This window comes from Macrosteles quadrilineatus, unplaced genomic scaffold, assembly GCF_028750875.1.
Source record: "Macrosteles quadrilineatus isolate MER2022 unplaced genomic scaffold, UCM_ALF_1.0 Scaffold_1__1_contigs__length_201487025, whole genome shotgun sequence".
NCBI classification, from domain to species: Eukaryota; Metazoa; Arthropoda; class Insecta; order Hemiptera; family Cicadellidae; genus Macrosteles; species Macrosteles quadrilineatus.
Genome location: NW_026542594.1, coordinates 33,289,489 through 33,353,665, shown reverse-complemented (window position 1 = coordinate 33,353,665; position 64,177 = coordinate 33,289,489). Strand labels below are relative to the sequence as shown.

General features: G+C 35.7%; 3 protein-coding genes across 3 annotated transcripts; 1 reads left to right on the top strand and 2 right to left on the bottom strand.

The window, feature by feature from the left end:
- Positions 1–19,748: 19,748 nt before the first annotated feature.
- On the bottom strand, positions 19,749–25,040 carry LOC128995828 (uncharacterized). Its single transcript, XM_054420849.1, has 2 exons — positions 24,809–25,040; positions 19,749–23,785 (listed from the first exon to the last, which is right to left on the bottom strand). The coding sequence occupies exons 1-2, from the start codon at positions 25,038–25,040 to the stop codon at positions 19,749–19,751; spliced, it is 4,269 nt and encodes a 1,422-aa protein (XP_054276824.1).
- A 14,457-nt stretch (positions 25,041–39,497) lies between these two features.
- LOC128995817 (uncharacterized) lies at positions 39,498–41,132 on the top strand. Its single transcript, XM_054420838.1, has one exon. The coding sequence runs from the start codon at positions 39,498–39,500 to the stop codon at positions 41,130–41,132; it is 1,635 nt and encodes a 544-aa protein (XP_054276813.1).
- Positions 41,133–52,562: 11,430 nt separating this feature from the next.
- LOC128995807 (uncharacterized) lies at positions 52,563–54,562 on the bottom strand. Its single transcript, XM_054420829.1, has 3 exons — positions 54,212–54,562; positions 53,303–53,417; positions 52,563–53,059 (listed from the first exon to the last, which is right to left on the bottom strand). Exons 1-3 carry the CDS (start codon positions 54,560–54,562, stop codon positions 52,563–52,565), a joined length of 963 nt encoding a protein of 320 aa, XP_054276804.1.
- Between the last annotated feature and the right edge of the window lie 9,615 nt (positions 54,563–64,177).

Below are 64,177 nucleotides of genomic sequence, written 5' to 3'. Positions count from 1 at the left end.
ATTTTAAACATTTAAAATATATATATTAATACTAGCTGACCCGGCGAACTTCGTATCGCCTAAGTTACAGGTTTCCCCTAAGACAGACCGATGGAAAGAAAGTACCGTTACGTTTAATTTTCAAGATGATCTCGTTCGCATCGCTCAATCACGTCCTGGTTAAAGTTCGTTCGCTACGCTCACTCACCTTTGGGTTGAAGTTCGTTCGCTTCGCTCACTCACCTTTGGGTTAGAGCTCGTTCGCTACGCTCACTCACCTTTAGGTTGGAGCTCGTTCGCTGCGCTCACTTGCCTTCAGGTTAGCTCGTTCGCTACGCTAACTCGCCTCCAGGTTGAAGTTCGTTCGCTACGCTCACTCACCTTTTGGTTGCAAATTAGCTGTTGTCATAAATGTAAAAGAAATAATAGTGCTGCACCCTGTTGGTAATCCTTGTAACTTTAATGCTATTGAACATCATAGAACAGAACCAACTTGTTTAATTGAAACAGCTGTTAAGATTCATTAATTCCATTTCTCATAAGGTTAACATGGGAAACTCCAGAGCCACTGGGGCGGAGCCCTTTTAAGAATTTCGAAACGGGAAATAGTTTACGTCCGATTCGCATACCTACAGAATTTACACACCAAATTTCATAACGATCGGTGAAGTTGTTCCGGAGGAGTTTGCAGACAAACACTGTGACACGAGAATTTTATATATTAGATGAAAAATAGAAAAATAGGGCTACTATATATATAAATAAAGATTAAACATTAATAAACTTAGTACCCAAGTAAAATTATTTATTAAAATATTAACTGACTATAGTTTCGGCTCTAAGCCCATTTTCAAAGTAAACAGAAATCAAAATAAGATATGTAAATAAATAAATAACATATGATATTATAAAACTTTTCTAACTTGTAACATAATTTTGTCTTTATTGATTAATTTATATACTATATGATGTGTTGTACTTATTTTCATTAATATTTTCTCAATTTTGCTATTGTTTCATATATTGGATTACTCAATTTTGGAATCATTGTATTTAAAATATTTTATTTGTTATTTTTGTAATTCATATAAATATTAATTTCTTCTTTTACATTCAATTCTTCTCTGTCTTTTTCAATTTCTAATATTGTTAAGTTTTCTTCTATCTTAGTAAACTTATGTTTGGATTTTAGTAAATGATCTGCAAAATTTGATTTCATTGATGTTTTGTTCTTCGATTTATATGCCTGTATATGTTCGTTGAATCTAACTTTAAAATTTCGATAGGTTTGTCCAATGTAGTAGTTGTCACAGTCAGAACATTTAATTTTGTAGATACCAGATGCATTGTATGTGTTTGCTGTAGGCCTATTGTTTGTTATAGGATTGTTGGTTTTATTGTGTATGATTTTAAAAATGTAATTTTTTGTTCTGTAGCTTAATTTTACTGGGGTATGTTTGAATGTTTTCCTGATTGCTTTGTTAAAATTGTTGTTGTATGGGACGCACATGAATTTCTTTTCTTCTTTGTGTTTCGAATTGTTTTCTAAGTTTGATTTTAATTCATTTCTTTTCTTAATTTTCTTTTTGATCATATTATCAACCATTTTGCTTCTATATCCATTTTTTTCAGCTAGATATTTTATAGTGTCGACTTCTTTCTTGTACTTTTCTTTATTTAAAGGAACGTTGACTAATCTGTGTATTAATGAATGAAAAGTTACAATTTTGTGTGTCCATGGATGATTCTATAGTCAGTTAATATTTTAATAAATAATTTTACTTGGGTACTAAGTTTATTAATGTTTAATCTTTATATATATATATATATATATATATATATATATTATACTATATTTTATACTATACATGTTTCATAACCATTGTAAAATATAATAGGTTTAGTTTTACTACTCATTGATAATCTACACGAGTGGCGCACAACACAGCACCAAGCATGGACATATTTATTAAATACTAGAGGTCGTCCAGTGGTCAAAAACTCGACCAAATATACACGTAAAGTACAGACTTCTCTATTTTCACCCTGCGCTATAAATAAAACATGTGATTGGAATTTCTTCCATTTGTTTTAATTTTCTGTTTATTTTTTGTTGTTATTTTGTCACCGCATGGCAACCTCATAAGGTCCATGTTAATCTTTTTTATCATTTTAAATTCATTTTGTGCTAGTTTTTGAGCCTATTTTAATTTATAAAGGGATATTGCACATCTACAGGAAAATATCTTCCTAACAGTATGCGTAGATGTTACTTGAGATGCACACGAGCTGAAAAAAAAGGTTTTCAAGAAACATGCTTGCCTGTGTTTATAGGATATCGATCTAGAGATAACAAAGTGTAAGCGTTAGGCCGGTTTTATGCACCGTGACAGTCGTGTGTCGCGTGTCGCGGCGCGACTCAAGTTCTATTGAGTTAAATGGGAGCATTTATGCACCGCGACAGCGACCAACTGCCGCGCGAGCGACTCGGAGATCTCTAAATACCCGCGACAGGTTTTAGAATCGCAGCTTCAAAAAATGTGTCGCGCGCGGTCCAAGTTCTATTGGATCAAATGGGCACGTTTAAGCACCGCGACAGTAGTATTTTTCATACTCCACGTGGTATATTCTCCATATATTTATATTGATTAATGTTAATAATTAGTATATAAATGAGCTCTTTACCCTTTATTTGTAATATAAATTGCATCATTAATTATCTAATGACATTTTTAAGAGGGTTGACCCAATTCCAACTGTAAATTGTATGTGTTGTTTCAATAACTGGGGTTTTGTCATTAACGTGTACAACACTACAGGGTCTATATTTAAAGAACTTAATAATCACTTCTACATCACAAACACAACACACAACATTGGATTAAGAACAGACTGATTTCTTTAATTCCCCCACCACCGGATGTGAGTTTACGCGACAAAAAAGTGTCGCTGTCGCGTGACATTTTGGTCAGCCGTAAGACGTGGCGCGACTCGCGACTCGCGACTGTCGCGGTGCATAAAACCAGCCTTACACATCAGACATTCTCATCGAAGATACTTCCTTTTTAACGATTAGGTAACATTTCATAAAACAAACTTTCTTACTTATATATAACAAATTAGAACAGATTTTTCCCAGAGATTTGTCAGACACTTGACATTAGATACTCCGCTACAGTTGGAACCATACCATTATTATAGAATTGTACAAATTCTTTTCCTTGACAAAATCATTTTATATCGCACACATGTTTTACTGTAACCTACGAAACTGTTTCCATAGTGTTCATCTCTTTGACTCCTACTATTCTAGTACATATATTCAAACGCCGGGTTAATGAGTGATTTTACTTGGCATTGGCAGGGTGGGCATGGAAGAGGCTGAACTTTTCATCACAGCTGATTATAGACACTGACACTCCAGATACATGTGACGTGATTGCTGTACTCGGAAGACTCGCTCTCCACCTGACCACGCCTTCTTTGACAGCGGTTTACTTTTAGCTAATTTCCCATATAATTTCAATATATATGTCCATTAGCGCGATAACTCGAGCAAAAATGGTCTAACTTTGATGCAATTTGGTACAAACGTGTAAAAATACGTTTATTCGAACGAGTTGGTGAAGCAGGATGATCGGACTATGGGAACGGGGGTTTATGGGGGGGGGGGGGGGGGTTTATGAGGTAGTAATTTGATTTTCCCATTTTTTACTCTAGACATATAAGATTCACGGTTTATTTCCAAACCAATTTGTAGATTTAAAAAAAACTAATCTTGTACATTGAAGCGTTGTTGTATGCCTTACGGAGATAATTAAAAAAATTAAATTAAAAATTTCCATATTATTCTTATTGAGAACAAATCAACTGTTGTAGTTTGCTTGTTTATCGAAATTTGGCAATCTTGTTTATTTCATACTAAGCTATCAATATTTCAATAAATAACACACCTATAAAAACTATACCTTCCCTGTAGCAGCAAACCTAAGAAGGTACTCATTATAATTAATTTTATTTAAATAGGAAATAGATCCGACAATTGTAATGGAATATTTTTGTGGAAATCCAGCCAGATAAATGGAAATTTGCTTACACTGCAGGTTTTGCTGTGGCGGGTATTTATTATTTACTTTATTCTTTAATTTTGTTCGTAGTTTGAATTTTCACCATTATTATTGTAATTCCATATAGCACAAATGCCATTAATATTTTACCTCCTTCATCTCTTTTTTAACATTTATGGATACAAACTCTCTTTTGTATACAAAACCTTTGTGTTAGCAAAGATTTTATATTTTATTTAGTATATTAGTGTTTTATATAAATATCACATTTATGTACCTATTGTTTTCATCGTATAAGCACTGTAAATTTTTCTTTCCATGCTTTTGGAACAAAGAGTAATTAATAATTCTGACAAAACCACCATTTCTCAAATTTATATGACGTCAATATTTTATATACATGATAAAACGGAACTTAAATGATCTATTTTTATAATAAGTTTAATATTTAAATAAAGTTTATAAAATTCTTAAACGTCTGTAAATGCAAGGCTGCAGCTAGTTTAGACATAGCATCAAGGAACATTAACTGAATTTTGTAAAAAATTCTTTTCGTATATTATTATAAACTAGTTATTGTGTAAAAAGTGAATGCTTTACTTCCCGAAGTGTTTCAACACACACACACACCACGTGCAGCTAACATTCACTTGACTCATTTAACGACGTCCTTCACTTTACTTTCCTAAATACTACTTCATCACTTGAGAGGTTGTGAACAGCTTCCGAAAATCATCGCTAACTTCCAATAGAACTTTTATGATTTCATGGTGAATTTGAAAAAATATAGAACTTAAGTATTACGGAACTAAAGATTACTGAACTAAAGTAAATTCTCTCATAGATTTTATAAGATAAATTAAGAAATTATTTTGCTATTTACATATTTAGGGTTAGGTACTTAGATATAAAATATACAAAATTAAAAAGTTAAATAACAAATCTAATTTAAGTTGTAATTATTACATTGATCAAACTTTTAAATCTTCGAAATGTTGAACGTAAAAACAGGTCTAACTTTTAGGGGAATTTTCAATTTAAAAAAATCTAACCCCCCAAAAATTACCAGGACTGCACCAAGTTGGCTTTTAATTTGTATTTTTAATTCTGAGATCTACACCTGTTAGTTAATTTGATTGAAATAATATCTTAAAAATCGCCAATATTACGTTTTTAACGATCGTGGTTCTTATTAAAGTTGTTCGCACTTACTACATAGATAGGAAACTGATATCTTGTTAAAATGAAAACAGCTTCTCGCAGAGAAAGATTGACCTTTGGAATTAATACCATCACCGCAGCAAACTAGCAGAATAAGCGATTTTCAAATTTCTGATTGAATTTTGACTAAAATATTTCAATAAACAAGACATTTATTCCCCATTATAATTATATTTTAACGAGTACTTAGGTTTGCTGCAAGGGAAAAGGAAAGTTGTGTTTTTTATGAAATATTCGTAGTACAATATAAAATTAACAAATTTGCCAAATTTGATTAACATCCATCAATAAACAAGCAAACTAGGGCCTATTTTTTCCATTAGAATAAAACATGGGACTCTTTAATGTACAGGTTATTGACATTTTGTACCTTTTACTGTACAACAACGAACGCTTCATTAAACAAAATTGCAAATACAATGGTTGTAATAAAAATTGTGGATTTCCATGTTAAGGGATAACATTAGAAAAAAACAAAAAAAAATCAAATATATGTTTTTGCAAATTTCTCACTTAAAAATATGATAATGTCCAATTTTTATTACATTAATCTTGTAGAGCTTAAAAATATTTTTCCTACAGTTACCTGACAAAGCGGGCTTTCTTGAACTGATTATAGGACGCAAAGTAGCTAATTCTTGCATTTACTTACTTCGACACACACATTTTACTTTGTCTCACTCATTTTACTCTGCCGCACTCCAGTATTTCAACCAAACAACCCAAAATATTGTGCTTGTATTAGGCACGTACTACGGGTATGCTTGAAAACACGATTGCAACACTGCAAAATCGATCAGCTAGTGCAGTGTTTATTTGTCATTCCATTTGACCATTGATACAACGTCTTCACTTAACTTATAAACCTAGTTGTTGCGTATTAACCTAAACAATATAAACCAAAACTAACACTTGTATTCATTATGTTTGTGGAACAATTTATTTTGGTTTGAACTGATTTACTTTGCATAGTAAAAGTTAATACATACAATCGCCTAGTATTAAGGCTTTACAGTAACTGTAGGAAAAATACAAAGTTACACAAATAACTGGTGTACCCTGTGTTATTGCACCATTTAAGGTGAGAGAGAAAATGCCAACATAAAACTGTAGATGGAAAACCCGTTGTAGTTTACTTGTTAATGGGTTGTTGATCAAAGTAGGCAAATTTATTAATTCCATTCCTTATGTTTGGTTGAAAACACTTTTTACCTTGCTCGCAGCAGCAAACCTAAGCACTTGTTAAATATCCTTAATGTAATTTATAAGGGGAATAAATATGCACTTTATGGAAATATGTAATTCCAATCAGACAAATTGAAATTCGTCTAGTCTCCACTGTTGCTGTGGCAGGGGTATTTTTTATTATTCATAATAAACATATATGATTAAAAACAACGGAGAGTTGATGAATATTTAATAAATATTTCATTAAATCAAACTTTACATTCGTCATCAATAATTATCACAGGTTGATTGGTAGCTAAACAAAAGCATATTATTCTGAACTACTATAGCGTTGCATACCGGGATATCTATTGTCTAGACTGCATGACATTCATATGATGTATGTCATATATAGAGTCTTATATATGTTCATAAATTGTGTGAGTTATATAATTATGTTCAATGCAAAGCTGCAATATTTGTATAATATATTTCAAGGTTTATCTACACCTTGCAATATATTTTTTGCAATACTACTCTTTACTACAATACAGCAAACTAACACGAATGAATATGTCAGATAACTGCGTTGCGTTGCGTTGAAATAAAATATAACTTCTTGTAAAAAATAAGTAACAGCTTTAGTAGACTGTAAAATTGTGTATATTAAGAAAAGCTATGAATAGAACAGATGTCAATTAAAATCATTCCAAATACAAATGTCAACATAGAGGAAACAAGTAATTATGGGAGTATGGCAAAGAGTATCAAACACCATAGTCACACTTACTGTAAAAGTCAACTCTAATTTGGAATATCAGGGAACAGTTGCAAAACTTAGCAGAAGAGATAAGCTGATTCTTTTATATTGCACTATACTAGTTTACTGTCTTAATTTGTTTGTGCTTGAAACAAAACTACTTACAAGAAGTAAGCCCGTTAAGTGCAGACTATTTTGTAGTTGTTAACTGCTTCCTACTTACTGAAAAAGATGCTTGTCTATCTATTGGGGTATTACTGTATTTCAAACTGTAACCACTTCCAATTTTGATGGGCTATTTTTAGCTTTTGTTAGAGATTTAAAAACGTGTAGGCTGTAAGAGGCTATTATAGGTTAAGGTTTATATATATTTATCCATCCCAACGGGAAACCTATTACATTTCTTATGATACAATATTTAATGGAAAGATGTACTAATTAACTAATAAATATATCAACATACAAATGGTGCTATATGGTACAAATGTAGTTACAGTGTGATACTAATACAAAGACAAAGTAAAAATTTATGATTCTTAGGAAAAAATAGTGTGAAACATATAACAACAAAAATATACAAGTAAACTGTGTAAATGCAACAACAATAGCAAATAATAAATAGTTTAAATGTATTTTAAAAATTTAAATCTATAACATTGTAAACATAATAAGTACAAAGTTGACCCTAATTATACAAGTAATATAAAATAACAAATGAAGCAAATTAATTTATTCCAAACTAAGCTATTAAAATTTCAAAAATCCATTTAGTTACACTCCTGCAGCAACCCTACGTAATTATGAACCTACGTCTTAATGTTACAGGAATATAGAATAAATCAGACAATTTTAAGGAAACATATTAGTGATAATCCAACCAGAAAAATGAAATTTCGCTTAGGGTGCAGATTTGCTGTGGAGGGGGTATTTTTAAACGTTAACCAATTTTCGGTGAATAATATGCTCAGTTAAACTAATGATTGCAGCATAAGGTGTTACATTAACAACGAACGATATCTTTGAGTTTCTATGAAATGATCAAAGTAAAATTATTTTTGATAGAGATTGTTACCTTTATAATGAAGTGGTATTTACAATATAGTATGACCTACTTTCTTCTACCCTGAACAATGGGTTTGCCACAAAAGATGATGGAAATATCTTGTCAAAGATGTTAAAACATTCTTAAAATTCTATAATATTTTTCAATGGATCATGGAATAATTAGTAAAATTCAGTGAGGTTTGTAATTTAACACCTCAATAAATACCTGTACTTTGCTATGGAAACTTTCGAATTGGTTTAAATGTTTTATAAATTAGTGTTTAAGTGCCAGATTATCAAAAAAGAATTTACATTAAATAAACAATAGCTCACAGAACCCACCAACGATAACGGCTTTGACATTTCATAGTAGTATGCAATGGATATAGTCATTATATAAAATATATTATATATAAATAGTCATTAGGTATATAAAACCCTAGCAGAATTTTTTAACAAGAAAATATAGAAAAAAGGGACGAATTAATTGAAGAGAGGTCCATTGAGGAACAAAAGTGTATTGCTTGTACGAAGATATGAAACAAGATTTTTTTTAATTTTCTCTACTGCTCCTCTATACAATTGATTTTAAAAAAAACCAAGATTACTTAAGATTAAGTTTTAATTTAACAAGCTTGCCGTTTTAACAAAAAGTTATTTTATTTTCAGTACAATTACATTGTCATTTTACTTCAAAAAATTGTAATTTTCTTTTTATTTAAAAGTAAGTATATTTTGAATAGTCATTATTAGGAGAAATTACATACAAATGTTGGATTATAAGGTTGCACGTGATCAAAATTATAACACTTATGATATTTGGCATAAAAATCCAGTTGTATGATTTTATGTGTCCATGATATGCAAAAATCTATTTAACTTAAGTGCATAACTTTATTTCTAGAGATGGTTGAAGGCCACTCGTTGATCACTTGTTTTAAAGAACCACACATCTGTCTCCATCATTTTAAATTAAAACTAAGTATGGTAAAATGGAATATTGTCTAATGTGTATATTTATACAGTCTTGAAGCTGTCACTTATCCTCAAAACTAAAATTTTATTGTTTTATCTAAAGGGTAATACCTATAGCACTATATATGGTTGAAAAATTACTAAAAATAAGTAGACATGAGATATTTTATCTCGTTAGTTGACTCTTTACTGCAACTTTTATTTGAATAGGACGAACTCCAATCTCCAATAAATGCAAATTAAAATTTAAATATTCCACTCCTAATAAGAGCTAGTTTAGTGGCCTTAACTTTGAGAGTTTTCCTCTCATTAAATTGCCCTCATTCATTACTTGCATCGGCAGAATTATTGGTTGAAAAAGTTTATGAGGTATTTTCACAAGTAATCTAAACTAAAAAAAGTAATTTAAAGTAATCTTAAAGTAATTTCAAAAGTAATCTAAAGTAGCTAAAGGTTTTAGCTACATGCTGTTTAATTGATCATATTCTTAAAGGCAAACTAGCACAACACGCGGTGGCTTTGCTCATGACAATTTTAAATGAAAATCTAAATGTTGTATCTGAAAAAGATAATATGAAAAACATTACTGATATGGTATGGCAGTTAAATATATTGTTATATGCTACCGATAGGTAAAAATGTGTGACTACTGTAATTGAACCAAGAGATAATTTCTTTATCTTTTCCCACAACATTGACTGTCCCTCCAACAGTCCAACAAGCGATTCGGACTACTCACATCACATTAGATAATAATTTTAACAAGAAAATTATTTCCACTGTAACTTCTTTTATTTGGAACTACACGCTTGAATCTATTTGACAGTATGATAATTCTTTCAAAAACTGTACACGTTAAGTGACATGATTACTACTATGATATATTTATGTGACATAGTGTTTCCGGTGCATATACAAATATTTCTTGAATACTTTTAAACTGCTTTTTTTGCTACTTGCGTTACTTTTAAATGCTAACGTCGAAGAGCTGGAAAACCTGGCACGATGTTTCCTTTAGTTCTTATAACTCTCAATGTCCTAAACAGTTGCAGGTCTATAGTATCTATGCTTTCACCAAACGTCACACATAAAAGTCCCTTTTCTCAAACCTCAAGTACAGTAAAAGTATTAGAACTTAATACCTTTAGATTTTAAATTTGTAAACATTTCTCATCAAAAACATAAATACCCCCGCCGTAGCAAACCTGCAGACTTAGCGAATTTCCATTTGCCTGATTGGATTTAAACTAAAATGTCTCCTTAAAAATATCACATTTATTCCCTACTTAAAAAGAATTAGTTTAATGAGTACTTAGGTTTGCTGCAACAGGGAGGGTAAAAAAGTTTTTTTTATGTAAAATGTTAAAAGGTACTGCGGTTTAGTAAGAAATTCATGTATTTTCCAAATTTGATCAAAATATGTTCAAAACAAGCAAACTACAACAGTTGACTTATTCTCCATATGAATAACATGGGAATTTTAAAATTACAATTTTTTTTAATTTTATCCGTAACAATTAGGCGCATAATAACGCTTCAACATACTAAATTATTTGTTTTTTTTAAGCTCTACAAAATGGTATAAAAAGAAATTTTGTGTTTTTAGGGTCAAAAATGGGAAAAACCCATTTTACCCTATAAACCCCCCCCCCCCCATAAACATCCGTTCTAATAGTCCGATCATGCTGGTTCGCGAACTCATTAAAGTTTATCCCGCCTTACACCTTCAAACAAAATTTTATCAAAATCGGACAAAAATTACTCAAGTTATGGTGCGGATGGACACACACACACACACACACACATATATATATATATATATATATATAAATTTGAACGAATGGTGTTAATGGCCTCTAGGGACATCAAAATGAAAAAGTAAATCGGTCCCGGGCTTAGGTCTTACCATGAGGTAATAGCTACTACCCTATAGGGAAATTCGCTAAAACATTTGTAATTATCTCAAACCACTAATACTTAACATAATCCCCTAAAAACGTGCTTCTGGATTGCAGCAACATACTCATCTGCGATTGCATGAGTGAGCCATTTTTATTAGCCTATATGTAGGGGAGGGTGGTACCTGTATATTGTCATATTTACTGATTTTCAGGACTGAATTGTTCACTACTTCCAAAGGGGTTTGTTTGAGAGATTTTGTGTAATGATTCTTGCAAATGGCAATAATTAAAAATAAAATCTGTTATATAAAGACTTTTGGACCTAGTAAACCCCACTAAAGGGGGATACACTATGATTTAAAAACAGCCGCATGAAATAAAAATTACAAGTTTTATTCAATACTAAGGAAAATCTGTCTCATAATGAAAACCCCTACTAACTACTGATTATTAAATCAGACTGGTATTTAGCCGACTATCCCTATATTTGTAGGAAATATTGTGAACCGTCAATTTTTAAATAGACTTACTGAACTTCTGACCTTCCTTCCTGACCACTCATAAAACGAACAATCATAAATTGATCAGATAATGCAGGTGCCATCCTTTACACTAGATATAACGTGATCGCATATTATTGGTCCTTAGACACTAAAGTTCTTACACATTAAATATATTTACTGTTATTTAGATGCAGTGAGACACATATTTTAGAAACCACAACAAATAGCCTATTATAAATCTCTTTATTTTCAAATTCAACGATTACAAAAAGTGTTGTGCAGTAAAACTACAAAAGTAGTGCATATAATTTTGGATTCAACTTAAATCTATAAATTTCCACAACACATGATAACACTAATCATCATCACCATCATCATTATATTAAAACATGACAGGGGTTTTTCCACGATTCTAAATCAATCACTCGATGAATTTTCATGGTTTTTTTGTTGAAAGAAAGATAATTTTAAGAATTATCTATGTTGAAGCCATAATTTTAGTTTAGAGTTTCAGTTTTTTTATACATTAAGATATAATTTTTAAAAAGTCTAGCAGCCGAAGCTTACATTCAAGACTTGCTTTTGGTATAATACCATTTACATAATGTAACAGCTGTAACAATCAGCTTTTATGACACAAATTCAGCATTTGGATAAAAATGAAATGACATACGTAGGGTTGAGTTATTTATATTATGTGTAATGCTATAATTATTTATACGTTCATTTATTTGGTAAGAGGACGACAGATTATTCAAATATACATTGTAAAATGCTTGATAATATAATTTATTTTTAGAGCATTCTTTAAAATCTTGGGTTTGTTTTAGTGCGATATAATTAATTTGAACTAACAGCTGGATGGATATTTAGTCCATGATTGTGCATTGGTTATACGAAATAATTAAAATAAGTAGAGACATTAAACACAATTTTATCATAGACCTAGGACACTGCAAGTAGACTTATATCATTTTGTAAAACCGAAAACGTTGTTTAGCGTGTGTTCATGTGTGGTTACGTGTGCGTTTGCTGATGTAGACAACACGTGTTAAACATCACTTTTATTTCGACTAAAAAACCTTATAGTTTGAATAAATGAATATGGGAAATTAGGATGTACATAGATTTAATGAGGGTGGGTAATTATAACGGATGTTTGAACGGATAGCAGTACAGATAATAAACATAGGAATATGAAATAATGAAATAATGACTTTATTCCCCAAATACAAGTTTTTTAAAATTACAAAACAAATTCACCTTGGAACTATGTTGTCACAGTCTCCAGTATTTGTGACAACATGAAAGAAAAAACACAGTTATTTACAAGTAATAAAAAATTGTATGAGTCCAGTCCTTGTTGAAAGAAGTGATTAATATTACGTCACTAGCTTTCTAGCGTGTTTACTTCCTAATTCCTTTTAATTCCTTTTACAGGTGAAAAGCTTTTTTTTTCAAATGAATGTTATTTTAACTAAACAGCTGTTTTTAAAACAAACTATCTGTCATTAGTTTTACTTTTCGTTGTTTACTTAGTTATTTAGCAATTAATGCAGTGAAATTTATGTAAAGTATTCTAGGTATGGATGATTTATTTAATAATGTTAGAACTATGTCGACATACCAATTTTTGCTGGTAAAGCAAATATCAATTGGTGTGACAGGTCTCTAGAAAACTGTCTAAAAAGCAGCAGGACGTTAGTAGAAAGCAAATTGGATTCATACCATACCATATTAGACCAGTAGTACTGTGTGGTTCAGAAACTTGGGCCCTGACCAAAGAACCAAAAAATCCTTATTGCTGGGTTTGAGAATAGATTGCAGAGAAAATATACGGACCATTTCAAGATAATGGCGGCTGAGATACAAAGAACAAAGATCTAAGAGAAATGAGTCAACACCCAGATATATGGGTGCTTTCCAGAAGTAAAAGGCTGGGATGGACAGGCTATGCGTGGAGGAGAGGTGATATATAAACTTTAAAAAATGCATTCCAAGGAGTGCCACAAGTAAGACGACCACTTGGAGGATCAAGCAATGAAAGACTTCTCCAGACTGGGATCAACATTAGATAGAGGCAAGGGATAGAAGAGATTGGGAGGCCAAAATCTCCTTAAAGTTTCAGTGGCCACTGAGGTCAAATAAGGTACTATGTGATAGTATGCAATGGAAGGTGGTGTAGCTACTGTACTTTAAGCCAGCAACCAGTGTGTGTTCAGTGTGTGAATCGACCTTCATGGCTTTTCAAATCAACACAGTCACAGTTTTATTGTAATATTATTAAATTAAATGCAAATCGTATAGGCCTATAAGCGGATAATAGAATAACTACTAACTACTAATAGAATAACTAACTAATAGATGGTCACGAGAGTTTTTGTTTACAAGATGATTTACTAGATGTTCTGAATTATATTCCATTTTAATCGACTTCTTGATTCCCGTACATAGGTTGGGCCAACAGCTAGTAACAATTTAAATATAACCAACTGTTCCCCTAGTTTAACAGTATAAAATGAAATTATTTGTCTGTTTGAATGTAAAAGAAATTGTTCATCGAATGACATTTCATTTCATTTCATTTCAATATCTTTATTCAACAATTGTACATTGTAAATTGAATAGTGTCAGATTCCTAACCTAGTAAATAAAGTTATAAGCTAAAATTACAATTTATATAATACTAAGAAACTACCAATAAAATCAGGTTAATTGGGGAAACACCTCTTTAATGGAGTAGGGAGCGATTTCTATGAGATAATTTTTTAATTTGTTTTTAAATTTGATTGAGTTGCCAATGGGTTTTAAATGATTTGGAAGAAACCGTAAAAATCTTCTTCCGGCACAGGTGGGCTTTTTATTTGAAAATAAAAGATGGTTGCGACTATTTTCTCTTAGGGCTTTTCCTCTTGTATTGTAGCATAATTGTGCGTTATCTGATATACTTTCTTTCGCTATGAGAGCAGTTTCAAAAATGTATTGGGCAAACACAGTTAATATTTTAAAATTTTTGAAATGAATTTTAACACATTCATCATTTTTTAGTCCCATCATTGTTCTTAATGCCCTTTGCTGTAATTTTAAGATTCGATTAAGATTTTTCTTAGTTGTAGCTCCATATAAAGATATACCGTATGCAATGTGGCTATGGACAAGAGAATGATATATTTTTTCAAAGTATTGATATTACATAGATATTACATCTTTTTCAAAGCAAATATCCCTGAATTTATCTTTGAGCAAACATGATCGACGTGGTCCTGCCAGGATAGATGTTTATCAACTTTTAAACCTAAAAAATCTATTTTTTCAACTTGTTTGATTTCATCGGAATCCAATATAATCAACGGTTCTATTTTGTTTTTACATTGCTTAGTTGAAAATGATATAAAATTAGTTTTACTTTTATTTATTTTGAGATTGTTGGATAGTAAGTAATTTTTAATATTTGCAAGTTCTATAAAGGTATCTATTTCGATATGTTCTACTGTTTTTCCTGTAATTTTTAAGTTAATGTCATCAGCATATAAACACATATTTCCACAAGGTACACACGACAGAACATTTGGAATCTTATCAATGTAGCAAAGGAATAAAACAGGGCCTAGTATTGAACCCTGCGGGACACCAAAGTGATTAAGTTTTATTTCTGATCTGTTTTTTACCAGCCAATTATTTTTATTAGACATGATTTCAACGTATTGCTTTCTTTCTGATAAATATGATTTGAACCACGCCAAAATGTGACCTCTTACTCCCATATCTTCTAGTTTGAGTATTAGAGTTTGGTGACATACCCTATCAAAAGCCTTCGTAAGGTCCATTGATATTCCTATAACATTTTCGTGGCTATCAATTGAATTTATTATACTCTCAAAAAAACTTGAAGCAGCTGTAATTGTTGATCTGCCTGAGCGAAAACCATGTTGGCCACTAAATAGAAGGTTGTTATTTTCTATAAAAGACACTAGCCTAATTTTCATTGCCTTTTCAAATAATTTTGAAATAATTGGCAAAAGTGATATTGGTCGATAGTTTTCTACACACTGAGGGTCCCCCTTTTTGAAAATAGGCACAACCTTAGCAACTTTTAATAATTTTGGAAAATGACCGGATATAAAAGATGAATTAATTAAACGAGTAAAAATTGGAACTAGTTCTTGTTTTGTATATTTTATTACTTTAACGGGAATTTCGTCGTGCCCACGTGAAGGTTTGTTACTTAAAGAGTTTATCAGTTTTTCTACTTCCTCACATGAAACAGGTTCACATCGAAATAATGTTTTAGATTTGACACAATTTGTTAGTACTGGCTGGTGATTATCTAACAACTTATTACAGTTTACAGAACCATTCTTTCCAGATAAACTTACAAAGTAGTCATTTAGTACATTAGATATTGCCCTGGGATCTGCAATAGTTGTTCCTTTGTACGCAATGGTCATGTCATTCAATAAGTTATTTTCTTTGTTACCTACTTCTTTATTTATAATATTCCAGGTTGTTTTCATAACATTATCCGAGTTATTTATTTTTTTATCGTAGTGTAATCTTTTAGTTTTGTTTGCCGATTTTTTAAAAGTCTTCATTTTTGTTTTACAGAGGTTAGACAAGTTTTCGTCTTTTAATAATCTAGCTAATTTTGATGATTCCGCGATTTCGTTGAATTCCTCCTTTAATGAATAAGTATACCACTCTTTACTGTTAGTTTGTTTCTTTATTACTTGTTTTGGAAATGCTGTAATAAAATGTGATTTGAAAATTTTATAAAATGTTTCGTATTTTTGTTCACAATTTGCATTAAAAACTTCAAACCAGGACTCGTTTTGTAATGATATTTTGAAATTAATTAGATTTTCATCAGATAGGTTATAGTCTAAATACTTCAGTGACTCGTTTTTCCATGTTTTTTTTGACATGCCAACTTTACTGCGGTAGATATCTGATCAAATTTCTTGAAAACATATCTTATTGTACATCTAGAGTCTTAAGCAGAACCTCCATGCCAATTCCTGAGTTTTTACTGTTTATAGTTAAGCTATAGTCAAATGAGTGAGTGGTATTTGCCTTTTATATGTATAGAAGCTCCCGCCCTTGTATTATATCCATGTCAACCTGGGGATGCGGAATACTATCCCCCGGAAAACTACCCCCCCAGGTGAAACGTGACGTCACAAAATCTGCTAACTAACCAAAATGGAAGCCGTGTCCGCGACTGGAATACTACCCCCCCTAGACAAATCATGCTATGTAATTTTAATTTTAATTCGAGTAATTCCGTTGGATAATAGAAAAGGCATATGGTGAATATAAAACAGATTTTCGAAATGTTACAGCAAGTTTGGTTGGTTAGGTTAGGTTAGATTAGAACTGTTTTACAACTGAATTTGAGTGTCCGTGACTGGAAAACTACCCCCCCCCCCCGGTCTCTGACGTCAATATGACGTAGGAACCTGCTTGGGGGGGTAGTTTTCCGGGGGGCAGTCATCCGGCGACCCGTCAACCTCTTCTAAATCAATCACATGTCATCCCCATGTGGTAAGCTCTTTGTTTCACTGTTTATATGCATATAGATTAGTATATTGTATTTTCCATATCCATATTTGCAACAGGTATATTAAAACATATTATCGAACGATCTGGCCAGAGAACTTAACTGCAACACATTTACGAAAGTGGCTTTAACATGTAACATTACTTTGTGATGAAAGGCCTCTAATACACGTCTATTGTGTGTATAAACTCAGAGTAACTTATTATCAGCCATTACACCATCTATAACAGGTAAATGAACACAGTCTTAAGCATAGCCAAATTTTCAACATTAATAAGTCCACAAAAGGGTTATTGGATCAAAGTTATAGTAATAATTAACCAAAGCTATATCACTACACAGAGCTATCTTGTTTGACATTTTGAGGACAGTTAATGTCGGCGCATCATCTTGATCATGTCGTTTTTAAATGTGCTGTATTTACAAAAAATAAAAATGTCAACGTCAAGATATCTTATGCTATGGCCTTGGCAGGGCAAGAATTTCGTGTTGTGTCGCAGGGTAAGATGTTACGATGTGAGGCGTTTTGCTATACCTCTTGAAAATAACCCAAATATTTATAGACTGTCACCCATGGTTTAGTGAATTTATGAATAAAGTTTTCAAAATAGCTTTTAAATTTTGAGAATATATTATAGCTTTTATCAAAAAAGAAACTAATTTATTTTGGAATAAGATTAGTTTGCTTATATTATAATTGATTTTCATGCTTAAATCTGATGTACAGTATAGCTATTTCCAGACCTGTTTATCGTCGTGGAGAACGATCAGCCGAGAATATTGCTGCTGTGAGTGATAGTGTGAACGAATAGACAAAATTTTTAATTTGTCGATACTTAGGGATTTAATGCCTTTTGCATGGCTCCCTAATGCTCCTTTGTATGGGAATATGCACTTACGTCCTTAAAGATTCAATGAAAAACAATGAAACCCAAGGATCGTGGACAGCGAAGAATTAATGCAGAATATGTGTTAAAACAAGAGGAAGAGGGTGTTTATTTAAGAAAGATTGTTCTCAATTGATGAGTTCTCTCAGAATATGTTAATTAACAGAACTGCTGAATATGGGGCAGTGAAAAATAATCAAGTCATATACGCAAAACCATTGCATGAGCTAAAAGCAAACGTTCGCCTGGATACAGATACTTCCCGAGACTTGTCAACAAGTAAAATAAAACTACAATGAGAATATAGTGAACCCCCATAAAACAATAGCAACAATAGTTGGGCATGGTTTTTGGGTCTTGTGGAGGCCAAGAATTTCCAATTTTCTTGATATAGTTTTCCAAAACTATAATATATTGTATCAGCAATCTGAAACATACTTTCTTCCATAAGCTTGTCAACAACCTTTATCATGGGTAAGCGGTAGGATTTACTATGATAATTTTGTAAAAAAAATCACAAAAGTTGCAATAACTTTCGAACCGTAATTGTCAATGTAATGGGGGTTAATTTTATGGGATTTTTAATTGGAAAATAACATAAGCTACAACGAGCTGTTGGCCCGACCTACGCACGGAAATCGAGTAGTCCACTGAAACTGTATATAGTTATATTAACATTTCTATTCCTAATCCAAGCATATAGTTTAAACATTTCAAAATGTATTGTAAAGAAAAAGCTTTCAAGATGAATTAAAACAATATGTAATCATTGTTATTTTCCCAACCATTCCTCAAAAAACGGAGTAGTAAAATACTTTTCATAAGCTTTCTTTTGAAGACTCTTGAGCTTCGGTTCATATACAGCAATGGTTATAGAATCTTACTTATTTCCTATAATCAATGACTAAATCACGGAGTAAATAAACATGCTTCATAGTTCTACAGAATATTTTTTATATTCAAACAGCTGTTAGTAATAACAAATTGATTACACTAAAACAAACTTAAGAAGTTACAGATTGCTCTAAAAAATAAATTAGAACATCAAGTATTTTACTATGTGTATATTTAAATAATCTGTTATCCTCTTATCGAATAAATAAACTTATCAATGATTATAACAATACACATAGTATAAATAAATCAACCCTACCTACGTATTTCATTTTATTTTTATCCAAATGCTGAATTTGTGTCACAAACGCTGAATGTTTACTGAAAGCAGTGGATGTAAACTAGGAAATAGAAATTTTAAGGTAGAAAAAATAGGAAAATGGTTAAAATAAGATACCTCACATGTTTGGGTTGACTTCTCTGTAGATGGCCATCTTGCTGCTGATTTTTCCTTCACTACTTCTTCTTCTTGTAGTAGGGATAGGCGGGAAATTTAAATGTTTAAATGAAACCTGAATGAGGGTGGTCATGGTTGGTGATGTTGCAACAGGAATGAAAAAGGATAAATTAAAATGTCTCTGGGATTTCAGAAATTAAATTAAATTAAATTAAGTCTGGCTCTAACATTTCCGCCCACCAAAAAGGGCTAGTCCTTTTTCACAAATTAAAACTTAAAATTGTCCAAAATATAAAAACGCAGTTAAGTAATAGTTCAAAATCGAAAATTAAAGATGTTTGTTTCTTCTAAAAACACAAAATAAAATATCTTCTCAATCTTCTTGAACAACATAAGTTATTCTAGCGGTAGAGGACACAGTTGAACCACTGGCCTCTGAAGCTGTCCGGTTGGAGTTTTGAGGGAGACGACCCGGACGATGCCGTCTTTACCAGGATGCGTTGCAATGACTCGAGCAGCGGTCCATTTCAAAGGAGGTAAATTTTTGTCTTTAATTAAGACGAGATCGTCAATCTTCAGGTTAGGTTGTTTTAGATTCCACTTGTACCTCTGCTGAAGTTGGTGCAAGTATTCTCGACTCCAGGTATTCCAAAATGATTTTTGGGCTTGTTGGATCAATTGCCATCTGGATAGCCGATTAGAAGGAGTGGTGGAGAAGTCTGCCTGTGGTAGAGCAACTAGCGGCTCGCCTATAAGAAAGTGGCCTGGAGTGAGGATTTGAAATTCATTTGGATCTGGTGAGAGACTGCATAGTGGCCTTGAGTTAAGAATCGCTTCGATTGTGGTTAGAAGTGTTGAAAACTCTTCGAAAGTATAAATTTGATTTCCAATAACCCTCTTAAGATGGTGCTTGGTGGATTTGATTCCGCTTTCCCATAAGCCACCAAAGTGAGGGGCTGCGGGTGGATTAAAGTGCCAACTAATGCCAAGGTTAGCAACCTTTGACTGAATCACGTCAGATGAGGGAGGCTTGTAGAGTAAGTTACAAAGATCTTGAAGTTCCCTGTCGGCTCCAACGAAGTTTGTTCCTTGGTCCGAGTAGATGTTCGCACAGAGACCTCTACGTGACACAAATCTATCTAGACATGCCAAAAAGGCTTCAGTGGAGAGTGATGATACCAGCTCAAGGTGAATAGCTTTCGTGCTGAAGCAGACAAACAAACAGACGTAACTCTTTAATATTTGAGGTTTGCGTAGCCTATCCGTTTTTGTCATGAATGGCCCACCAAAGTCCACGCCTACATTAAGAAAATTCCGTATTGGTTTGAGTCGTGATTCCGGCAAATTGCCCATGTACGGATGAGGTGAATTAGCCTTAAACTTAGTACAAACAAGGCACTTAGATATGCGATGCCTGATTACATGTCGGGCAGAAATTATCCAAAACTGTCTGGAGAGAAGTGACTGGAGAGTCCTTGGACCAATATGCAGATACTTTACATGAAAGTAATCAATGAGGAGATGCGTCAAAGGTGAGTTTTTCGGAAGCAGCATGGGATGTTTGGCATCATAGCCTAGCTGAGCATTCTTCAAACGACCACCTACTTTTAGAATTCCATTAGAATCAAGAAATGGATCTAGCCGCTGAAACATAGGAATAGTTTGTTGTGAATAAATCTTCTTGATTTGATCTTGAAAGTGATGAGACTGCGTGGTTTTCACTAGTGAATTAAGAGAGGCTGTGCGTTCTGCCGCTGAAAGATAGGTTAGGAAAGTTTTTTCTTTACTCTTCTGACAATTATTTATAAATCGTAAAACCCATCCAAAGCATGACTGTAGCTTTCTAAAATCAGAGCTATTTTCAATCAATTCAATAATATGATTTGTAGGTTGTTTAGCAGCGACTAATACAGATGACGTATTAGGTCGAAACTCGAGTAAAGACTCTTCTGAAGATAATGCAGGTAACGGTTGAGTAGGCCATGAAGATTGGTCTTCTTGTAGCCAGTCCGGTCCTTGCCACCATAAGGAAGTGTCCAAAATCTCATTAGGAAGCAGTCCTCTTGAAGCGTAGTCCGCAGGATTTGAAGATGTTGGAGTATGTCGCCACTTCGCAGGTACGATGAGAGACTGAATTTCTGCTACACGATTAGCTACAAATGTCTTTAACTGATGTGGAGGAGAGCGAATCCAATGAAGAACTACAACTGAATCAGTCCAGGCAAACGCAGGAATTATTCCAAGTTTAGAGTTGAATATGTCGTGACAGTAGATCATAGTTTTGATTAATAAAGCTGCACCGCACAGTTCTAAGCGGGGAATTGATAATTTCTTTAAAGGCGCAACCTTAGATTTAGCCATTATCAAGTTTGAATGAACTAGGCCATTATTGTCAACGATGCGAAGGTAGACGGCACAGCCGTAGCCTACTTCTGAGGCATCACAGAATCCGTGGAGTTGAGCTTCGTTATTTCCTGGCGACAGAACTGGTCGGGGAATATTGAGTCGGCTGAGCTGTGGGAGGTTTTCAAAGTACTTGACAGATTGATTAATAATATCAGTTGGAAGGGTCTGGTCCCAATCTAGGCCTAATGTCCAAATCTTCTGAATTAAACATTTAGCCCATAATACCACAGGAGTGATTAGACCAAGAGGATCATAAACTTTTGATACTTGAGATAGCAGACTTCGCTTTGTTGTGGGTAACTGTTCTACATGTACCTCGTAGGAAAACACATCAGAAATAGGATTCCATTTTAGGCCTAACACCTTTATAGAGGGGTTTTCCAACTTGTCATCACGAAAAATCAGTTCCTGGTGATGGGATGGAACATCCTGCAAAAGTTCCTGAGAGTTACTGGACCATTTCCGCAATTGGAACCCGCCTGATTCTAAAAGGCTAATAAGTTCAGTTTTAACCTTTTTTGTTTTCTCTAGGGAATCCCCTCCAGTGAGAATATCATCTACGAACGTGGAGTTCAGGACGACATCACTTGCCAATGGGTATTGTTCAGAACGTTCAGAGGCAAGCTGACGTAGCGTGCGTAGCGCTAAAAAAGGACTACTACAGACTCCATAACTTACAGTGTTGAGAAGATAGGTCGAGATTTCGTTTTCAGGATTATCTCGCCATAAGATTGCTTGATAGGTTCTGTGCTCTGGATTTACAAGGATTTGACGATACATTTTTTCGATGTCTGTAGTGAAGACATAAGAATGAAGACGGAATAAAGACAAGATTTTACAAATATCAGTTTGTAGCTTGGGGCCTATTAGTAATTCATCATTTAGTGATTTGCCCGATGTAGTCGGAGCTGATGCGTTAAATACAACACGCAACTTAGAGGCAGATGCATTTTTCTTGAAGATGCCATGGTGCGGGATGTAGTAGGCCTCTTTCATAGGATTTGTAACTTTAGTCATATGGCCTAGAGTTTCATACTCTGTTATAAATGCAGAATAGGCTGACTGAAATTCAGGGTTTCGCTTGAATTTCCCTTCTAAGGACAACAAGCAGTTTTTTGCTCGGTTATAAGAGTTGCCAAAGTCTGGTGAATCATTTTTGAATGGCAGATTGACAATGAAACGACCAGATGAGTCTCGTTCAGTTGTTGAAGTAAATATAGATTCACAATGATCATCCTCAGGACTAACCAGACACTTAGTCATTGGGGGTTCTTCTACTTCCCAGAACCTTTTTAAATTGAATTCCAGTGATTCATGATCTAAGAGTGCTAAGTTAGCAGAGACAGTTTGAAACTGGGAAACTGGGACAGAAGTTTCTCCAATAAGTAACCATCCGAAAATGGTATGGAATGCTGTTGGGATTCCGTGAGGAGAATCAAGCCGCCCACCATCAAAGAGTTGTGGGAATAGATCTGCACCTATAAGGAAGTCAATCTTGCTTGGTAGATAAAATTCAGGATCTGCCAAGTCCCAGCCCTGGTAAAACAATCTTACTTTCTCATGAAGTGTGGTTGAAGGAAGTTGAGAAGTAATACGATTTAATACTATAGCATTAGCTTCAAGAATGGGGGTGTCTTGGTGTGAAGGCTTCAGAACACATAAAACTATGCCTTTGTTACTCAATACTGAAGTTTCAGATAGGCCTAAAATAGGTTGAATGTGCCGGCGTCGCGGCAGTCCAAGTCGCTGTGCACATGCCTCAGTGATGAATGAACTTTGGCTTCCTGCGTCAACAAGAGCTCTGGCCGATTGAAAATTGCCTGTGGAATCCTGAAGGCGAATAACTGCAGTACCTAAAAGAACTGTTGTAGATTCAAAGCAATCCTTTTTGGAATTAGAAGCGATATTAGGCCTAGTACATGTTAGCGCGGAAGTAGGCTGTGGCAGAGATGACATTTCCTTAATATCTTCATTACGATCAGATGATGGAGTGTTGTTAGGCTTTGCAGCTGAAGGATTGTTTTCACCTGGATTAACATGAAGTGTAGTGTGGTGATGCCGTTTACACTTAAAGCATGTACGATTGGATCTGCATTTACTTAACATATGAGAATCAGTAAGATAGTTAAAGCAAGCTTCTTTAGATTTAATAAACTCCCATCGTTTGGTCGGAGACAACTGCAAATAAGATGGACAAGAATATACTTTGTGTTCTTTATTACAATATAGGCAGCTTGATGAAAGCTTGTCTTGATTGTTCGTACTGACATGAAACGATCGTTTGCCTGAAACAACAGTAGCTGGTGATTTGACAGTGTACGGTTTTGAAGTTGATTTGGGTAGGCCAAACTTGGAATTAGAGCGGGAATCCCCAGCGGCTTCCAAGGATTTGCAATGATCTTTCAGAAAATCAATAAAATCAGTGAATGAAGGGTACTCTTTGTTGGAATGTTTTCTTTCAAACAGTTGTCTAGTATGTTTGTCAAGGCTTTTTAAAGCAATGTGCAATATGATAAACTCTCCCATATTCCCAGGTATTTGCATGTTTTTTAAGGCTAAAGTATTTTCATTGAGTGTGTCAAGTAAGTTGCGCAAAGGTTTCAGAGACTCAAAATGAATTGGGCTTATGCTTAGAATTTCCTCGATGTAATGTGAGGCTAGTAACCTTTTGTTGTCATACCTTTCATTAAGCTGATCCCAAACTAGAGCATAGTTGGTTGAACACAACGGCAAACTTTTGATTAACATATTAGGCTCTCCTTTGGTACTATTAAGTAGAAAGTGGAATTTTTCTATGTCTGATAGGCTACTGTTGTTATGGACTAGAGCTAGATATATGTCTTTAAAATGTGGCCATTCTTTTAAAGTGCCATCAAAGCTAGGCAGATTTATTTTTGGGAGCTTAGCTGTTGCAGAACCAAGAGGTTTGGCTTCATTTGCAGAATTTTCATTGGTTGCTGAGGTGGAAAACAATTTTTCTTTCACCGATAAAATGTAGAAATATTTATGATCTGTGGCTTTATTAAGTTCCATCAAGGTTGGCAACTCACTAGTTTCTTTCAGTTGGACATAAGATTTAGCTATGTCGGTTTGGTAACGTTCGAAGCTGTCATGATGAGCCTGTAGCCTTTCACAGCGAACTTTAAATTCTGACATGTCATCTGGTTCTGCATTGATTGTAAGAGCATTAGCTTTAGAATAAAGGTATTCAATCTTTTGGACAATATTGTCCCTTTTATATTTAAGCACTTCAATGTCCTTCTTTACTTTGACATCAGACATGGTTAGAGTGAACCTAGGCTAACTGTGTAGGTACAAAATATATCAATGAAATATACAATTATTCCAATAAAATCAATAATATTTCCACAATGACAGTTTTGGCTTTAGATTGTTTAGCCAAATAGCAAATTGATTGTATTAGGCTAAGTTATTGAGTTTATTAGGTGAACAGGCCTAGACCTTATTTTTGTTTGATCACTTGTTGGATTAGATAATAAGTCACAAATAGCAATAAATCAATGGTGTTCACTTATTGTTAAGTGAAAAGCTTCATTTTTAATTATTTTATTAACAAGAGGAATGAAAAAGGCATAAAAACCTGGTGCAGGGATAAAAAGATAGTTTTAATCCCAGAATGAGGGATTTATCCCGAAACGAGGGATTTATCCCGCCGTAGGGAAATGTTGGTGATTCCTATCCCATAAATGAGGGATTTATCCCTCCAGCCTGTAGCAGGAAAATGTTTGCTTGGAAAATCGGTTTGATTTGATAAATACAAATTAACACTTCTTTAAATCTTGATAAAAGTCCATAAAATGCTTTAAAAACCTGATTGAACTCAATCTTGATGTTAAATAAATGTTCAGAAGCTTTATTTGCAATAATAACCTAGAACACTAGCCAGACTTAACATGAAAGGATAGGAACATGTTGATAGAATAGGAGCATGTTGAAAATTGATAATTATTAGAAAAATATGATAGGATTTTTGAAAATTAATTGATCAGGTTCGAAGGACCAATGAAAGCAGTGGATGTAAACTAGGAAATAGAAATTTTAAGGTAGAAAAAATAGGAAAATGGTTAAAATAAGATACCTCACATGTTTGGGTTGACTTCTCTGTAGATGGCCATCTTGCTGCTGATTTTTCCTTCACTACTTCTTCTTCTTGTAGTAGGGATAGGCGGGAAATTTAAATGTTTAAATGAAACCTGAATGAGGGTGGTCATGGTTGGTGATGTTGCAACAGGAATGAAAAAGGATAAATTAAAATGTCTCTGGGATTTCAGAAATTAAATTAAGTCTGGCTCTAACATTTACAGCTGTTACGTTAAGCAAATGGTATTATAGCAAAAGCTAGTCTAGAATGTTAGTGTCGGCTGCTAGACTTTTTAAAAATTGAAACCTAATTTCTAAAAAAACTGAGCCCTAAACTAAAATTATGGCTTCGACATTGCCTAGTTCTCAAAATTATCTTTCTTCCAACACAAAAATCGTGAAAATCCGTTAAGTGTGGTTAATAAAAAACCCTGTCACGTTTTAATATATATGATAACTTTTGAACCTTAGTTTTTACGGAAATGGAATTAGTACCATTTTGTTTAAAATCTAAAGGACTATAACATACTAAATTTTTAACAAAATCGTTCGGGCCATTTTTTAGAAAATCTTATTCTTCCGTTATTTTATGGTAAAATCCCCATTCAAAATAGAAAATTCAAAAACATGAAATAAATACCTGGAGATACCATGGATTAGTACCTACATACCAAATTTAATCAAAATCGGACTACAGTTGTGGTGTGTAGCTCTGTACACATCCACACACACGCACACAGACGTCACTCCAAAACCACTTTTTGGTGTTCAGGGGGACCCAAAATGGATGTATCAATTAAAAACTAAAACTCGAAGATGTTGACGAAAACAATACTTTCTCCATATACTATGGTTTAGGGGGAGAAAGTAAACATTTTCAGAATAACAAAATATCATTTAAATAAATGAAAAATGTTTTGTGTTCTTTCTTTATTGGAAACTTTTGATCACCCTTTCATTTTTCCACATTTGCTTACAGAGTTTTTTGTACTATTGTTGTTATCTTAGAGATCTGCAACTAAGTATAGGATTGTGAAGGACCTCTAGATTTTGCAAAAAGATTGTTATGCCAATATTATACATTGGTAATTGAATGCCATTACATTTTTGTTTACTTTTGGTAGGTTATACGAAAGTAATATATCTTTACCTGAAAGCACAAAAATACGTCAAATAACACTTATAACAATATATTTACACACTTATACTGTTTACTCACAAGACGGTAAATACATATAAAATATGGATGGTAAGTGGTGATCGATTATGATTGGACAATCCAAACATCATCAGACCCAATGGACGAAATTCACCTGAGTTCTCTTGCCTATTAGGTCTGATGATGATGATTGGAGTGTCCAATCGAAATCGACCACCACTTACCATCTTTTATATGTATTTACCATCTTGTGAGTTAACAGTATAACTGTAAATATATTACTATAAATGTTATTTTAAGTATTTTTTTTTGTGCCTTCAGGTAATTTCATAACACGTGCGATGCTGATCAAGAAGTTATATATTTTTACAGCATTATCAACTGCGGAAAAATTATTATCTGGGTAAAACAATTACGATGGTCTCTGGTTGAATGTACACAATTTAAACCACTACTAATGTGTTTAATCGTGTGTGCTGTGGTTTATCATGCATCATATAATGACAATCAGCTGTAAACTAACGGCAAACAGTTATTACGCCACCGACTTGATCGTGGTTAAAATGGTTTGGAATGGGTTCTAACATTTTTATTCTAACTCAGAACGGTTACCTATTATACATATACAATAACGAGTTGTCTTATTATGATACAGTAGCATTATTTATCACCTATGTTTTAATACACCTTATTTTGTTTATTAAAATTTGTATGTATGTTTGGGGCGTAAAGAGGGTAATATATGACTCACCAATAATCCAAGGGTGAAGAGTAACAAGAAACACTAGAGAGTAGAGATGGCACATGGGCGGAAGCCGTGAGTGGATGGCGGAAGACGACGTCTTGGGAAGAGGGTAGCCAACTTGTAGGTTGAGTAGAGATGAGGGAAGTGTGCACACTTTTGGGGAACACTTGTGGGGAATCCAGTAATCCTAATCCACTAAAGTTGGCACTTGACACAGGCACTCGCGACGAAGACGCGGCGGACGTAACTGCTTAGCGGCGGCAGCGATAACGTACTAAATAACTTATTTAAGAAAAACACCTTTTACAGAGTTTGACGTCGAGAAAGTTTTATTAATTGTTCGTGACAAACGATAGAAGAGCGTTAGAGAGTCCGAGAAGCGGTTTTAGAGGTAAAAGTTTATAAATAGAGAAAGACTAACGAAATACGGCGCAATGCACGTATTCAGTCGAGGAGAGTTACATTTCAACTGAACATTATTTTTGGAGGGGGAAGGGACGCTACCTCAATGTTTCTTAGAGGGGTACCGCAAATTTATCCATGTCCATATCACGCCACATTTTTTAACCAATAGGATTCGTCCTGCATCGGGCAACACAGCCGAGATAGTGTGTGTGTTTTATGTAGGCTTGTGTGAGTGAGACTCGTAACATTTGATACAACAATACTTAATGAAATTGAAATGAGATTTAAAAATACAGATTTGGTTTGGAAATAAGCTATCACTAATTGAACAATAATTATGATGATAAATATAGTAATAAATAATTAAATACAGAACAATGTTATTCTACTAAAAGGCAAAAATGTGGTTCGGATTCCACTATAAACTGTAGGTCCCTTGGTTGCCATTAGCTGTATGGGCTATTAATTAACAGCTGTGTCTAAGGATTATGTCGGCCTTAGTCAACAAGACTACAAGATCGTGCCACTCATCCTACACTCATCTCCATTCATACTTGGCTTAAAATACCTACTTTGAATGGTCGCCATTTCATAGAAAAGTATTAAAGTATTAAAGTATTATAAGTGAGAAAGTTTGGATGAATGTATGGATGGATGTTTGTGACAAGTAAACGCGAAAGAATACTGGTCAGATCGCGCTGAAATTTGGTGTGATGATAGCTTACATTCCCGATTAACATATATACGCATTCTCATCTCAAAAATCCTTTCGGGCTCCACCCCAGTGGCTCTGGAGTTTCCCATGTTAACCTTGTGAGTATTCATATTGAAAAGAAATTAAAGAATTTTGTCAGCTGTTTCAACTACACAAGTTGATTCTATGATATTAAATAGCATTAAAAAGCTTTATCAACAGGGTGCAGCACTATTAATCTTTTTGCATTTATGACAACAACTTATACATTTCAATTATGTATTTCACATTTCACCTTCATTCATTTATCACTTTTCGTTCATCTAATCTCAATCTTTCAATATTGTATCTGTATAAGCATGTCAACCCTGTAATGTCAACCCTGTAAAAATTGTGTTACCGTAAACAAACAAATAAATAAATAAACTTATTTGAACCAACTAGCGACAAAAAGTTGTTAAAAATGAGAACTTCACCTTTTTTATATTGTTAAGGGCAGTGGTAGAACATTATGGCTATGGTAGATGTGCCATACCATAGCATACCGTAAATTAAAACAACAATTTTTTTTATCGTGTCAAAGATTCAAAGATTTATTTGCCGTAAAATATTTACAATAAATACAATAGGCTTCGTCATGCTTATAACTAGAACAGTGCAAATTCACAATGCAAGTGCTTCCCAAACTTAGGCTACATAAGAATGACAAAAAATATAAATATGAAACCTGATTTAAAAAAATATATAAATATGAAACCTGATTTGGTCCGGATGGAAGGTACAGCAGTTAGGGGTTTAATAGGGCAGAAGAGGTGTTGAGGTTGGTGTTGTAAAATTCATTAGTGTGGTAAAAAGGATGCAGAATGAGCCAAGACTTCATAACCTGAGTGAATCTTGGAAGGGGAAGGTTTCTGACGGTGACAGGCAGCTTGTTAAAAAAACGTATACCTGAAACAGGAAAAGATTTCAAAGTTTTTTCAAGCCTAGTTCTGGGATAGAACAAATTTCTATTTGACCTTGTATTATGCTCATGAACTTCACCAACAGATGTAAATAAACCATTTCTTTCCTTTATAGCAACAACACAATGAAATATGTATAGACTATATACAGTTAGGACCCCTTTCTCTATGAAAAGAGGCCTGCTATGATCAAGCCAACCAGCATTTGAAATGACTCTATTTGCTTCCTTCTGCAGTATTAAAATTTTACTAACACTTGGACAATGTCCCCATAAGATGATTCCGTAAGTGACATGGCTTTGAAAGAAGGCAAAGAAAGCCTGTCGTACAAAGCTGTTTGGAAGCTCAGTAGCAAGCCTCCTTAACAAAAATATAACTCTACTAAGCTTACTACATAGTTGATCAATATGAGTGTCCCAAGACAATTTGGGGTCAATTGTGAACCCTAACAACTTTACTGGTTCACTGATTTCAGAACTGTTGCAAAGACTGAAAAATATTTCCTGGGTCTTAGAATTATTGAGTGAGAGCTTATTATCAATAAACCATTGTGAAGCATTACTAAACAATTCTCTTGTTGTAGTTACAGCTGCCTGCCAACTGGTGTTACTAGATACAAGTGTTGTGTCATCTGCAAAGAGCAGGACACCATCCCCAACTCTGTAGTACAAGTCATTAATTGATACAATGAAAAGAAGTGGCCCCAGTATGGAGCCCTGGGGAACTCCGTGTTTTACATGAGGGTAGACATTCTACCGTCCCAGCTAACAACCTGATGACGATTGTCAAGATATGATTCAATCAATCTGAGTGCACCACCCTCTAGTCCATACTTCTCTAGTTTCTCGAGCAAGATTTTGTGCTGAACGCAATCGAATGCACGGGATAAATCACATAGAATTGCAGAAGCAGATTGCTTGGTTTCAAAAGCATTGATGATTACTTGAACAAACTCTTCGACAGCCATTGAGGTTGATTTCACTCTGCGAAAACCAAATTGGGCCGGTACTAGAAGGTGTTGCTGCTCAAAGTAATTATAGAGCTGACTGAACATAATAGATTCAAAAACTTTGGCTAGTACAGGAATCAAGGATATTGGCCTATAACTAGCTACCTCATTCAAAAGTCCTTTTTTATAAATGGGCACGGTCCTTGACATTTTAAGTACCTGAGGAAAAACTTCTCAAGGTGAAGTTATATAAAATTATCACACAATTATTAATTAAAACATATTAACATTAATTAGCATAGCTTGAAACATGTATAATTAATTTTCAATATCTGTGAAACATGTGCTTTTTATACAATCTGTAACAGGAAATTGACTTTGTATTTACACAATAATATTACACTTTGTGATGACTTGCAAAAATATGAATTATATATTTTTGACAATATAAGAGTCTTGATACCTGAAATACAATACATATTTCTTCAAATTAATATTAAAATTAAATAATTTTTAACTTACATGACAACGAGTGTGTGTTTGCTTTGGGGCCCAGACAAGAACTAGAACTGAACTATTTACTTTACCATGAATCTCATCTTTGACCAAGGATGATAACAGCTGATTTGCAGGATTACCAACAGGTTAGAGTGATTTGCTTTTCTTAACCAAACAACAAATTATTTCACACACTGTATTTTATCCTAAGTGGTCATTTAATTTATTTTGTTTTAAAATAATGAAAATTAAAATATTTACATATTAGTACAAGGTCAATGTTGCGGTCAGTACCAATCAAAACAAACATGCCTAAAGTCAATATATAGGTTAGACACATATCAAGTAGTTCAAAAAACCTACGCACATCACCATTTGGTGATCTGTACATGGCCAACACAATTAGGGAAAGGCCTTGAAACAACACACCTGAAAACTCAGCATGAAAGTCCTCACAGTACTCACCGAGATCAAGTGGTTTACAGAAAGGCTTAAGCCTATGGTCTATGTACACTGTGGAGCCGCCACTACAAGATTGTCTACAGAAGTAAGCAGCAAGCTCCATATTACCCAAAAAACTGAAAGAATCAATCTCACTATTTGTTAGCTGATGCTCACATATACACATGATATCAATGTTATTTTCAAAGCAAAGAATCTCAAGTTCATGTGTTTTGTTTCTTAAGCACTGAATATTAATTCCACAGAGTTTGAGGTTATGTAGGCTATTCACTGGTACTTTAGGCCCTTCAGATAAAAAGTTGTTATTATCTAGGACTGAGGGTTCTGTTTCCCTAAAAAAAGTCCTACTGTGAACAGTGAGACCTCTTTTAGGGACGTATTTCCTTATCAGTGTCCCTTCAGGCCAAAATTCAGCCTTCCACACTGTATAAAAATCTCCTAGTGACACACCTACCTTGAATGAAGCATATGTAGAGTATTTAGTTTCTAGTTTTTCACACTCAAGGTTATCAACACCACCTTTCTTTACAAAATTCTCAAAGGATTCTTTAGTGACATCGGGTTGAACTCTTGAGACAAATAACCACACTTTTTTCTCAACAATTTTTAGTCTTCCGATGAGTCGCCTTTACTCTTTGTACCAATCAAGGGCCTATTGCCTTCTGATGTCTTCTTTTTCACTGAAGGAGTCTTTACAGCATTTGCAAAATTTTTCATGAGGCTAGGCTGTTCACCACCTAAGCCTACCTTATTATTTTTGCGCCGGCTGTTGGGATAAGCAAAGCCTGCACTGTCAGATTTCAAAGGTTACGACTGTGAATGCTGGGGTTATTACTGGTAGATTGCTCTACTTCCTCATCCCCATTGTCTTTAGAACAGATGTTATTCTCATTCGATTTAATCAACAAATTTGATTCTTGACTAAGCATAGGCCCAGAACAGGTTTCTGCAGAACCCTGTTTTTGAGTTTTTACAATATCATCAAGTTTGTTGTTTAGTTCAAGGTTATCACTAACCACACCTTTCACTAGAGATATTAGATTTTGTACTGTTGAATTTAAATTGATCAATTCTTCTATATTGCCAACTCTTGTCTGCAACCTTTTGAGGTTAGTGTCACAAGAATCACAGAACCACTTTGACTTTTCCCCTAAAATATTAAAGAGGTCATATTCATCTTTATTAACATTCACACAGGCAATGTGATACCATCTAGAACAAAAACCATCACAAAATAACGCATTACTATTCTTTTTTACTAGTTTAAAGCACAAACCACAATTAGGATCACATGTACCATCCGCCATTACAACTCTCATTGCAAATCAAAACTCTCATCGCCTCCTCTCCCATTGCAAACGCAAAGCACGAGTATAACTGCAATAAGCATTTTATACTTATACGCAAACCCCGTACGAAGGACGGGTTCTCCTAGTTTTTTATATTTGTAAATAAAATATTACCATAAAATATACAAATCATACATTAGTTATTTTTGTAATGTAACTACAACATCCTACTCATCCACTCATCCACTCATCCTACACTCATCTCCAATCATACGTGGGTTAAAATACCTACTTTCTATTGTCACCATTTCATTAAAAAATTATTAAAAAGGTATTTTACCCAGTCTACTTTCTTCAAGGATGCAATGGGTAGGCCTAATGTACTATATCTCGTAATTTAAATATTTCATCAACTATTAAGGATATTAGGCCTATATTTATTTATTTATTTATTCCCCAACGGATTGCACCATTTTACAATATATGAAAAATGAAATGGAATGAAATGAAAATCGTTTATTTATTCAGGCAAAGTTAGGGCCACATGGTCCTTTCTTACACTCAAAATATAACAAAAAGAATGTTACATTGGGATAACTTAATCTAATTAAAATATTTAACAATTCAAGTACCTACATATCTCAGAAAAAAAAACATACAAATATAACAAATAGAAAACGCATTTACACACTCTCGCATACACGCATCAGCAAACGCGCAAAGAAACAGTAGCCCTAGGACACGCCAGCCAAGACCATCTTCTCAAAATAGAGAATTTTCAGTGCCGCCACAAACTGGGAACGTTTTCCAAGTGTCTTAATGTGCAGGGGTAGGCCGTTCCACAGACGACAAGCGGTAATATCAAAAGCCCTGCCATAAGCTGTGGTCACATGATGAGGTATACGCAATGTGATCGAAGAATAACGAGACATTCGTGAACTACCCCGAGACACTAATTTAAAATCGGATTTAAAATATTTTGGGGAGCCTGTTTTCAAAATTGAAAAAAAACCAATGACAAAATGTTAATGAATCTTTGATCATTTAATTTCAGGATGTGTGCCTCAAGGTAGTAAAGCGTGATATGCTCCATACGTCGCAGACCATAGACAAATCTCAAACAATAATTCTGTGACCGCTGGAGCATACCCGCCTGAGTCGCAGTCAAGTCATTGATCAATGAGTTGCAGTAACTGAAGTGGGGTAGTACAAGTTATTGATAAAATGTAGTTTAGTGTGTTGTGGTAAAAAATTCTGTAATCTTTTCAATGAATGTATGGAGAGTAGTTAATATTTCCTCTAACTAGAGGTAACATCAGGGTATGTTAACAATAAAAGTGATCTAGCGCGTAGACTGCGATCTTGTGTGTTGCAGTGGCCGCGAACCGGTGCGGCGACCTTGTGTAGTCAGTGGGTTAGCGGATCCGTTGTGTAATGTCAAGTGCAGCTGCAATGCGGTTATTAGTCCAAGGTGTGTGCAAGGTAACCGAAAACTGCAATTCGGGTTATGGCCGGTGAGTGGAGCCGATAGTATAAAGACTAAGTACTCCAAACTTAACATCAGTTTGAAACATGATCTTCAACGTCTTGTTTGAGTTCGAGTCCATCGCCGAGGGGAGGGAAGCTCTGGCGAAGCTTCGACGCCACTTCGATGTTGTACCTTCAAAGACGTACGAAGTGGTAGAAGACGTCACCAGCTATTCACCAGGTAAATAAGGTAGTGGAATAATAACAAATGTCTGTTAATATGTGTCTATATTTTCTCATTGAAATATTACAACATTTGGAGAGCGGTTGGTGATGCCGGTACATTTAACTTTGTATGTCCCGTTAGCCAGCGTATCTACATCCGATTGGGACAGAGTTTGTCCGAACCGTTTTGGAAGAAACACCATCCTCACTATGTTGTCCACTAATACCTCTAGAATAACGCTAATCCCGTACTGTGCGTGGCTGTGTAATCGTGCCGCTGTAATTGTGTAGCCAGCAGGGTTTGTAAGTTCGGTCATTGCGATTCTAGAGGGTCCCTCGACAACCACTAGCTTGTTCAGTTTTGTACGGAGATCAGCAGACATGGTTCTGAAACATATAATCCTGTTAGTGCTGCGATCGTGTCACTTGCCGCTGTTTTGTGTTTGGAGACCGGGGTTTATTTATCTAGTACGCTAAATTGTGATTTCACCACACTATGTTTTTGGCTGTATTACATACGGGCTGAAAGTTACGTTTTGCTAGCCAGCTGTCATCGTAATTTGGGGACCAAGCAGGTTTTTATAGGGTGGCAAAATCAGCTGTCCTCTTACTTAAAACATGAATGCATTTTATACAATCAAAATCCATAGCATTGCAATAGAATTGTGTTATTATCACCGTTGCCTAGTAACAATTTTTATTTTTGCTGATTCCTGAAATTATTTCTTAACATAACAAGTTGTAGTTGTGTTGCCTATAGTCGTGAAAAGTGGTAATAGGGTGTGGTGAAAAATAGCGTTCGTACCACGGACCGAAATGGTTTTGTAGCACTCGATCGATTTCCCGACTTCGTCTCAAACTTAAAAATATCTCGAGCTGGTAAAACCTAATTTTTGGCGCTAGCTATGAAATATACTATTGTAGTATTGTCCGAATAACACTTGAGCAGTTGAAGATTAACAAACGTAGTCAAAGTAAATATGAGAAAATAACAACCTTCCTTCCCGACTTCGTCTCAAACTTAAAAATATCTCGAGCTGGTAAAACCTAATTTTTGGCCCTAGCTATGAAATATACTATTGTAGTATTGTCCGAATAACACTTGAGCAGTTGAAGATTAACAAACGTAGTGAAAGTAAATATGAGAAAATAACAACCTTCCTAAGAAACCAATACAGCCTACGATCCATCACTACGGTAAACTTGCTAGACGAATGACAGTAATAATAAATCTGATCAAGGCGTAACTACTATTTTTCCACCGACTGTCAAAACTCCAGCCAAAACCACAAAGTATTTGATGTTAAAAATACAACTAGGCAGTGAACGGTAATATTCTTTGTAAACCAGATAAACTATTTTGTCAATGTTATAGTTAAAACTCATACAACATTTGTAAACCAAGACACACCAATATCCACAGTAAAACGCTGATTTGACAAACTGTACTCTAAACTAAACAATCTGTTACAGCTGGAAGAATGGCGGCGGCTATGCGCCACGAATCACTGGTTCGATACCATGGGGGAAAAGACCGACAGAGGGACAGGGCCCGCCTGTAAAAAAACAATGTTTGACGCTCTGCTCCATACTCAATTCCCCCCCGCTGCAGCCACGCTCAGACACGTCCGAGCCGTCAACCTCTACAGCACCACCACAAGACATACGACCTGCACCATCATCACCGATCATCATATCTGATGATGATGATGATGATGATGATAATGAACTGCCAGAGGAGTTGGATCAAATGATATCAACACTTTCATCGTCGGGGTACAGCTCATTGGATGATGATGAGATTATCGATTTATTTAAATAAACATAAATGTACTGCTGTTTACTGTTATTGTTACTTTTACAACCCAAAAGTAGTGTAGTGTAACTAGAAACCAGAAAACAAGAGGTCTGTAAACCAAATAAAGTTTAGCATGCATCATAAAATGGTCAAACTCACAAAACCCGTATACGCTTCAGCTTTTGTTTATAAAAAACGTATGTATACACAAAACCACGCTAAAACCTACAAATAAAACCGAGCCGCGCAGTAAACATGATAAAAACTGTAGGCAGTAATTGGAAAAATGCCTCTTACAACTGCCAGCACAATTTGCAAAAGACTGTGGCAGTTCATAAACAACTATCGTTAATTCTTACGAAAACCTTTTTTAAAAAATAGAGCTGAAATAAAGTAGTAATTAGTAATCAAGAGAGACAAACAACTGCTACTCACCAGCGTGTGGAAGGTTCGTTGAGTACGAGTACCAAGAGTAGAATGAGTACTCCAGTAATCCTCAACGTGTTTATATGCACACTTCGAGGTCTAGGAAGTTGATCCACTAATAGGTCGAGGACACAAAAGGGGGTTAAGGACAACCCTTAAAATGGGTCAATGACAATGTAAGATTCAGGTTAAGGACGACCATGTGTCAAGGGTACACCCCGACATAAATACCCTCAGCACTCTGTGATCAGCACTCATTCGCTCAGTGCTCAGAGTAGTAGTAACATCTGTGTGCTCGGTGTTTGTGTGTGTGACTCGGTGTGTTAAATGTTCTTTTATGATGGAGTTTATAGAATGTTCCATTTGTCATGAAGCATATTTTATATCAGTGAAAGCGTTGGCGAGACACCAGCAAATGTGTCTTGCTACTAAAGTGTATTCAAAAAAATTCAGCAAGGGTAGGAAACATACTCTATCTACATCGTCTTCTGATGAGGACGTTGCTCATCCGTCTTCTAGAGGAAAGAAGCTACGGAACAGCAGCCCACCACTTGCTGAGAGATTCGAGGAGTCTGCAGCTGTGCCTCCAACCTCTCGACTACAAACTCCAGAAACGTCTACAAACGTCCAACTACATACGACTCGACAGAGCGCCACCACATCACAGCAGTCTGGAACACCACCTCGATTAAAATGGTACATGAAAAGAGGTCTACTAAGTTGTCGGGATTTTATCATTGACAATCCCAACGCTTACTACCGTGACACGAAAGCGTTCCTGAGTGTTGCACTTCCGGTTGCTGAGAAACTGCTTCGAGAAGAGTTTAAAACATCGCCCAGTCTCAAATACAACATGGTGGTGTTGTCAGTCTTCAACCATCAACATGAAGGAACGCAAGAAGAATTCAACTTCAAAACATCTACCAGGACAGTCTACGGCGGCAGCGATGATCTCCAAGACATTCTCGCCCAAGACGGTGCCAAGCTACTCACTGAGGAGTCTGAATTCGAAGGGAAAGGGGCTGGATGGACACTGGACCATCCGTCAACGCTAACGCTTAGAGTAAGTAGGTTTACTTTTAAGAAACCCACTGGGAAAGCATACACAGTACTGCCAAAACGTATAACACAAAGGAAAGCCACAATCAATGTTCGTAATACAGACTCTAAATGTTTTAAATATAGTGTACTAGTGAAACACCTCCCGAACGTAGATGTTAATTCAGTCTTGACTGAAGAATCGTTCGTTGACTATGAGCACGTATACAACTTTGAGGGAATAAAATTTCCTGTGACAGTGTCGTCAATCGCAAAGTTTGAATTAAATAATCCCAATACCTCGGTAAATGTTTTCGAAACAGCTCCAGGCTGTGATATAACACCACTACGGGTAGTTGATGAGAAACAGGACCACATAGATTTATTATTGTATCGCGAGTCAGCCGAAAACGCTCACTATGTTTATATATCTAATTTTTCCAAACTGATACGTCCACAAGTGGCTGCCGGACACAATCAGATCGTAATTTGCAAACGGTGTTCGACGCACCGTGAGGTTCGAAAATGTAAACCGGATCCAAAGTCATGGCTCGAAGAGCACCTACGACTTTGTAAAAAATTTAAACTCGCAAACACTCGCCTACCAAAGGAAGGTGAAAACCTATTAAAGTACGAGGAGTTTGAAAATCAAATCCCGGAGCCGGTCATTGTTATTGCCGACTTTGAAGCTACTCTTGTACCAATAGTAGGCTCTGATCGTTCATTCGAATGTCACGAACCCAATTCCTATGCTACCTTAGTAAAGTCAACACTACCTGACGAGAAATTGCACGAAGTAGGAATCAGTACGGAGCCGCAGGTACACCGTAGTCCCAATGCTGCTCAGTCGTTTATGTTTCATATGCAACAAATTGTCAGCGAGTGTCGAACAACTTTTATACGCGTTTCGAACCGGTCAAACCACTAACAGCTCAAGAGACGGAGCGCTTCGAATCAACCATGGCTTGCGAGCTGTGTGATCGTGCTTTCAATGACAGCACTGTGTCAGGGTCTTAGACCACTGTCATATATCGGGTAACATGAGACACGTGATCTGTAGTAAATGCAATTTACGTAGCTCTACCATAAACTACATCCCGGTGTATTGTCACAACATGTCGAATTACGATGGTAATTTTATTATAAAAAGCTTATCATCAGTCCCAGACTGTGAAGTAAAGGTTATCCCTTGTACAAACGATAAGTACATATCGATATCAGTCCGAGTGGGTCGTATGTGGCTGCGCTTTCTTGATTCCTTTAGACTGATGTCTTTGAGTCTGGCAAAACTGGCCGACACCTTGTCAGAAAATGACTCGTAGAATCGTCGAAACTCGTACCCACTGAACATTTAAATCTCATCCGACGTAAAGGGGTTATCCTTATAGTTATGTAACGTCAGCAAAAGTATTTGATGAAACAAGCTTACCAAACCGTGATGCATTTTATGACAAACTCAATAACGAACCGTGTTCGGTGGAAGATTACACATTTGCGATGGAAGTTTGGGAAAAATTAAAAATGGAAACCTTTGGAGATTTCCATGATTTTTACTTGAAACTTGACGTCTGCCTTCTTGCAGACGTTCTGACATCATTTAGGAAAACGTGTTTGGAAGCGTACAAGATCGACTGTTGTCATATGTACACCGCACCTGGACTTGCCTACAAAGCGATGCTGCGTATGACACGTGTAACCCTTGAGTTACTTACCGATCCTGATATGTTACTGATGATTGAAAGTGGCATACGAGGTGGGTTAGTCCAATGTGTGACCCGCTATGCCAAAGCAAACAACCCTCATTTAATCAATACCGCTGACTACGATCCCAATGAAAAGCAGAGCTGGCTTCTTATGCTTGATGCCATAAACTTATATGGCGCATCCCAAAGCAAATACCTTCCAACTGGACACTTTCAGTTTGTAGAGTCACCCGAAAACCTAGACTGGTCCAGTGTCTCTTCGGATAATCCAACCGGATACATACTAGAGTGTGATCTTAAAGTCCCTGATAATGTTCACGATCGTTTGCAGTACCTTCCGCCATTGCCTGAGCTAGAAGCACCCCCGGGAAGTAAGGACAAAAAGCTGCTTGCGACACTAAAAGATAAAACGAAATATGTAGCTCATTATTCCGTGTTTCAACAGGCCGTTAAACTGGGATTGATTGTAACAAAGGTCCACAGAGCAATCTCGTTTTCACAATCACCCTTTATGAAAAAGTTTGTAGACTTTAACGCGGAAATGAGAGCCAAGTCGACAAACGAGTTCTACAAAAGCATATTCAAATTGATGAATAATGCGAACTACGGAAGGTTGCTTATGAACAAGCGTAACCACCGCGACGTCAGAATTGTAACTAAAGACAGTACATTGCAAAAGCTTATTCGGAACCCTCAATTCGTGGAACATGTTATAATCGACCAAAACATCGTACTTGTGTACATGCAAAGAAAAACGGTGATCCTCAACGCTCCTATCTATGCGGGAATGTGTGTGCTTGACTTGTCCAAAGTACACATGTATCAGTTCTACTACGACGTACTTTGTAACCACTTTACAGACAAAGAGTTAAGGCTGCAGTATACAGACACAGATAGTTATCTGCTGCACTTGACCACTGATCGCGATCTTTTCCAAGTATTAAAACAGCCCACACTTGCTGCATATCTGGATATGTCAGTATATCCTGTAGGACATCCGCTCAAAGACGACACAAACAAAGGTAAAATCGGTTGTTTCAAAGACGAATCGCGTTTAGGAAAACATATTCAAGAGTACGTCGGTCTACGTTCTAAAATGTACATTTATCGCTATGGGTCGGATGAAAGTGAAATAGAGTTCACTTCTAAAAAAGCAAAGGGTATAAAATCATCCTACGTGAAACGTTACCTATCGTTTGAAGACTATAAAAGAACATTGTTCGAAGGATTTGAACCGGAAAAAGCCGAATTCAATCTAATCCAAAGCCGGCTATTCAGGATTACAACGAAAACAGTTGTTAAACGATCTCTGTCCGCTTCAGACAACAAGAGAGTAATTACTAATGACCGAATCAACACGCTTCCCTACGGGCATTATAAACTTAGGACCATCACGGAAGAACCTACCGCTGAGGAGGACAGCAATGAAAACAATGACAATGACATTATATGATTTAGCTCTTACGTCGACTTGTCTAGCTATAGATAGTACAAATAATATTGATAGTCTCGATGAATTAGAAATACTATCGATACTGCCAAATTCAATAAAACGCGATGTTTGTAAGAGACTCAAACACATTTGGATGTCCCAGAGATATTGTCTTCCATTTAGTCGCAGTCAATTTCAATACCGATACTTGAATTTCAACCAACTAGACAAGTATGAGTTTCTTATGTTGACTCATCATCACAGTAGGGTTCACCCTGAGTTTTGGCCATCGTATTCAGATAAAGGCCATGTATTTTTTGAATACTACGAGCATATTATAGGTAACACTAGTACGTACCGTTTATGTAAAAGGTGTTTTATAAAAACGTGTGAACCCTCCGATCCACTTGACGATTATGAAGAACACTGGCAGTCCTTGAATTGGCGATTCTTTAGTACAGTACATCACTTTGGTGTAGATCCCAGTGGGTTCGTAAGAGATATTCTAAGGCAAGAAAGCAGTTGGTGCGATTATTGCGTACTATCACCATTGTTCCAGTTGTACAGTTTGGATTCATGTACAGAACATACCCATGTACACGACTGGGACAACGACAGTGATGGTGACGAATCAATTGTCGACTCTTTCGAGCGAGTTGAAATTTACAGACCTTATTAGATTTATGATCACACGGTTGACAACCTGTGGATCGATGTTTGTCTTCTCTGAGGGTTTAAATTTTTTTTATTAATTTTGTATTCTAAGTATTTTTGTAGAGATTAACTTGAATATTGTATGTTTTAAATACCCTGTCAACTTTATGTTCTGTGTAAAATATAACAGATTAACAATTGAATTTTTTCATGTGCTTTGTGTAAAATTGACTCAACATAGTCCATATATTGTAGTTGTGTCACGATTGTGACAGAAATTATATTTTATTTTCATATGTTATAAGGTAAAAGAATTGAATGTTAATACAAATCCTGGAAAACTAGAAGAAACCGGTTTTCTTAGTTCAAGTCGATACCAGCATTGATAACTGCAAGCGCGCAGTCTGGTGGCAAGTGTTCGAGATTAGGCTTAGGGTAGCGATGATTCATAATTTGGAGGAGAACCACTTTGTTTCAATCTCATTTTGCGTAGTTGTGGCCGACAGTCAACTTGTTCCCTCGATTTGGAGGTATGTAATGCAAATAATTAAGCAATTTATGTTTAAGGTTATTCCAGGAAAAATCAGTACAACTTCAATATGTAAATATATATAGCTAAGCATTTTTGGGTAAACCAATTAATAATTTTTACTTAAATTTTGATAGATATGAAGATTGAACACCACGTGTTTTTGGCTCAGGTTTTAACGAGTGTTAAAAAATTGTTTTAGCTTTGTATCTTAAAAGGGATTAAACTTAAAGAGCATTGTGTCAATCTAAATGATTTTTATAACTATCAGTAACTGTTCAGAGAGAATATTTCGATTAAATTTTATTTTTTAAGGTAAAATTAGGTTGGTTTCAAAGTCATGTTCTAGTTGAACCGACAGGATTTTAATATTGTTTTAGTTTGGGGTAGTTATTAAGGATTTATCTAAACAGTTATTTATTTCGATATGGAAGAAGGATATGTTTAATTTAGGCTATTTGTGTTTAATTAAAATGTCACAGTAAACTGATTTAGTAATTCGTTAAAGAATCAAGATGTATTAGACACATGTTTGAGACAGCTGATTAAAAATTACTTTGTGGTCAATTTTACTATTATGTAAATTCAGAAAAAGGTAATATGTTAAAATATTTTATGTTTTGTACTTACGAATGATTTTATTTAAAGGGGTTATTTCAAATGTTTGTCAATGAGAACAAAATGAGAATTTTAGTATTCTATGTTAAAATTTATTGGGGAAACTAGACTTTAGAAACGATTTGTGGGAAAATTAACTTTGCTGGATAGATGTGTGAAAGTATGTGTAACTATACTAAAATAAAGATATTAAAGAAGGGATCCATAGTACGAATTTGGAACATGTCCTAGGGTTCAAGTCCCAGAGTTAAACATCGTCGGAGAGTACACCATCGCCTATCTGTTGTCTGGAGGAGCCTGGACCAGTATCACCTTCTTGGGGGCCTAACAACCATCTAGGGACTATCTGTTTGCAAACCATGGACGTCTTCCCACCAGTAGACTGTCTCCGGTTCAGATCATCTCACTGAAGCTCCACCAAAGATTGAAGACAGCGTTCGTGAAGTGATGAGTACCCTTCACCATGTTACACATCAATATTTAAAATTTAATGATTAGGCCTATATTTGAGTTGAAAAGTAGGAAGTATGGACTTTGGAGAGGACCAGAAGTGTTTTAGGGATTTTTATATAAGGTTTGATCGATCAAAGAAAGGGGAGGGCAAAATAAAAAAGGGGGGGGGTTAGTAATGGTTGTAAAGTTTATTTTGGTTAAGTGGAGAAATAGTTTTTGTTAATTTTCTAAGGTGTTTTATCATACTTCATTCCACAGGGTTTATATGAGAAGCTAAAACGTGACCTGGTACATAGACCCCAGGGTCCAGACGAACCTCTTGCCATGTATGTGTGTGAGGTAAGGAATAACGCGGAGTTATTAAAATGTGATTACTCAGAACGTGAACTGATTGACGTAATTATCGTAGGAATAAACCCGAGGGACAGAAATAAATTAGTTTTCCAGGAATTTCCTAAAAGTTTACAAGATTTGGAAAAAATGTGTATGGTAATTAAGAATGTTGAGTATAATGACTGGGAAAGGGAACAGATAAGAGGGAGAAGGAATCAGTTTGGCGGTAATAATTCTGGTCGTGGTTATGTAAATAATGTAAATACAACTAATGGAAGAGAAGGCGGGAGTAATCAGATGGAACCGCGATTATGTCACTACTGTTCTAAACCCGGTCATTTCATAAGGGATTGTTGGAAACGAGGTAGGGACATTAGGGGAGGTTACACTAGGGGAGGTCACACAAGTGGCGGGTCAAACAGGGATGACGTTGGGAGTAGGCCTACAGGGACCAACAATCAGGGAAACTAGTGAGAGGGAAGAGTGCCTTCCATAAAACAGGGGACTTTAATAAAAAGAAATTTAAGAAAACATTCAATAACAGTTTGTGTAATTTAGATGTTAAGAAACATGTTAAGAATGAGAAAAGTCAGGTAAAGAAATTAGAGAGAAAGATTAAGAATAGGCGTTGGTTCAAAACTAAAAGAGGTATTCATAACTTGCCAGTAGTAAATGTACATTTTAGTAACAATATGGTACAGTGTGCATTGTTAGATTCGGGGAGTTCCATAAACATTATAAGTAAGAATGTTTATGATAAGCTGGAATCTAAAAGGCTAGTGATAAGCAGGTCTAACGATAAGGTTAACTGTGTAACCGCTACAAGTGAATCCGTAAACTTATTAGGTAAATGCATTGTGAAAGTAAAAATTCAAAATAAGTCATGGTCCGTGCAGTTTTTTATTGCCGAGAAAATAACCTGGGATGTAATATTAGGAGTTAGGTTCACGGAGAAAACTGGACTAGTTTTAAATCTAAGAGAAAATAAAGGTTATTTTTCATTTGATATGGACAATATTTTCAATTTGAATGTAAACGAAAATAATACTGTGCAAGCTGTCAGTTGTGGTGGTTTAGAGTTAAAGATTGGGCGGTTAAATCTCAAGGACCGAATTGAAAGTTTAGTAGAACGCAATCCACAGGTTTTTACAAATGAAATAGGAAAGGCTTTAGATTTTGAGTGTGAAATAAAGTTAAAGGACACTACGCCAGTAAAGATAAGACCCTATCCTGTTTCCCCGCCAAACATGAAAATCATGCGAGACATAACAGATTCGTTATTAAAGCAAGGTATTATTGAACCAAGTTTGTCAAACTATTCATCACCTAGTTTCCTAGTTAGTAAAGGGGAGGGGAAAGGTCATAGGTTGGTGACAAATTATAAAGAACTGAATTCAAAGATTGAGCCTATCGTGCACCCCATAGGGGAATTACAAGGGTCATTTAACTACCTCAGCGGAGCTTCAATTTACACAGTGCTAGATTTAAACAATTCGTATTATCAGGTGCCCTTAGATCCTAAAAGTAGGCACCTAACTGCGTTCTCCACTCCATACTCACTTTACCAATACCGCCGTTGTCCATATGGACTACACCTTGGATCTGGGTTATTGTCCAGTTATCTAGATAGAGTCTTTGGAGACTTAAAATTCAAGTCTGTAATATCGTTTGTTGACGATATAGTGGTTTTCTCTAAAGATCCAGAGGAACATATGGAACATTTAACGGAAGTGGTAAATAGGTTATCAAAAGCTAATTTGACTGTTAATCCAAGTAAGGTGCTGTTTGCTGCGGAGGAAATAAGTTTCCTAGGACACCGGGTTTCCCACAACACATTGAAAGTTGACCCAGATAGGACAAACGCTATTAGGGAGTATAAGAGTCCAACATCTGAGAAAAACCTAAGCAGGTTTATTGGAATGATTAATTTTTACTCGAGGTTCATTGAAAATTATGCAATATTATGTGCCCCTCTAAATGAGTTACGAAAGAAAAACGCTAAGTTTATATGGACGGCTGAATGTGAAGCTAATTTTCAAAAGTTGAAAGAATTAATCAGTAACCCTCCTGTGTTAAGATTACCAAACTATGACATGCCCTTTATACTGCAAACAGATGCGAGCCAAGTAGGTTTGGCGTCAGTGTTATTGCAAGAGATCGATGGTGTTAGATTTCCGGTCCATTATTACTCTAAGAAGTTTACAAAGCAGGAACTAAACCTTACTGTTTACGAGAAGGAAGCATTAGCAGTTGTACTGTCGATTCAAAAGTTTAGGAGTTACCTAGAAGTTATGCCATTCTATTTAGAGACGGACAATCAAAGTTTATCTTGGGTTTTATCACACCACAATAAGTTAGGTAAATTGGGGCGCTGGACAGAGTTAATATTGGGGTTACCTTTCAAAGTTAAACACATTAAAGGTAAGGATAATAAGATTGCGGATTGCTTGTCTAGGATGTTTGAGGGATATCCCAATATTGAAGTCGAAAGTGAGATGTCAGATGATAAGATAAATGAGTTGGTAAATAACCTGAGTTGTGTAATGAATAAGGAAGTCAGCCTTAGTAATGTAATTAATAACTTAACGGAGTATCCAGCAGCCTTTACTGACATACGTGAGCACCAACGAAAAGATGAGAGCCTTTCAAAGATAATAGACCAGATACAGAATGGTGATAAGGTGTCACCATACACGATGAGTCAGGGAGTGTTATTATTCAAACCACCGAATAAAGTAAAAGGTCGGATTGTAGTTCCGGAAGTAATGAAAGATATGGTGTTACATTATTTTCACAACAGCGTTAGCACAGGGTGTCATTTAGGTATTTCTAAAACAGGGAATAAGATAAAGCATATATTTTTCTGGGAAAGGATGTTGGATGACATAAGAAATTATGTAAGAAAGTGTGAGGAGTGCTCTAGGTCTAAACAATGTCAGCGTACGTATCATGGAGAAATAGTAGATTACCAAGCTTCGAAACCTATGAGTAAGCTGTATATTGACATTGCAGGTAGTTTCCCGAGGAGTAAGATAGGCAATAGTATGTTGTTAGTGGTAGTAGATGATTTCACTAAGTATGTCTGGTTAGTTCCATTAAGAGATGCAAAAACACGCAATATTGTTAAGGCATTGGAAACACAGGTTTTTAAACATGTAGGAACACCTGAGATGATTGTTTGTGATAATGCTGCTTACTTTAGAGGAAATGAGTTTAAGAATTTCTGTTTCAAATATGGTGTGAAATTACACAGGATTGTGGCGTATAATGCAAAGTCGAATAAGAGCGAGCGCTACATAAAAACTGTAAAGGGTAGCATGGTAGCTCTACATCACGATTGTCATGACAGCTGGGATAGTAATTTGCATTATGTACAGTTAGCAATAAATACGGCTGTAAATGATGTAACCAAACACACGGCATTTTAACTTATGTACAACTTTGAGCCAAATTGTAGTTTGTCAACATTGTGGAAGGTAAAGGAGTTACTCGGTGATGCAACCGATAAGGGAGGAATAAAGGCCAAGTTTAGTACTGCGATAAGAAATCTAAGGCTTGCTCACGCTAAAACCAAGGAACGGAGGTTAGTAAAAGAAGGAAGTAAACATCCATTTAAGTTGTTTGACGAAGTGTATGTAAGGCTTCACCATATTAGTAACAAGGCAGCCAAGTTCCAAGCAAAACTTGCATACAAATGGTCCGAAAAGTTTAGGATTATCCATTTCTTGACACCTGTAACCGTGTTATTGCAAAAAGTATCAGATTTTAAAATCATTCAAAGAGCGCACCTTGATCAATTAAAGATGGTATGATTAAAGTAGGGCAATTGTGATGACATGAGATAAGAAATGATTATATGTACATAGTAACTTATTAGATTTCTGTGAATATTTGTTGTGAAGCCTGAATAATAACGTGGTATTGAACGCCTAAGTGGAAGGTTATCAGCGAAGCCTGAATTAATGACACAATTAATTAATTGATAAGGAACGCGAAGCTTGACACTTTAGAGCGAAGCATGACGAGATTATTGTTAGGAACGCAGAATAGACTGAAATCCGATAGTAAACTTTAACAATCAGTAAAGGTAAAAGAATAAATCCATCTAAAATATAAAATGAGTGAATTGAATTTTACTACAATACGATTGGAATATTTGCTTATCGCTCGGACGCGAGTGAATGAAGCAACAAAGGTCTTATCTCTTCTTCACGCACAGTCTGTAAGAAGGAAGTTACTTGGCCAGGTTTCTTTCTTCATAACAGTGTAAAGAAGACCAATATGTGTGTGTAGTATTTATAATTATGCAAATTTGGAAAATTATTAGAAAAAGGTAGAATTAAGCGTATGTAATTAACATTATAACATTTCTTATGCCATGTTGATGTTTGAATAACAATGTATATAAAATAGGCGCCTATTTAAAAATGTTGTGTTTGCAGTGATGTGTTTTAAACAAATGTAATGTTTCTTGTATTATATTGTAAATAAATATGTGTTAGTTAATAAGAAATTTTGAGACCTATGAGAAGGAAGTAATGCGTATATTGGTATTTCATCAATTCATGTTATGAGATAGTAAGATTAGCAATGTAATCCAGGCTACTAACATGAAGTTTTAAATGAACTGAAAATGAAGTTTGACAATTGTATCAAATAATTGAGTAAAATGATGAGTAATGAAAGGGGAGGAGATGTAAGCAACCTGAAATAAGCGCGCTGCGGAGGACGCGACCTTGATAATTGGGTCAGATGTTTGATAAGAGATAATGCAAGCGGAAAGGTTTGTTTACTTTTCAATATCTGTGGTTTGAGGTCGTCGAACCGTGTTGTTTAAGGAGCTTAGGGTGTGAATTATGACACCGAGAAAAAAAAAATGGAGAAAACAAAAAAAATGCGTTTTATTTTGATTTGCAAAACAATATTTTTTGTTTGAAAGGGGAGATTTGTCACGATTGTGACAGAAATTATATTTTATTTTCATATGTTATAAGGTAAAAGAATTGAATGTTAATACAAATCCTGGAAAACTAGAAGAAACCGGTTTTCTTAGTTCAAGTCGATACCAGCATTGATAACTGCAAGCGCGCAGTCTGGTGGCAAGTGTTCGAGATTAGGCTTAGGGTAGCGATGATTCATAATTTGGAGGAGAACCACTTTGTTTCAATCTCATTTTGCGTAGTTGTGGCCGACAGTCAACTTGTTCCCTCGATTTGGAGGTATGTAATGCAAATAATTAAGCAATTTATGTTTAAGGTTATTCCAGGAAAAATCAGTACAACTTCAATATGTAAATATATATAGCTAAGCATTTTTGGGTAAACCAATTAATAATTTTTACTTAAATTTTGATAGATATGAAGATTGAACACCACGTGTTTTTGGCTCAGGTTTTAACGAGTGTTAAAAAATTGTTTTAGCTTTGTATCTTAAAAGGGATTAAACTTAAAGAGCATTGTGTCAATCTAAATGATTTTTATAACTATCAGTAACTGTTCAGAGAGAATATTTCGATTAAATTTTATTTTTTAAGGTAAAATTAGGTTGGTTTCAAAGTCATGTTCTAGTTGAACCGACAGGATTTTAATATTGTTTTAGTTTGGGGTAGTTATTAAGGATTTGTCTAAACAGTTATTTATTTCGATATGGAAGAAGGATATGTTTAATTTAGGCTATTTGTGTTTAATTAAAATGTCACAGTAAACTGATTTAGTAATTCGTTAAAGAATCAAGATGTATTAGACACATGTTTGAGACAGCTGATTAAAAATTACTTTGTGGTCAATTTTACTATTATGTAAATTCAGAAAAAGGTAATATGTTAAAATATTTTATGTTTTGTACTTACGAATGATTTTATTTAAAGGGGTTATTTCAAATGTTTGTCAATGAGAACAAAATGAGAATTTTAGTATTCTATGTTAAAATTTATTGGGGAAACTAGACTTTAGAAACGATTTGTGGGAAAATTAACTTTGCTGGATAGATGTGTGAAAGTATGTGTAACTATACTAAAATAAAGATATTAAAGAAGGGATCCATAGTACGAATTTGGAACATGTCCTAGGGTTCAAGTCCCAGAGTTAAACATCGTCGGAGAGTACACCATCGCCTATCTGTTGTCTGGAGGAGCCTGGACCAGTATCACCTTCTTGGGGGCCTAACAACCATCTAGGGACTATCTGTTTGCAAACCATGGACGTCTTCCCACCAGTAGACTGTCTCCGGTTCAGATCATCTCACTGAAGCTCCACCAAAGATTGAAGACAGCGTTCGTGAAGTGATGAGTACCCTTCACCATGTTACACATCAATATTTAAAATTTAATGATTAGGCCTATATTTGAGTTGAAAAGTAGGAAGTATGGACTTTGGAGAGGACCAGAAGTGTTTTAGGGATTTTTATATAAGGTTTGATCGATCAAAGAAAGGGGAGGGCAAAATAAAAAAGGGGGGGGGTTAGTAATGGTTGTAAAGTTTATTTTGGTTAAGTGGAGAAATAGTTTTTGTTAATTTTCTAAGGTGTTTTATCATACTGAACAATTGTTAGTTTTAAGAGTTTATTTCATTATATTGGATTTTTACTGGAATAATACGACTTCTTATTTCAGCATGCCCTTCTTGCCTCCTTTCACAGCACGTTATACTTGATTTTAAATTTAAGACACTTAGGAGTGTCAGTTGTTATGTCTTTTCTTGTTTTATCATCTAATGTTTTATTGAATATTGTAACTATGTTTTGTGTTCAACTTTGTTTTCTATGTATTTATTTAAAATTAAACGGATTAACTAGAATATTTAAATGTGTAAACTATGGTTATTTAGAGTCAAACATACTCTATACTTGTGATCGTTCAGTATTTATTTTTTAAAATTCTTTTTGCTTTTATCATCTTGTATTGAATATTGCAACTATGTTGAACTGTTGGTTCTGTCAACTTTATATGACCTTTGTATATATACATCTGAACTAATATTTTAAATAAAAAAGAAGAAAAGAATTCTCTTGTACTTTAATACACCTTACTTAGTAGGTCTTGACAACACAGGCTTACGTCTTGTGTCATAAATAATTAGATCTTGACCAGCTGTTTAAGTAAAGTAATCTTTGTTAACAAAACCAATGAGTGTTTTACCACTGTATAACTGACTCATCAAATAAATTGACATCTATTATATTGTTGTTGTACCTTAGCTAAAGGTAAAGGAGATAAATAAAGGAACAAAAGTTTACAGTAAAAATATATATTACAATAAGATACATTCAATACAGCAATTATATATTTACCATTTTGACAAATACTTCATGTTCTCTAATACAGCTTCTATAATGTTTGCTACACAGAATCGTCGAACCTCGCTATCAATCCACGGCAACATCGATGTTCTAAGTGCCGTCCGTTCATACCAAAAATCTTGAGTCTCTGCAGGCAACCTTCTTTCATTCAAGTCAGAAAGTAATCGTGGCAAATCACTTGTAATGTGGCGAACGAGTTGTTTGTCCAATGACATTGAAGCCAAGTCATTTGTAGTGTTTGAAGAAAGTAGAGCCATTACCTTATAGTGTTTGGTAAAATACCGTGTGTAACGAGAGATCAGAAACTGCACAGTTGGGTTTATTTCAAGTAGGATATTAAAGTAGCTCTCAAGGGATGGGAACAACCGTTTTAAAGAGATCCATCCATCATTTTGAAGAACCACTCTGGGAGTCTGTCGAATGATATCAGATTCACTTGAAGGTCTTGAAAGTGTAACAGAATTCAAATTGTGATTAACCGGCTTGTTTCTCAGACGATAGTTACAAAATGATACTAATCCATTTGGTCTTTGTTCTAATATGACTGTATGTAGATAGAACGGATTGAATGGAGTTTCATCGGAGTAAAACTTGTCGATAGAGTGGTGAACTGTAGAGCTTTGCAGACTCAAAAGATCTTCAAATGTCAATTCAATTGAGGTTTGATTATTTACCAAACAAATAGAGGGAGAAAAGTCTTTAATTGAATCGAGACCAACAGCTGCATGAGCCTGGTTTGCAACTTTATAAATCTGTCTAAGTAAAAGATGTGGTTCCCATGAGTTAGGCTGCTGATCAGAACGCACAGCTGCTTTGTGTGGCTGGTGTATACTATGAGAGTGACTCACCACAGATGTTGTCGGTGCTGACGGCGAAGACGTATATGACACTGAAGACGACGTTGAGGCTGGTAATGAAGATAACTTAGCTGCTGATGGTAATAGTTGTTGCGAATGTTGAGGGGGCGGCGGCGGCGGCGGCGGCAGTTGTGGCAAAATTGAGGCATGTAGATTACCTTGATGATCTTTCTGGCGAAAAACCTGGCTCGACCTAGCACGTGTGGCAGATTTTGTTGTTGACGAGTTGACTGGAGTTTTCTGAATTGACGGTTGTTCCGGCCGGTACTCTTCCACATCCTTTGAACCGTAATCCTCTTCCACTGCGTTGACATTTTGACTGCACTCGCGGGTATAGTAATTTGTTTCGACCGCACCTGCTGTTGTGTGTACGGAATCAGATACGTCTTGTAGAGTCTCACCAGTTAAAGATGCAAGAAGCTGGTCAATGTCCATAGTATTTACATCGGAGTATATTACATTATGCACTGGTAAAGCAGGCGGAGCTTTAGTACGTTTACGTTTCACTCGCGAAAGATCTTTACGCGGAACTGGTACCGACCGCTTCACTGACGCTTCCATACTGGCTAAACCAGCAAACCAGTTCTAGGTTTTATACGGAGTGCAGGTCTGGACAGGTACGATCATCGACCTTGCGATGCAGATGGCGTCAAGGATAAATCCACTGAACTGAAAACAAGTCTAGACAGGTCGCGCGCCCGCGCGGATATTTTAAGAGAGAGATAATTTTGGTGTCGTGAGTAATACAGTGAGCTTTGCATCAATATTTGTAAGCAATTTTAAAGTTTTGACATCTGATTCATCCAACGTGTTTATCCTTCTATCATAGGTTCCTAATAATTTTGATGTTTTCTCATCTGATTCTTGCAGTTTCTTTATCTCTTCTTCTAAAGATACCAACGATTCAGATGTTTTCCCGTCTGATTCATGTAGCTTTTTGATTTTTTTATCCAAATATACTAAAGATGCAGACGTTTTTTCATCCGAGTCTTGTAGTTTCCTGAGCTTATCATCCAAAGATACTAACGATGCAGAAGTTTTCTCGTCTGATTCATGTAGCTTTTTGATTTTTTTATCCAAAGATATCAAACGTGTAGACGTTTTCTCATCTGAGTCTTTCAGCTTCTTGAGCTTATCATCCAAAGATACTAAAGATGTAGACGTTTTTTTATCCGAGTCTTGTAGCGTCTTGAGCTTATCATCCAACTCTGTAATTAATTTAGATGATTTCTTATCCGATTCTTGTAAGTTGTTTAGTCTATCGTGATAGGATACCTGTTTTTCCTTTATGTCGCTTAGGTCGGTCTTAATAGATTCCTCTATGGAGACTATTGATTTTTTTACATCCTTAACTGCTTGATTTAGCTCTTCGAGGCTAACAGCAAATGTCTATAACTTTCCTTCTACCTCTTTCAAATCGTCTTTGTTCACATAGAAACGATTTAGATAACCTTTAGACACTTTTTGACGTGATACGTCAGGATCCACTGCAGCTCTGAACCTCTTGGTTCCATCATCACTCAACACATACGCATCGTCATCTTCATCATCAGATAAGTGACGCTTCTGTTCTTGATACAAAGAGTGCCCAAACTTGTCTATAACGTGTCTTCTGATCATAGCTTGTACAATATATGTTTATCATAACAATATCCAAACCAGAATGGTGAAACGAACATGATATTAGCCTATTTAAACCCACTAAGGGAAAACCAAGGCGTTTGACATAAATCTTGATCCCGTCAGACGTCCTAGTTAGTTTGTGTAGCTCGTTTTTACTATACCCAAGAGTTGAACCGAGATGGAAATCCCAACCACTTTACATATATTTTGTTTCCTTTACGTCTGAGTACTTTTTCAACAAGAAATGTGTTGGGATAGTTAGTTTTTTGTAGTTCAGGCTCGTAAAATGCGCCCTTTATATCGTTTCCTTCTTCGTCTTGTAAGTAGTATACAGGGGGAGATGACTGACGTACACGAACTACTTTAAAAAGCTCGGTACTCCAATTTGGAGTGTAGCCTTTTTCAAACAACGTTTTATATTTTGAGATCCTCACTTTGTCGTTTACTTTAAACTTAGCGACACTACTAGTCTTAGACATATTTAACTTTTTTACCAAAAACTGTTCATTTTGTTTGGTGACGTCTTTTGGTTTCATACCTATCGATCTGTGCACCCTAAAATTGTACTTTTGAATCAATTTAGGAAGTAATTCTAGCCACTTGTAGTTACCCTGTACGCTAAATTCTTTATACATCCAGTTCTTTATCGTTTTGTTCAGCCTTTCAACGATTGAGGCCTTTAATGGACTATACGTACTATAGTGGTTGATACCATGTTTTTTTATTAGTGTTTTAACCTCTTTATTGTAAAAGTCAGTGCCGAGATCACTTTGAATGTTGCGTGGTATCCGACCGCTTCCTTCAATCACACTTTCCAATGCTGATGCAACCGTTTTTCCAGCTTTGTTATTTAACGCCACTGCCCATGCATATTTTGATAACGCATCTATCACCATCAAAACATACTTTTTCCCTCCATTTATCCTAGCATAAGGAATCATTTCTATCAGGTCGGCTTGCCACAAATCATCTATACCGCGTACAAAAACCTTTCTTCTAACGAATTTCTTTCTGGCTTGTCTATGCAGCTCGTTGACAATTCCTCTCTTGGATGCCGACAAAGACTCCTTAGTTGATCTGTCACTCATTGTGTCAAGCTATTATTCCGTTTAATTGTAACAAACCTATTATGTATTGTATTTCTTCACTGTGAGCTGTGTGACCTGCTTCTTTCGAGAGAATTAAGGTCTTAAGTCGTTTTACCAGTAGATTGGCATTGCTTTTATACGGTTCAATGTTTTCCACAGTTATTCCACTCCCAGAGGGTGATGCCGATGTTGCCACACTGTACTTTGGTGGAAACAGCACTGAAATAACAGTTGAGTACTTTTTACCTCTGTTGCTATTTATAGGTTTTTCTGCGGAATACATTTGACGATGGGCGTTGGAAGCTTGCAGTATCTCCTTATAAGACTGTAGGTCTTGTTGTGTAATGGAAGCTTTGTCGGGAACCTGCATGAAAAGAAGTTCCAGGAGTCCTGGTGTAGCCTCGTAGCTACGATCTTTTACAATTACATGCGAGTTGGTAAACTTTATCCTTAAACTGCCAATGGTCATATTACCTCTCCCATCGAGTTTAACTCCATATGTGGAGTCTATTTTGTCCTTATATGAGGGGCCGGAAAGTCGTTTAAGGTATTTTTGTATTTGACTAGGTGTAGGTGTTTGTGTAGACATATCCATTGACTTATCCGCTTCACATTCTTCATTTTGTATCTTTTCTATTAAAATGTTTTCTTTTTTTACATCTTCCGGTTCTTCCTTCTTAATGTATCTATAAGAGTCATTCAGACGTGTTTCCAAAGTCTCTTGTAGGGGTTTTACAAGCGGTTTGGCTTGGGCTTCCAACAATTGTTCTACATGCTCAGCATTGTTCCTTAGTTGTCTGTACTTCTTTCGAACGGAATCGGTCAACCTCAGCAGTTCTCGTTTGATTGCCTGCTCTCTACTCGGTGGTCGTTGGTAGGTTTTTAAGTTAAGCTTGAATTTTTTACCAACCTTCTTCCTAGGGCGTTTTCTTGTCGGGACACTAGTATATACGTCCATTCTCTTAGCCAATCTGATACTGTTATAACATGTGAAGGCAAGCAGTTGACCTTATATATCAGTAATGAACGTGTCTATATCACACCTATAACGACCTTTGTTTATTTCACAGTCCTTATTGATGGTTACAAATCCATACTTTTGCTTTTGCCAACAAGCTCTACAAAGCGTTTTAAATTTTTCAAACGTCATATCGGTGTTTACGTGATCTTTGTAGACATGATGTAAGTTGAGCTCATCCTGTTTAAACAGAATTATGAGATTTGCATTATCTCTAATTAGATGTTTTGGCAAACGGGTGTAGGTTTGTATGAGATAGAATGTGTCTACATTTCTATGTCTACCCATACTAAAGTATGCTCTCATGTTATCTTGCTTGTCACAAGCCACGTCGTCAAAAATCATTATCGAGTCCTGTTTTGCCTCTCCTGGATCCTGTACCTCTTCACTGTTAAATGTGAAGTACCCAATATATGGAAGATTACTAATTATTTGCTCTAACAGCTTGTACTTTGGTTGCATTAGTGATTTACTAAACACATATATGTTGGCATATTTTAGTCCATTCGGTTCAGTCAGAAGGCTGAACATTAAGTTGGTTTTACCACAGTTTGACGGTCCACACACAATAGACCTAATGGACCGAGGAAGGAGGCTGCCATGTTTCTCAACTTCACTGTCAGTGGTGATCAGTTTGTCCACTGAGTTGTCCACAGTGAACGTGTCACGTTGCTTTTGAAATTTCATCCTTACACCACAAGCGTCACACACAAAGTGCTGCTGTGATATATAAGGATTCAGTGATATATCACTAGCTCAGTATGATCAGGATCTCGAGAGGTCGAGGACTACTTAATCGCGGGATAGACTCTTTGCCTATCGAACTTCACTTGCCCGGGTATCAGTACTGTGGCCCTGGGTCAGATTTGAGGAAGCGTCTGGAGCGTGGGGATCAAGGAATTAACTTGTTGGATCGGGCATGTAAAGAACACGACATAGCTTATAGCAAGAACAAAGATCTTCCTAGTCGTCAAACTGCAGACAGAGTTCTTGCTGACAAAGCTTGGACACGTTTTAGCTCTAAAGGTGTACCGTTTGGTGAGAAGCTCGCCTCCTGGGTCGTCGCCAGTGCAATGAATGCAAAGTTGAAGCTCGGTGCGGGTACGGTGAAGAGAGGGAGAAGAGCTCGCAAAGCCAAGTCTGGAATGGGTACAACCACTAAACGTAGAAGGACCGTTTGCAGAAAGAAGAGGAGAAGTGCTACTAAGAAACTAACCTCCAAACCTTTTACCTTTTCCGACATATTGCGACGGGCAAGAGACGCTGTACAGGGCTCAGGACTGAAATTTTATAAGGAAAGTAAAGATGGAGGTAGACGTCGTTTGAAAAAGGCCGCCACGTCTGCTCTACAAGCTATCAAGTCCATGCGAAGAGGAAAGCGTGCTGCGTTTAACCATTTGCGTCGTAGAGAACGCATTCTCGCATTACCCAAGTCAGGAGGTGTGTTGCCATTATTGCCGATTTTCGCGGGTTTGAGTGCACTGGGTAGCTTGGCAGGTGGGGCTGCTGGTGTGGCTAAAGCAATAACTGAAGCCAAAGATGCAAAGAAACGCCTGGGAGAGCTGCAGAGACATAACGAAACCATGGAAGCTATCGCTTTACGCAATGGAAAGGGTTTGTTTTTTAGACCTTACAAAAAGGGACTCGGAATTTACATGGCCCCATACCAGAAGCAACCAAAAAACTTATAAACTTCTTGCCCAAACGTGCTTTATACGATTTTGACTTGGTGTATTGGGCAAGGAAATTAAAGATTCCACACTTTAGAGGGGTATTTATGCGGGATGAACTACCACAAAGCCCGTGGAAAAATGAGTCTGCAATAGTGAACTTGGACGACAGCACTGGTCACGGCACACATTGGATCTGCTACAAGAAGAATGGGGAGTTTGTAAGGTACTTTGACAGCTACGGAGATCTTACACCACCATTGGAACTTCACAAATATCTGAAGGGGAATTATGTCTCCTACAACAAGACTGCTTATCAGGATGTAGACAATAAGAGTGAAAACTGTGGGCATTTGTGTTTATATTTTTTGTCTACAACCTAATAAATATCTGTTATAAATAAGATTTTTTAGTCCCTTCCCGTCCAGTCATGTCTCTGACGTTTGTACTTTCGGGTAGGAGTTCTACACTCTCTGTTGACTACTTCCCGCCGGTTGAGTTGGATCCAAATTGTGAGTACGAGATTGGCCTTCTCAGCTTTGAGACTTACAACTCGATACCTAATATTGATGAAACCAATAATATGTTTCATTTTGACAATGGGAAAGTGATTAAAATCCCTACCGGCACTTATGAGGTACAGGATATTGAGAGCTTTATAAGGGAGAAGTTTAAGCTATTACCACAGTCGTCTGAGAAAAAGTATTGGATACGCCTAGGGACTAACAATAATACTTTACAGACCTCCATGAAGAGCACTGTACAGGTGGATTTCTCTCAACCAAACTCTGTAGGATCTCTTTTGGGTTTCCAAAAGGAAGTTGCAGAGCCAGAGAATGAAATTTACTCAAAGAACGTAGTAGATATCTTTAAAATAAACACAATAAGACTGGAGTGTAATATATCGAGTGGGTCCTACGTAAATAATCGACAAGCGCACACCATCTATCAGTTTTTTCCCTCTGTACCTCCCGGATATAAGCTGGTTGAAGTTCCAAACTCCGTCATTTACCTGCCGATCACCACTAAGGTCATTAGTAACATTACGCTTAAGATTGTTGATCAGGACGAAAGACTGGTGGATTTCAGAGGTGAACGTATAACAACCTGTTTACATATTAGAAGAGTCACAGGATTGAAATAGACAATGGGTTATGTTTATTTCCCACCCACACCTTCAAAGTGTGCTTCTAATCTGCAGAGAGAGAACAAAGGCTATTTATTGGACACCCGCAAGCCAAGGGTAAACAGTGTTAGTCAACCACCCAAGCGGTTAACACGTACTAATCAACGGTTTTTACGCTCGTTAGGATTTCAAGTACTTCAGTAATGGATATATTAAACATTTTGGGAAGTTTTCCATTTGATGATACAATATCACACATGGAATACCACACTCATTTCCCATATGCTTCTAGCACACTTGAGAACAACGATGAAATTAGAATACCTATACAACAACAAGATCTGTGTGTTCTCCCTTCAATGAGCTATTTGTACATCGAAGGAAAGCTTCTTACTAAAGACGACGCTAAGCCTACAAGAACTGGATTTACAACAAACGCTTTTGCCTTTTTGTTCGATGAAATTCGGTATGAAATCAATGGTGTAGAGATCGATCGCGTAAAGAATCCTGGTATAACATCTACTCTTAAAGGTTACGCTTCACTAAACGAGACCGTGTTGAAGGGATTAGGAAATTCAGGCTGGCCATCTACAGTTGACCGATTGTCATCAACACTAGAATCACATGTAGTGGATTCCGAAGGAAATTTCAGTTTTTGCATACCACTGAGTAAACTTTTAGGGTTTGCAGAAGATTACAGAAAAGTAATTGTCAACTGTCGTCATGAACTGGTTCTGATCAGATCCGCAGGGGATAAGAATGCGGTTTTGTGGACTGCTGCCAGTGCCACTGATACAACACCTGAAGACGTTAAGGTTAAACTTGAAAAACTGTGTTGGAGAGTCCCATACGTTACACTGAGTGACAAACAAAGGATCGCCTTGCTTCGCCATTTGGAACGGGGTACAAGCATTCCTGTAGAATTTAGAAGCTGGGAACTCTATGAATATCCCTCCCTACCTTTGTCTGATAAACAGTCATGGTCAGTAAAGACTGCTTCTCAACTGGAAAAACCTAGACATGTTATGGTAGCGTTCCAGAAAGAGCGCAAAAACAACATCAAAAAGTCAGCAGCATGTTTTGATCACTGTAAGATATCCAATCTTAAGCTTCATCTTAATTCCATAAATTATCCTTATGATGATTTAAAACTGAATATCAGTAAGAACCGGTACGCAATCTTATACGATATGTACACTCGTTTCCAGGAATCATACTACAATATTCCTTCACAACCACTTTTGAACGTTAGCAGTTTCATAAATCACGCTCCTGTAGTTGTAATTGATTGCTCGAAGCAGAACGAATCCCTCAGGTCTGCTCCGGTCGATATTCGTTTGGAGTTTGAAGCCAGTGAAGCTTTTCCCTCCAATACTACTGCATACTGTTTAATCATACAAGACAAGTCGTTCACATACGATCCTTCCACTAATTTGGTTCGCAAAATAATGTAAGTGTGGAGGGGGAAAGGCTATATATCCCACAGCTTCCAGTTAGTTCACTCAGACGTTTTCCTACAGTTGGTGCGGGCAACACAATCATGATTGCTAAGGCAGTAATAGATTTCAGTGCTTTTGTCGGAAACAACAAGAAGGTTATAATCAAAGAGCTTACAATTTTGGACTTGGATTCAAGATGTTCTCAACATTGGATATTTAAATTGCCCAAGGACACAAGCACATCAGTATATACTGGACCTGACTGTGGAGTATGGCACACCTCGGCGTTTGAAGGACATAATAGGTGGCTGAGCAAACACTATCACGGCATCGGATTTGACACAGGGAGTGTCGAGTATGAATCTCTACTTCCTGCACTGCAGGACATTTGTTGCAGTACACAACTACTTTACGCTGCTTCAAATGAGAAGGCAAAAGTTTTAGAAGAAATACTGGATCATCAACGAGCTGTGATCAGTCTCGAGTCTTTGGGATGTCCACCACTTTCTAGTGACATTTTAATACTCCCACCCATTGATGAACAACAGGCACATCAGTGTTTGTTTCATCATTTGTATGCACCCGGTTTCTACTGCACTCAGTCCAACGCTCACATACTCGCTGATTGGTGTGTAAACAACCCTAAGCTAATAGACTTGAACGATCCTGCAGTGAGGGAGAAAACTTTTACTGACTGGAAACTCAAATCACCTTCAGCCAAACATCTTGCCGAAGGAGGCTTCATTAGGATGGTTAGTTTGAAGGATACTACCAAATGTGTCTATTGCGGGGTAAGGCTTTTCAAGTGGGAAGAAGGAGATGATCCCATCGGCGATCACAACTACAACTCACCGTTTTGTGCATTCCTTCGCTTCCGAGATCAGCAGAGATCGGAAAAGGATGAACGTGGTGATATTCCAGCAGACCAAGACGTCACTGGCCGATACATCGTATCTCCAGAAGTAACTCATGAAGATCTGTTAAATATGTGCAGAGCTTAAGATCAAAATATATGTTTTTACTCAAACTTGTCTTTAAATACACTACCCCTTATTCACTATCAGCAGACCTCTTCCAGCTCTCTTGCAACATGTCTCACAAAAAGGAACTCACCTTTTCAAATCCCCTTGACACTACGTTTTACTTCTCCAACTACGAAGATCGGAGGTGTACCAGCTTATTGGACCGATATCGTTTCAGACAAAGGATTCTTCAAGTTGAGTCAGTTTTACACCAATCGCTTTTACTCAAGATACGACATATTACCCAATGTTCTCTTGATGATCATTCTATGTGCTTAATAAATAATTATAAACATTAACACTGTTTATCACTACTCCTTCCAGCTCCCTCCCAACTCACTGCATCGAGGCTCGACCACACGAGATTGCCGTCTCCGCACCGGATCACTTTTATTGCTAACATACCCTGATGTTACCTCTAGTTAGAGGAAATATTAACTACTATGGAGGCAAAAACCTTTTTTCGTGTGTCCGTAACTGCTATGTCCCAAGTAAGTGAAGAGTTGAAAGATATACCAAGATTCTTGACATTGTCGTAGTATGGAAGTGCTTTGCCATTAACTGTGATTGGGTTTATGTAGCCAAAGTCAATTGAAGGTCGAAGTCGAGAATTGCTAATGACAATCGGTTTCGTCTTTTCGTGATTTAGTCTCAGTCCATGATTCTCAGTCCAAGTAACAATTCGGTTGACATCTTTATTGATCCTTCTGACACAGTCGTTTTCGTTGTTTGCAGTAAAATGGTCATAGATTTGTAAGTCGTTAGCGTACATGTTATGTACAATATACCATAAACTGGGAAACGCGTTTTAAACCATAGTTTGTGGTGGTTTTACAGCGTTCATCTGCTGTAAGTACCATTAGTACCTAGTGTTTAAGCCACGTGTTTTAAATTTAAATGATACTAAACCGAACTAGACCCTATATTTACATACTCCTGCAATCTATAACAATAATTATTTAGTTAGACAATATATTACTGATTTAAAAGAATTATTAATCAACGAATGTATGGGTTTACCGGATCTTTAACATAATATAATTACTCAATGCTCCAAAGTAACTCCACTACTGATAACAACGAAGGAAATATATATTGTGAGATGTAGGTTTTGGTTATATACATCATTGGGAATATTTCCGAAGTTAATTGTTGTGATTACATTAATCTATCGATCCAAAGTAGGAAATGCACAGTAAGTAACAAACTAAAGGCAGTCTTGATTCATTTGTGATACAGTACAAGACAAGATTTCTCAAGGGATCCTCCAAATTAAAGGAACAAATATAAATAAATTCTTTAATGATACGTTAATAGTTTAGTGGTGCGAGACACGTGAAGTTTTTTGAAAAGTACATTGAGCTTGTAAAATCTGAAACGAGGGGTTTGTTCTGGCTTATTGTCAAGCCCCTGCTGACTTGAACTAGGATAAGTTATTTTATTCATAAAGCGTATCCCCTTTGTAGGTAATACATATATAGGATACGGATGCAACAAATATTACTATGATACGAAGAGCTTTAGTGTAGTAACTTTATATACCCATTGTTTTTATATTTGTATACGTTTTTACTTGTGTTATTTACTATTTTTGTTTTTAACAATAAAGTCTCTGTTATTGTTAATGGTAAACGTTGATTTTTTTCCAGACAGCATAAATCGATGTCATATACTAAAGGCAAAAAGCAACTGTTTAAGAATCAATCGATCAAACTAGTAACAATATGAAGGCAATATTTCTGAACATTTCACTGCGCAATACAGGGCGGAACGAAGTTAGTGTTAAAAAAATTTATGTGTTAAACTACTAAGTATTGATGACAAAATAGCACCAATTTCAGTTTCCATACCCTCACAGGTAGGGAATAACAGACAATTTAAGATTTTTTCAAAATATTAGTACTTACTTACATAAAATAACCATAAGTGCATTAAACATTGTTTTTATTCCAAATTCATTATCATTTTCAGAATCCTCGTTAAATTTCCAATAGTAATAGTACAAACTCATTGAGATTAATTATCTGCATAAGCCCTTATTTGGCCATGGAAGTTTGAATTTGTGATTTTTTATAAAAAAGTTATAACTTTTTCCAAAGTTTTTCTATACTACACTGGACTGTAGAGAGTGTCAAATATTACAAAAAACTTCTGCAGTTAATAACCTTTAAAATGATGTATAAACATCTACTGTTCCTTTGATTTGTCGTTCTCAAATTTAAGAGTTTCTCATGAAAAACACGGAAAGGCTAATGTTTAATTTCCTTTAAAATAACATGTATTTGCTTAAATAATATGGCAATAGCTGCAATAACAGTTACATTTGAATAGGGTCTATTGTAATGTTTAGAATCCTTGTGAGATTTATTGTAAGAATATTAAGGATCTATTAGGATTTACATCCATGTAAATGTATGTTTTGTGAAAACATGTTAAATTAGTTTTATTTTTATTTTTTGAATACATTGAATATTGTTTAGAGTTACACATGGTACATTTAACTTAAGATTTTTTTTTAGCATAAGCAAATATTTCCAATGGAGTAGCCTATAAAATTATGTAGATACTACACTATACAATGCTGTCAATATGTTCACCGAAAACCGAAAATTAACCTAAGTATAATATACCAATTAATTGTATACTAATTGTAGTGCTTAGACACATGCTAATGGAAATAACTCAGTCAAGTGATATATTTCTTAACTAAAATAATTGTTGACACCTTAAAAATACTTAGTTTTAGTTATTTATACAAAAACTAAAAGTTAATTCTAAAACACACAATATTCGAAACGTAAATAACTGTTCCTTACTTCCTTGACGTTATAATAGTTGCCTTCTATTTGATGCCAACTACTTGGGGTTTTTTTTCAAAATCTCCTCCATTTTCCCAGATACACAGCCAAGCTTTTTTGCACGTGGCACCAACAGTAACATTAAAAAACAACGTTCCTCTGACTAGCACATTTGCATTCATTATCCAGTAGTTAATTTTCTGATTATCTTCCACTAAAGATGAGTAGACCAAGTACTCTACATAACACACAAAGGAAGTCCAGTGGACTTAAGTCTGGCGACCTGGCATACCACACCATATGACCCATCATTATCATTCTTATCATTCAAGTTGTGTATTTTGCTTTAAATCAATCTCGCACATCGGTTGAATGTGCCATAGAACTAACACCGTAAACGATATTTAATTTATTCCAATAAATAAGAAGAAAACCCCCTAAATGAAAATTCATCACAAAACATAGGTTCATAAAGTGTTAATCCTAACAATTCCTCAATATTCTTATTAGGAATTTTATATGCTAAGAGACCACGATCCAAA

Bases quoted from the DNA above. Each gene is read 5' to 3' on its own strand.
- LOC128995828 (XM_054420849.1), bottom strand. From the start codon at position 25,040: ATGTCTGATGTCAAAGTAAAGAAGGACATTGAAGTGCTTAAATATAAA. The intron at 23,786-24,808 runs GTGAGTTGCCAA...ATGTTAATCCAG, and splicing joins TGTCCAACTGAAAGAAACTA to GTGAAAACAATCCTTCAGCT.
- LOC128995817 (XM_054420838.1), top strand. From the start codon at position 39,498: ATGGAAACCTTTGGAGATTTCCATGATTTTTACTTGAAACTTGACGTC.
- LOC128995807 (XM_054420829.1), bottom strand. From the start codon at position 54,562: ATGAGTGACAGATCAACTAAGGAGTCTTTGTCGGCATCCAAGAGAGGA. The intron at 53,418-54,211 runs GTTAAAACACTA...TATCAAGAACAG, and splicing joins CTGACTTTTACAATAAAGAG to AAGCGTCACTTATCTGATGA. The intron at 53,060-53,302 runs GTTATCTAAATC...AATTAATTACAG, and splicing joins ACGTCAAAAAGTGTCTAAAG to AGTTGGATGATAAGCTCAAG.